This window comes from Elephantulus edwardii, unplaced genomic scaffold, assembly GCF_000299155.1.
Source record: "Elephantulus edwardii isolate Elephantulus edwardi_28Jun2011 unplaced genomic scaffold, EleEdw1.0 scaffold00228, whole genome shotgun sequence".
Classification (NCBI taxonomy): Eukaryota; Metazoa; Chordata; class Mammalia; order Macroscelidea; family Macroscelididae; genus Elephantulus; species Elephantulus edwardii.
Window position 1 is genome coordinate 1,443,704 of NW_006399978.1, and position 63,352 is coordinate 1,507,055.

Below are 63,352 nucleotides of genomic sequence, written 5' to 3' on the forward strand. Positions count from 1 at the left end.
ACTCGATGGCACATAACAACAACAACAACAGTTTTTCAGAAGTAGATCATTGAGTCTTTCTTCCAAGGTACCTCTGGTGGACTTGAACTTCCAGCTTTTTGCTTATCCTGGGTGAGTTCATGGTTTGTATTAACCTCCTGGGAATGTGTGCTGATGCTAGTTGTTGAGGAGGTCCCACCACACCTGTGCTACCAGACCTACTTCATAGGGCTTTTCACTGACTTTTTGTTTGTTTATTTGCTCTTCCATTGAACAAATCTATTGTCTATTTTTTTAACCATACATTTTTAAAAATCCTTTTTCTTTTATATTAGTTTGCATATGCACTGTGTTAATTTGTCCTCTATTCACATTGTGTTTCATGCAATCATAGTCATGCATTGTATTTTATAAAATTAATCACTATTGACCCATACCCACCATTGCCTCACCTTTCAGGTCCCCATTGGATCTTTTCTAATTCTTTCACCTCCTCCCTCTGTCTGTCAAGCTCTGTGACCCAATGATTCATCCCCTACCCACTCCAACACCCCCATTTCCCCCCACTTCCCCCTTTGGACTTTTGTACACTTTTCACTAGTTATACTTCTATTTTCACAATAATTGTCCTATGCAGTATTTGTCCTTATAAGACTGAGTGAGTTCACTCAGCATAATGCTCTGCAGCCTCTCCCATGTTATAAAGTATTTTTCAGAATCATTGCTCCTGAGTGCTGCAAGACTGTGACCTTTTAAAAGCAGGTAATCAGGATTGTCTGCAGAGGCAGCACTGAGTGAGTCTGAATTGTCAACTTTCTGGCTAGCCCCACCAAAGGCTCTTTCTATATCATATAAATCCCATAACATAGAGTTGCACCAATTCATAGTGGTGCTACATCAGGTTTCTGAGAAGGACACTGTCCCTCTTTCTATGGAGCAACTGGTAATGTGGATCAGCAAGCTTTTGATCAGCATCCCCCTATATCACACCCTATGCCACCAGGATCAATCACTTGTTATACATCTGAGAGCTGGACAATGAATATGCATAACAGAAAAAGAACTGATACCTTTGAGCTGTGGTGCTGGAGATGAGCACTGAATATCCCATTATACTACCAAGGGAGCAAACAGAAATGTCTTGGAAAAATCACAACCAGAGTGCTCCTTTGAGGCAAAGAAGACAAAGCTTCATCTCACATGCTTTGGGCACATTGCTAGGAGAAATCTTGAGGGGACATCATGCTTAGAAAGATAGAAGGTTAATGAAAGAGAGGAAGATCCCCAACCAGATGGATTGCCAGTGACTGCAGAGATGGTATTAAGCATGTCAGAGATGATGAGAATGGTACAAGATAGGACAAGGTTCAGATCTGCTGTTCATAGGGTCACTCTGAGTCATACTTGATGGCACCTAACAACATAACTTCACCCCAGGACTCTTTCTTTTTCTCTTGTTGCTGTTATTATAAACCAATGAGTTGGATCCAACTCATAGCTGACCTTCCAGCAAGTTTTCAGAGGCAATGAATTGCACAGGAGGAGATTGCCCATCTTTCTCCCGTGGAGCCCCTGGTAGATTCAAACCATGTGCCTTTGGATTGGCAGTCATAAAATGAAAGGTATGACACTGAAATAAATTTATTTTTACTTTTCAAAATGAAGGCTGCTTAGTGGAGTGGACTTGGGGGGAGGGATTGTATAAGAACGAAAGAATTTTTCTTTTACTTTTTAAAGAGAAGAGCAAACTGGAGGGGGGAGGTTGGGCGGGGAGAATGAAGTCCCTGTAAACTTTCATTAAAATTAATAATAATTTAAAAAAAAAGAGGAAAAGAGGAGGGTATGTGACAGTCAATGATGCCTTTGGCTCCTCTGAATGTGTGTCAGTAGATAATCAAGTCTTTGGATATGGAGGGTTTGCATAGGATTCTCTTCTTTGGGGACAGTGTCCTGTCTTGGCATATTCATGAGCCCAGCAGAGTGCATCCTGTTCTTTTGGCCAAGCATTTTTTCTGAAGAATTCAAGATGATGTAATCCATTCTCAGAGTCTGAGCAGCCAAAACCCAACTTCATATCTATTCATCCTTCAGGAATCAGCATAAAAAAAGCTATGAGTACATTCCCAGGTGTATTTCACAGGCTTCTGCTCGATTAGGAATGTTCACAGCGTCTATGATGGCCTCTGGCTGTCTGGCAAGTTCGTGAAAGAAAAGCTTTTTTGACTTTCTGTGGAGTGACCCCAGCTCATGGCACTCATATTCTCAGAGTAGAATTATCTACACAGTTTTCAGTGGCTGGTTCTTGGAAGTAGCTCTTTCTTCTAAAGTTGGTTGGTCACAAACCTCCAACCTTTCAGTCCTCAGTCCAGTGTGCAAGCCATTTGTACCACCTGAGACTTCAGAAGAGAAACCACAGTTTTAACTAAAAAGTGCTTCCAACTTACATGAGTTTCTGGTGGCTGCTGGGACAAAAAATTACTTAGGTGGCTTTAAAAAGAGCAAAAATCTATCAACTCTTTTCCTATTCTTCTCCCAATCTCCATGTCAGCCCTTCTTTCTAATAGAGGTGTTAAGCAGTATTTGTCTTTTTGAGACTGAGAAATTTCACTCAGCATAATGTCTGTATTGGAACAGATGAGGAAGAGAACTGTTTAAAAGGAATATATAATTAGGCATTATATGTAAGGCAGTGGTCCAAAATAAGAGGTACATTGCAAAGAGGATTGGGGGAAAGGCAGGAGAATAGGGGGGAGGAAATTGTGCAATAATGAATGAATGAAAATCCAACTTTTCTGTAAACTTTTATTAAAATCACAATTAAAATAATTTGGGTTGATTTTGGTTTTGTTTTGTTTTTTAAAAAAGAGCATACATCTATTACTGACACTTCTGAGCCAGAAATCCAAAATGGATAGGCAGGGCTGTATTCCTTCTAGAGTTTTTATGAGAGAACCAGTGTTCTTTCCTTTTCCCAGCTTCTGGAAGCTTCCTGCATGTCTTGGCTTGTGTCATCTTCTTCTACCCTCAAGGCCAACAGTGCAAGATCTTCTCTCCTCTCTGACCTTTGATGCCAGCATCACGTCTCCTTCTCTGACTCTGACCCTCCTGCCTTCCTCATTTAAGGATCCTGTAATGAAATTGGGCCCACCTAGACAATCCAGGATCACCTCTCTCTTCTCCAAGCCCTTCACATAATCCGGTCAGCACAGTCCCCTTTTTGACTCACAAAGTCACACATTCACAAGCCCCAATGATAAGGACAGGGGCAAGTCTAGGGTATGGGGTTCTGTTGAACATACCTACCCTTCTCTTTTGATCCTCTCCTCAACCTGATCTGCCTCTCACGGGTGCATGGGGCTCAATGTTTGGAGAGAAATATTGATGCTACTTGGGCTTCCACGTGCCTGGACCAGGGCCTGCCCTGACTTTCAATAAGGGGCAGCGCCTTCCTTTTCAAAGGGTCAGCTCAGCCCTGCGATAAAACTTGAAGCCATAGGGAGAGTGGTGGAGACTCTTTGGGAATGTTGGCTTTGCAAACTCAAGATTCTTCTACAGAAGGATAGTGTGTGAGACGGACTGGAGCTGGGCCTGCGATCAAGAATAGCAGCGGCATTTATGAAGTGTATCCAGTGTACTAGGCACTGGCTCAGCACTGCCCATGGATTGTTTAATTGGATTCTCAGTTCGGTGGAGGTCGGGAGGATATTATGAAATGACTGAAGCCAGTAGCTCACAGCTAACCTGTCAAGGTCATGTGCTGGAACATGTGGGAGGAGTGAATTTGTCACCTGAATGTAAGTTGTTACTCGGAATGACTCCCCTGGGATCCATCCCATCTTTGCAAAGACCTCAGTCAATAGGTGACAGGGCCCAGGGCAAGGCTGGGTGAGAATAGTGGTGTTCCAGCCTTCCAACCTGCTGAGAAGACACTCCTGCATGGGACTGTGTGCTGGATCTAGTAGTCTTGGGATATTTACTGAATTTCTGTATTGAGGCCACAGTACAAGTTCTGATCTTTGGGGTGATCAGCTGTTTAGAATCCACCCAAAGCTTGCAGATAGCTTGTCCTAATTTCTCTGTAGTCCCTTCTAGCTGGTTAGAGGGAGGCCATCACTCTTTAGCCCCCACAAGGAGGATCTCGTATCAAGATAAAATAGTGGTAAATTGTCCAATTGACTAATGAGGAAAAGGTATAATCAGCAATTCAGTGAAGAAATGCAAAGAAAGAGAAGACAAAAAAAAAAGGAGGAGAAAGAGTAGAAGAGGGAAGGCAGAGGATAGAAAGAAAAGGATGAGAGGGAAGCAGCCCTTCTCTCCGCAGCAGGGCAGCAGTGGAAGTGCGAGGAGGAAGACGTCAGCCACTCCCATGTGAGGTGGGGCCCCGCCTTTGCTGCTGAGTGAGTGGGGAGAAGGCCAACCCTCCTGGGGAGACATGGCAATGTACGTTTAAAACTGAAAAGACGTGGGCTCTTAGACATGGAAATTGCCCTTGGAATTTTATTTTAAAATTCCAGTTTGAGGCGTGGTCTGAGGTATTTGAGAGTATGATCTAGATCCAACCTAAACGTGAGAGAGCGGTGACTGGAGCTCAAGCTTAGACAGTCAGCATGGCGTCTGGGGCTGGGAGAGGAGAGGGGGTGGCTGGAATTCAGCAGGAGGGACTCCAAGTAGACAGACTCCCTCTTGAGAGCACAGGCACCGGAATGCTGGCAGCTCCCAGCTGTATCTCCAGCTGTGATCACAGAACACACTTAGAGAGGAAGGAAACTTAGAATGAACACTACAGCATAATAGCTGTTCTTGAAGAGCCTTGACTGTGAGGGAGGAAGTAGAAGATGACAAAGTCTCAGTGTAACCATCCAAAGAGGACCAACACTGGTGCAGGTAGGGGCTGCCAGACACCTCTGTGCACAGCATGGGGATTTTTCCAGCTGTGCTTGCTGCAAGGAGAAAGCAGCTGCTGCTCCAGTCTGTGGGGTTATCAGTGGGCAAGACTCATGTCCCTGCCTCTCTTTCCCCCCTAAGGAACTAAACCTATAACCCATACACAAGACCATCACCACCAAATGAATCCTGACACGTAGCAACCAGATAAGAAGAGTAAATTGCCCCACAATTTACTTGGGTTTCCAAGGCCACAAATCTTTACAGAAGTAGACTCCGTCATTTCCATGAAGAGGTTGGTGGACATGAACCACTGACCTTTAGGTTAGCCTTAACCACAGCATCACCAGCTCCTACTCAAACTATAAAGAGAAATCAACAGGTAGATGCTGAAGCTTAAGATGAGGATGGACAGGAAGGTGCCTGGGTCAAGTCACTGGGTTGGGCTTAAGTTGCTTCAGTCACTGTGTCAGTTCATCACTTTGAGGCTCTTCATCTCCTTCAGAGACCCTGCTAACTTCTCCAAGAACACATCCTTCTCCAGGGACTGACTCTTCCTGAAAACATCCTCAAAGTATGTGAGATGCAGTCTGGTCATCCTGGCCTTTACGGAACATTTGGGTGCACTTCTTTCAACACAGATTTGTTTGTTTTTTGACAGTCCCCGGTATATGCAATATTCTTTGCCAGCACCACAATTCAAAGACATCAATCTTTGATTGTCCTTATTCGTTGTCTAATCTTCACATGCATATGCAGCAATTTAAAATATCATAGCTTGGGTTCAGCACGCCCTAGTCATCAAAGTGGTGTCCTCACTCTTTTGTACTTTAGAAAGGTCAATGGGAGCAGATTTGTCCATTGCAATATCTAGTTAGTTTTCTTGATTGTTGTTTCCAGGGGTGTTGACGGCTGATCTAAGTAAAATGAAATCCTTGACAACTTCAATCTTTTCTCCATCTCTTAGATCATTTATTGGCCCAAGGATTAGGATTTTTATTTTCTTTAGGTTGAACGGTAATCAATCTATAATTATGATTAGGTATTGTTGTCATGTCAAGAGTTCAGAATGAAAGCTGCATAGTGGAGTGGACTGGGGTGGGGACTGTATAACAATCAAAGGATTTTTTTTTCTTTTCAAAGAGAAAGGCTAACTAGGAGGGAGTGGTGGGCAAGGAGGAAAGTGTGCAACAATGAATGAATTGAAATCCAAAGTCTCTGTAAACTTTCATTAAAGTAAAACTTTTTAAAAAATTTTAAAAAGATGGTAATTTTTCTCTTTATCAGTAAGTCCTCGTCTTCTTCCTTTCCTGTGAGCAAGATCATGTCATCTGCTTAGTGTAGGTTGTTGATGAGTCAGCTTCCCTTCCATCCTAGAGCTACGTTCTCCTTCATACAGTCCAGTTTCTAGTACGATTTGCTCTTTCCTCCAGCCCATAGTGGAGGACAGCAGCCAGCCAGCAGGTGCAGAGTCAGTGTTTTCTTTACTCCATTCTGCCTCAGACATGAAAACTCTTTATCACCAGAGGTAGCACCAAAATCCTTAGAGCAGACATACTACCCCACTTCCCCTGGAAGTCCTAACTTGAAAGCTTGAGCCATCAGCTGAAACCTCACCCATCTTTCTGTTCAAGGTCACCCACTCCAGGAAGCCTTCCTGGTTTTTCCAGAGACAATTGAGCAGCATGGGTAACGCGGTGTGGGCTTACATTATTAGACTGTATGGTTTCTGTTCTACTCCCAGTGTATGTTCTCAGGAGGTGTCAGTTCTTTGAAAAAGATGTCATGCTTGGAAAATGTAGAGAGTTAGCAGAAGAGAGGAAGACCCTCAATGATCTGGACGGATGTGTGACTGCAGCCACGGGCTCGAGCTTGGCGGAGACTGTGAGGATGGTGCAGGAGATCGCAAGTTTTTATCTGTTGTTTGTAAGATTGCTGTGAGTCACCATCAACTCCATGACACCTAGAAACAACCTGTACAAATGGAATCTCTCTCTTTCATTGCAGCCAAATCAGAGACGATTCATAGCTGACTCTCTGGCAGATTTTTGGAGGCTGTGAATCTCATGGGAGAAAATTACTCATAATTCTCCCAAAAAGTAGCAGGTGGATTCAAACTCCATAGAGACATAGCCTCTGAGTTTGCAGCACAATGGCTCATGCACCTGAGATGGGGAAATGAAATAACCCAGACACACGCCTTTCCTGAATGTAAATGCTATGGTGTGTATTTGCTCTGCTTGAATGACTTCTTCTTGGTCTATGCACACATTCCACATGATCACAATTAAGTGTTCTGGAAGTCCCATTTTCCTCAGTGATATACATAATTTATTATAATCTACACAGTCCAATGCTTTTGTATTTTTGTATCATCAATAACATATAATTAAACAGCTTTATAATATTATCTGCTTTCAGTCAAGACACATCTGATATGATATTCCTTGTACCAAAGTCTCTTCTGAATTCATCTTGAATTTCTGGCAGTTCCCTGTTGATGATGAACTGTTCCAATTGTTCTTTTACTAATCTTAAGCAAGGTTTTACTTGCATGCAATATGAATAATATAATCTTATAATGGCCACATTGTGATGCATTCCTTTAAAAAAAAAGAAGTTCACACAAATATAAATCTCTACCAGTTGGTTGACCAGGTAACTCTCTTTCAAATTTCTGGCCATAGGCAAGTTTACACATGCAGGGCTACATCTATTTGGTGAAACACCCTAACTTGTATTCCATAAATTCCTGGAGACTTATTTTTTGCCTTTGCCTTCAGTGCAGCTTAGACTTCTTACATCAGACATGAGTATTACTGGTTTGATCATATGATATATCCTGAAATGATTAGGTGTTGGCCAATTCCTTCTCGTACATAACTCTATGTAGACTTTCTATATTCTCTGTGCTTTTTTAAAAATTTTTTTCATTTTCTGGGACTTTTGTAAAAAACATTTTTTATACTAGTTTATTTACAAAATTCCAGTACATTGCTTTTGAGAACAGATTCTTCCAATTTCTCTCAACCCCCATCAAATTGTACAACTCTATGATTAATTCCCCCCCCCCCCCGCACATCCTCATCCCTCTGTTTCCACCCATCTCCCATCCCTCTTGCATCCTTATACTCATTCTACAGTAATGGTTTTATACAATATTTGTCCTTGTGGGACTTAGTTCATTCAGTCTAATACTCTCTAGTCATTCCTAAGTTAGATAATAATTTACAAAATCTTTGCTCCTTTGTGCTGCATAGTATTCCATTGTGTGAATATACCATAATTTCTCAATCCATTCATTTGTGGTTGAACATTTGGGCTGTTTCCATGTTCTTGCGATGGTGAATAATGATGCTATGAACAATGGTGTATAAATCCCCATTTGTGCCTCAGTTCTAATTTTCTCAGGGTATACTCCAAGTAGTGACATAGCTGGGTCATATGGAATTTCTATGTTTAGCTTTTTTGGAAGCTCCAAACTCCCCTCCAGGATGGTTGCACCATTTTACAATCCCACCAACAATGGATAAGAGTTCCTTTCTCACCACATCCTCTCTAACATTTATTACTTGCTGCCCTATTAAGCTTTGCCACTGTTACTGGAGTGAGATGGTACCTCATAGTGGTTTTGATTTGCATCTTTCTTATTGTCAGTGATTGAAAGAGAAATTATGAAATTTCTTTGGAGAGACAAGAGATCCTGAATAAGCAAAACATTTCTGAGAAACAAAAATGAGGCAGGAGACATAACACTCTCTGACCTCAAAACCTCCTACACAGCAGGAGTAACCAAAACAGCATGGTACTACTACAATGGCAGGAACATAGAACAGAATTGAGAACCCAGAAATAGACCCAGCTATCTATAGTCAACTGAATTTGACAAGGAATTCAAAGCTATAAAATGGGGAAATGACAACCTCTACAACAAATGGTGCTGGCAAAACTAGACTTCCACCTGCAGAAAGCTGAAACAGAATCTACATCTCACACCACACACAAAGATCAACTCAAGATGCATCAGAGCTGGGAGTGAAGCCCAAAACCATAAAGTTCATAAGAGACAAAATGGGGCCTAGCCTAGAAACACTAGTCCAAGGAATAAAGAAAATGCCAAATACAGCCAGAAATGCACAATCTATAGAGAATAAAATTGATGAATGAGATCTTTTAAAAATCAAATCCATGTGTGCATCAAAACCTTTTTCCAGCAGGGTGAAAAGAAAACCTTCCAACTGGGAACAAACATTTGGTAATATCTCAGACAAGAGTCTCATAACAAAAATTTACAGAATACTCCTGGACCTCCAACAGAAAAAGACTGATAACCCAATTACAAAATGGGCAAAAGACATGGATAGAATTTTCACAGAGGAAGATGTTTGAATGGTAAACAGACACATGAAGAAATGTTCCAAATCACTGAGCCATCTATTTTCTTTTGGTGCTTTCTGAGTCATTCAATATTTTGCCCATAGAATCTTTATTATTATACCTTGAACTTAAATTTTTCCTTTAGGGTTTTTTTTTTTTCTTTTTTCAGTTTAGGAAAGGATGAGTGTGTTCTTCCCTTTTGGTTTTCTAACTCCATATTTTTGCACATATTGTTCAAACACTTTAGTTTGTCTTCTTGAGCTACCCTTTAGAATATGCTGTTCAACTCTTACTTCGTCATTTCCTCCTGTTGCTTTAGTTTCTTGTTACAGCAGCATTTTGGTGCATTCTTTCATGTCTTTTTCATGACTTTTTGTTTTCTTCCTGATGTCTTTGATGTCATCTTATCTATCTGGTCTTCAGTCAGTAATGTTTGATGAATCAAACCTAATCTTGTAATGATCTAAAAATTCAGATAGGGTTTACTCAAGGTGGTATTTTCCCTGTTGCAAAGTTGTTTTAATTTTCTTTGACTTCACTTTGAGCTTTTATATAAGTATGTGATGGTCCTTGCCATAGTTAGCCCCTGGACTTATTCTGACTGCTGACATTTTAACTTCTACATTGTCTCTTTCCACAGATATAGTCAATTTGATAATGTGTATTCCATGTGTAGTTGCCATTTATGCTCTTTAGAAAATATATTTACAATGAATAAATCATGATGAATCATGATCTACAGCCTCATTTTATTACTAAGGTCATATTTTCCAACTATCAATCCTTATCCAGTTCCAACTTTTGCATTCAAATTGCCAATAGCTTCATATTTATTGCATGTTCTATCCATTTTAAGAAGCTCTGGTGACCCAGTGGGAAGAAGCTGTGCTGCAATCCCAAAGGCAAACGGTTTGAGGCCACCAACTGCTCCACAGGAGAAGCATGGACAATCTCCTCCCATGCAATTTACTGCCTCTGAAAACCTGCTGGAAGGTCAGCTATGGGTCAGTTCCGACTCTATGGTACATAACAACAATCCATTTTATTCAGAAGTTATAGACTTTCCCAGTTTTTTCATTGCTGCTTTTAATAGTTGATATGTAAATTTAAATAATAGTCATATCAACAATTCTTCCTTGTAAGTATATGCTTATTAGCTTATTGTTGACAGGCCTGTACTTCAGGTTATATCTTGAAATGTTATTTTTTACCAATGAATGAGACAACATTCTTTGTTGTCATTTCCAACACAATAGCTCATATGATTGTCAGATTCAAAATTACCGACACCACTCCATTTCCATTCACTAATGCCTAGGATACAGCTCTTTATGCCTTCTATTTCATTTTTTTACAACTTCCAGTCCCCTAGGTTCATGCTTCATACATTATACATTCTAATTACTAACATAGCTGTTTCTCCTTCTTTCAAATCAAGCCACATCAGTAGGTGAAGGTACTTAATTGGCTGAGAGCTTTACTTCATTTACATCATTAAAGTAAAACGACTAGAACAGAACATTGACAAAGAACTGCAGAAATACAAGCTAAGTTCAGAAGACCAACTCCCCCACGGCACTATTGATATCATTGCTAATGTCAGATGGATCTTGGTTGAAAGTGCGGAGTACAAGAAGAATGTCTATTTATATTTTATTGACTAAATAAAGGCACCTGAGTGTGTGGATCACAAATTGTGGCTAGCATTGAGAAGAATGGGAATCCCAGAACACTTGATTGTGCTCAAGAGAAAACTATACCTAGACCAGGAAGCTTTTGTCCAAATGGAGCAAGGGGAGACTGTATGGTACAAAATCAAATACATCAGAGATGTATCCATTCTCCGTTCCTCTTCAAATCTATGTATTGAACAGATAATTTGAAAGGCTGGACTTTGTGAAGAAAGATGTGGCATCAAGATTGGAGGAAGACTCATCAACAACCTGCATTATGCAGATGACACCATGCTAACTAAAACTGCGCAAGATTAGAGATATTTGCTGCAGAAGATCAAAGCCTGCAACCTTCAATACAGACTGCATCTCAGCATCAAGAAAATAAATACCCTCACTACCTGGCCAATAGGTAACATCATTATAGGTAGGAAAAAATTGAAATTAACAATTTCATCTTGCTCAGCTCCACAATCAACAGCCTTGGATCCAACAGTCAGGAATCAAAAGGTGGGATGCATTGTGAAAATATGCTGTCAGGGACCTCTCCATAGTGTTAAAGAGCAACTATGTCTTTCTAAAGACTAAGGTGTATCTGATCCAAACTGTGGTCTTGCAATGCTTGCTATGCATCTGAGATCTAGACAATGACTAAGAGTGACAGAAAAAGAATCAGTTCCTTTGAGTTGTGGGGCTGGAGAAGAGTATGGAACATACCATGTAATTCCAAAAGAAAAAAAAATAAATTGGTCTGTCTTGGAAAGGCTGAAAACAGGTTACTTCTTGGAGGCAAGGATTTTGAAGCTCCATCTGACATACTTCGGGCATGATGTCAGGAGGGGCCAGTCCTTGGAGAAGGACATTATACTTGGAAGGGTGGCCAGTCAGTTTAGGAGCGAAAGACCCTTGATGAGATGGACTGACACAGTGACTGTGTCAAGGAATTAGGTGTGTCAGGGATGGTGATGTTGGTTCAGGATAGGGTAAGATTCAGAGTTGTTCATAGGGTCGCTATGAGTCATAGATGGTTCAACAGTCCATAACAACATACTTTGAGAAGGGAGCTCTTCTCCAATTCGAATGCCTTCCAACCTGGGTGACTCATCTTCTGCCACTATATAAAACATATTCTGTTCCTATTCATAGGATCTTCCCAAGTCCATGATTTTGGGAACAGATAGATATTTAGTCCTGCTTCCTAGTCTGTCTTCATCTGGAGGCATCACTGAAACCTGCCCACCAAAGGTGACCCTACTTGCATTTGAAATGTCAGTGGAATAGCACCCACCATCTCTGTACAGAAAACTGATGAACAACTGGTAGAAGTCAAATTATTAGAAACCTTAACTACATCTGCAAAACTCCGTGTAACATATTAAGTTGCTTAATCAAAGTTATAAGTGGTTATAGGGAGATGGCTTCACAACCTGTCTGGGATTGACATGGACTTGCAGAATATGGCTTGTGGACTCTTAGTTTCTACCACAAAGCATGAGCTCTTGAATGGCTACTATGTGAATGGAAACCTACATGAACAGCGTCTTTACCACTACAGCTGCCTGGCTTTTGTGGCTTCTGTGTGTAACACCACCCAAGGGCAAAAAAGCTCTCTCAATGAACTGCACACTCTGGAGACTATAGAAAGCATGCTGGTGCTTGCTAATTTCATCCATTCATCTCTCAGCATTCTTTCTTCTCTCTTTCTCTCTTCCAGCCTATGTTGAAGTATCTGTCCTCCACTTGTACTAGATAGGACCTCAGGGGCACCCTCCCTGTGCAGCCATGGCCTGGTGGCTGGTCTTCTTACAGCTTTCTATATGGCAAGTGGTCACGCCAGAGGTGTCCCTTCCCATAACCTACTTGGACAGTCAGACTCACCTGCAGTCAAAAGAAAGACAGTCACACCTGAGAGATGTTTCCCAAGTACCTTCCTAGTGAGGACCCTTTGGAGGTCACACTGTCTGCTTCTCTGAATCACCGATGGTGATTGATGAGTGTTGATTCTGCGCTGCATGTCCACCCCACTGATAGCTCGCACTCAGCTCCAGTTTGATGACCAAACCCACATTGTGTTCCCTGATTCACCCTCAGTAACCTTCTAAGGTGGGGAGACATGAGCACTTACAACTCTGTGGTTCTCACGACTAGGTGTTGTGGATTGAATTGTGCTCCCTAAAATTATATGTAGGAATCCTAAATTCTATGAAACCCTAAAGTCTACACCTGTGGACATAATCCCATTTGGAATAGGATCTTAACATGCTATGTTAATAAGACCCTATCAGTGCAGGGTGTATTCTACCTCTAGTCATTTCTGAGTTATAACAGATCAAGAACAGAGATGAGAAAATATAAACTGGAAGATAGATGCCATCTGAGTATCACCAAGGAACCAAAGAACAGAGGCTGTAACAAAAGCTGCAAGAGAAACCCTTTCCCTAAAGCCTACGCCCTGAATTCAGCGATCAAACCTCCTAAGTGGGGAGCTCTGGGGACAGAGTTCACAAAGACCTAAAGACCACAGCTCTCTGGTAATTTGAATCCACCAGTGGCTCCTCGAGAGAAAGATGAGTAATCACCTTCCATGCAATTTACAGCCTTGGAAAACATTCTGGAGGGCCAATTAGAAGTTTAGAACGTGTGTGTGTGTGTGTGTGTGTGTGTGTGCGCGCGCGCGCGCGCGTGGAGTGGGGATGGAGAAAGAGACTGGCTCTTAAACTGGGAGAAAATAAATTGCAGCTCCCTAAATCCACCAATGTTTGGTATTTCTGTTATATCAGTGCTAAAAAACCAAGGCACTAAAGTAGTATTACTACTACCTTTTGAAATTAAGCCAGAATCTGCTTCTCCATAAACCTCCTTCTCACACAAACCCTCCCTTGGCCAGAAACCACACTGATGGTGAAACTTGAGCTTAGCTCATTGAGGGAGGGATACCATATTCACCCTCAAATTCCCCAGGACTTTGTCCTTCCTCCAAAGTCCTCTTGGATCCTGATCCCCATTATGGAACTTTGAGGGTAATCTTAGTACCAGAATACAGGAGTTGACACTGGTTCTTTTGAGACTTAATATCACTGTATCTGATCATTTGTCTCAATCTGTCAAGACCTAATTAACTACTTTTTCTGTAACCTGAGATATTGGAGGCCCGTCTCTCAGTCCCACCCCCGAAAGAAGCGGTCTTTGTGTCATGAGTTCCATCCTTCAAGACTCAGACAAGAAGTGTGGGTGAACAGTTGCATGGATGGCACCCAGACAATGGCATGATGGAGTAAGAGTAGGTGATGAGCATTCTACTGGGCACCCCATCACAGGCGAACTCCCCCTATATTATTGTATGCTTTCTCCATCTGGGTGGGAGAAAGACCAGATAATTTAAGTAAAGTTTATAGCAAAGAAAATCTCATGAGACAGCTCTTCTCTGTCATGAGAAGTTGCTATGAGTCACAAATTAATCAAGAGACACGACAACAGGGTGAGAAATGCAAACACAGGTGGGATTTTAACCTATTGGAAAGATGACCATGGAGAAATGATAGAACGTCTTTATTTGGAGAAATTGTTGGCATGGACATGAACGGGGATAAAAACAACACTGGAAGGAGTGAAAATAAAACTAACATATAAAAAGGATTTCCATGAAAATAAAAATAGATCATTAATTTGAGGAAAAAGAACCTTGGATTGTTTTTAATAAAACACATTGCTCATGACTCCATGGGAATGGGCCCGTCCAGGAACCATGTTTTGAGCACATGATGTGAGAGGAAGACCCCAGGTGGGGTAGCACCTTTATTCTCAGAATCTGAAAGCACATGAGGTGAATGAGTTGCTCTTCTCTGCTCTTGCCCTGAGCGTAGAGCTTCCAGGGGTTTTGGGAATCAAGGTCCAGGGTCCCTTAGCATGAGAATCTCAAGACGCTGACTCATCAAGGTCTGTGTTTAAAAAAACCCCCAAAACAAAAACCCTCTCAATCTAGTTTCCCAAAAATGAAACACAGCCCAACAGCTTACACAAATTAAGCAGTACAATTTGCTTGAAGGCTAAATGAAATGTTTAAAAGAAGGCTTTGGCAGGGCCAGTGAAGGAAAAAAAGAAATTAAGCTGCAAGTAGGGCTGGGAAGAGGAGGCCATGTGCAACCAATATCCCGAAAGAAAAGATCCCACGAAGCTTTAGGGGCATCTGACTTGTTGGTTAATGGAAAGGAGACGGACAGAGCGAGCCTGAGTTGCATGGGAGGGAAGGCGGGCCGATTCCAGCAGAGAGCAGATGCGCACACAGCAGGAAGGGGAAGGAGCCGGAAGGAGTTTTCTGCTGAGCATAGCTACTCGTAGCTACTGCTTCTGCTTTTCCTTTTTAAAACACTCTGGGCAATCAGGCCCGTGGGGGAAATTCACATCACGTTTTGACTTCTGCTGTAGTGAAGGGCGGGGAGGACCGGCGGCGGCGCCCTCGAGGGGGCGCTAGCCCAGCGCCACCTTCCTGGACACAGTCTGGTAGAAGACGCCGCGGAGCAAGGCCTGGTAGCTGGGCACCCGGAAGAGGTGGCGCTCGCCAAAGGCCACGTCGTACTCGGCGGTCTTGCCAGTGACCAGCACGCGGATGTGGGGCTCGTTCACCTGCTGGCCCACCACCACCACGAAGATCTCGATGCCCGCCCGCTGGGCCTCCTGCACGGCCTTCTCGATGGCAGCCGCGGTCACGCCCTGCGAGTTGCCATCGGAGAAGAGCAGCAGCCGCTTCTTGGCGGGGCCCGAGGAGGTCTCTTGGTAGAAGCGGGTGACAAAGCGCAGGGCGTCCGTGACGTCGGTGGCGTCATTGAGGAAGCCCATGCTGTCCACGCCGCCGGCCAGCACCGTGTAGTTCTGCAGGAACTGCAGGGCGGCGCGCTCGGGCCGCTGCTGCCCGGTGCCGCTGTACTGCATGACGGCCACGCGCACGTCGTGGGCCGGGTCCTTGTGCTTGGCCGTGAGGAAGCGCTCCGCCAGGCGCTTGGCGAAGGTCTTGGTGGTCTGGAAGTTGTGGCTGCCCACGCTGGCCGAGCCGTCCAACAGGATGGTGATGTCCGCCGGGGAGGAGAACGTGACTGTGGGGGCGGGAGGGGGACAGGCAGCCATTAGCACCGCCATGGGGCTGGGCCACGGGCTTCACAGCTGCAGTGGACCTGGCCCAGCCTCGCCGGGGGACATGGGCGTGGGGTCACCCTGCCACATGTGACCAGCCCCCAGCCCCACCCACGTTTTTCTCCATCTGGAGGCTTCTCCTGCCTCAGCAAATGCCCCCGCCAATACTATGTCCCACTCCCCAACGCCAACCACTGGCGCACGAGTACTCACCTGGGCAGGTGTAATCTGGACACTTCTTGTCTGTAAGAGGAAAAATGTCATTGATGGGAAACTGTGGTTTGCCTGTCACCCTACAATATCATGATGCTAGTGTGTTCCCAGGTGGCACACAGGGGTGGCAGTGTACGGGTAGGTGACCCTCCTACTTAGGTTAGCCTGCCTCTCCAGGAGAAGCATGGCTTGAGAAGATGAGTCGGTCTCCCTGTCAGAACTCCTCATCAAGGAGGACCCTGAAGGTTACAGAAATGGACCCCTGGCTCTACTAGGTGCTCACCCCATCCTGTGAGTTAGGGGAACTGGAGGAGAAAGTCTCAGGAAAGGGAAAGGTCTGCAGGTCACAGGGCACCTATGAGAGGCTCACTCTGGCCTCTGGACATAAAGTCTTTGGTTGTACCCAGTACCATGCTGCCCCCAGCAACACGGACCACCAGCCCATTGGTAGCATGGCCCTACTGAGACCCCAGCAGCGCTCTGGCTGCCGGCTGCCTGCCTTGCTGGAATCAGATTTGCTGTGCTGGCCCTGGACGGCCACAGAGAGTGTACCCACAAGTGTAAGTGAGCAAACAGGCTCAAGGTGGCCTTCACACGTGTGTGTAAGTGACCTGTCTCTCTGATGCAACACCCACGTGGGATCACAGGCCCTGGTCTGGAAACTGGAGACACAGAGCAGACCCAGAATTCTGGACACACTGTGTGCTTGAGAGTCTGAGGCATTTCGAGAGGAAGGAAGGCCATTCTTAGGCCAGGGTTCTGATTCCCATGGCTACAATGCTGGCTGGGAGCAGATGGACTCAGACTTCCTGTTACTTGGTGTGATTTCCCAGCAAAGCTGGGGGGCAGGGGATGGTTCCTAACCCACAGCCCTGACTGTGGCCCCAGTGCCCACCTATGCAGATCTCTGCAGTCACATTCTTCAGGAAGCTGTCTTCCAGCAATTCTGCATAATTCTCCTTGACTAGTGACAGGCTTGGCCGGCGCTGTGCTAGGCCTTGGCAGGAGATGACGTTCAGCTGGTCAGGGCTTGGGGAGGAGCCGAACAGGTCCATGACACCCACGGAGACCACCTGTGGGGAGAAGGGGTGTCCACGCCAACACCCACACACGTCATGGCCTGGCCACCTTCACAGGGCAAGGCCCACACACCCTCCCTGAACACACACAGGGCATCTCCTGCAGGCAGGTCCCCACCTGGATGCCAGCATCACAGAGCACGTTGAGGGGCGTGGGGTCCCTCTGGGTGTCTGAGCGGCCATCTGTGATGACCAGGGCAATGCGGTTGTTTGAGGAGGATGGAGGCAGCAGGTTTCTCCGGGTGTACTGCAGGGCCTCACCCGTGAACGTGCCCCCCGCCATCCACTGCAGCTTCTTGATGGCTCTGTGTGGTGGGAGACCAAAGTCAGGGCCCAGGTGGGGGGTCAGGCAGGGGTCAGGGCTGGAGCCCTCAGCTGAGATCTTGGATGATGGGCAGCTGTGCCACGTGGACTCACTCTTTGAGCTCCTGCATGTTCCTGATGTTGGGGCTCTCCATGTCCACGTGCTCCTGCATCTGGTTGTGGCTGTACTGCACCACGCCCGCACGTGACTGTCCAGGCTCAAACTGCACGATCATGCAGCGGGGGGGGGGGCATGAGCCGCATCTGGGGGAAGCAATGCAGTACCTGAAGATAGGGGTCGTGGGTCAGAGCGTGACCTTTCCCATGGGTACTCCGCCTCCCCGTGGGCACATCCCTTCCCATTCCTGCTTGGACACATGTGCATCCCTCAACTCTCAATCAAGGTCTGAGGTCAGAATTTGAAGACATGATGTCACTTCAGGAGCCATGAGGGACTGTGACCTCACCACCGGGCCAGAACTGATTTCTGCATGGCCCAGCTCCTGTTTTGGCTGGTGCAGACCCTCATCAGGGGTCTTTCAGAGACAGGGGTATAAAGATAGGGTCCCATGTTGGCCCACACTGAAGTGGAGCAGAGGGGCTGGCAGCAGCCATCCTGAGAGATCAGATGGGGAAGCATCACCCTTGTGGATTGCCCTAAACAGGCAGGTCAGGTCCCTAATTCACACATGCCCCCGACCCCTCAGTTGATGTTGACTGAGACCCCTGTTTTCCAGGCTCCTTTACATGTGTCTGTCCCTGTGGTAACCCATCATTTTTACTGTGAAGGGCAGTGCTGGGGGATAGGGAGGGGAGGTGGGCTGTCTTTGCTTGGTGGAGTCAAAGGGACCTAGTCTCTCAGAACCCCCACCAACATCAGGCTCTTCTGCCTCCTCCTGCCCTGTGGGCTCCACCAGAACAGATACCCCTACATTTATGGGTGCCCATGCCTGTGGTGCCCAGTGCTGCCCAGCTCACCTTGACCAGCTCATCCCGACTCAACCGGTCGATGACCTTGATAATGAAGTCTTTGGCGATCTCAAAGTTCTGTAGGCCGATGCTCTCGGAGCTGTCCAGCACGAAGAGGATGTCGATGGGGCCGCACTTGCACTCTGCAGGGCAGGGCAGGCGGCAGTCAGCCCCCAGACTCTGTATGCAGAGTGGGAGCAGCCTCACCCACCCCCAGCAGTGTGGCCCAGTGTGGCCCACGTGTCGCCTGTTCCAGGAGAGGTGGGACACCCATCTCTGGTTAGACCATTGCCCCTCCACTGAGTGGGCAGGGAGACCATGCAGATGGGTCAGGAGCAGGTCCAGGGGCTGGTGTTTCTGGCAAAGAGAATGTGAAGATGGCTCTGTGCCCCAGGCATGTGTGAACAGGGGTGACGTGCACTGGTGGAGTGAGGGAGAATAAGTAGATGGGTGGGTGGGCGGACATGTAGGTGGGGGTGTGGAGGAGTGTTGGGAAGGAGTGTTGTGAAGGAGCTTTGGTGGGAGGGCAGGAGCTGCAATGCTGGCTGGACACCCACTCAGGCAAGTGAACTGCCCCCTCCCCCACCACAATATTATTGTTCTTTAAAAGGTAAAGACACCTGAGGAATTTTCTGATGAATCAGAATGTTATACTCACCACAGCAAGCTAGGGAAAAGAGGGGAAAGAGGCAATTAAACCACAGTTAAGTTCCCATATTGTTTTCTAAATTAGAGACAGAAACTTTCCAGGCCAGCACCCCATGCCTCTCTGTCCCGCGCTGACAGCAGAGGATGCTCTGGGCATTCAGAGAATCTGAACAGGCTGTCTTGATAGGGCAGTTTGAGCAGGATGGTGAGAGTAGTCAGATCTACCTGTCACAGGGGCGTATTCCTGCTCTGCACCCCATTTTCTCAGCATGATCACCAGCCCCTCCCTCCTGCTCCCTTCCTGACACACTTCCTACAAACACGGGTCCCAGGTACACTGGTCAGAAAAGGAGGAGGAGGAGAGGATGTTCTAATTAAGACCATTATCCAAACGGCCAGTAATACTCACAGCACATTTTCATAATGATGTCCAAGATCTCACACTCCTGCGGAGGGAAGAGCCATAGGCATGGGACCTCCTTGGACCGACTATCATTTTCTGGGTGCACCCTTCCCTCCCCTGACCCCTGCACGCCTGCATGCAAAGCGAGGCTCAGCTAATCGTCCTGCCCTTACAGCAGAAGTCCAGGCACAGATGCTCAGAGGTGGTGATGGGAGCCCCGGGGTCCCCATTGCCTGGGGTGAGGGGTTGGCTGGAAGGGCACAGGCTGCATGAGCTGCAGAGTGAGGACTCTAGGTGACCTTGATCCACCTGCCCTTGCCTGAGCACACAGGGGTTCCGAGCAGCCTCCGGGGTGGCACCCCTCCATTCCCAGGCAGGCTACATGCGCTTTCATATGTGGGGCCTTCAGTCAGTGAGGGACCCAGGATGGCTTCTAGACAACCACTTACATCTGGTCCTGGTGGTCCTATGTCTCCTTGGGGTCCCTGTTAGGATGGAACCAGAGAGAAGATCTGAAGCGAGAACTCTTTCCCTCCTTCACCCCGCCAGGCCACCTTCCCCCCACATCTGAGCATGTCCCACTCCTGGGAGCACACCACACAGGCCTTTGGTCCATACAGTAGACAACAGTCTGTCAAGTACAAAGCTACAAATGAACACAGACCTCGATCCAGGGCCAGTGATGCTCTGGGAAGGCTGCCATCAGACCACCACCCATCGGGGATCTAAAATGTCCCCTAGGCCTCTGGATGGCCTGGACTCGGGGTCTTTAGGAAACTGAGTGTTATTCCAGGGCAGTCCCACAACTTTTCTCCCTCACTTGTCCTACCCTGGTGTCTACCTCACTCCCTTGCACTGACCCACGCTGGGCCTCTGCCCTTCTGGGTTCCCCTGTCAAGTGCACCCCTCCTCCTTCACATCTCATTGTGTTTAAGACTTCCAGACACTTCTTTGTGCAGCCCCCTCTGCTTCTGCCCCCAGATCTCCAGCCTCTCTCTAGACACCATCTCTCGCCCTCCCCAGGACAAGTCTGGCGAGGGTTCTCACCTGAGGGCCTTCGGGACCCCGGTACCCTTTGGCTCCTTTGGCACCTCGGGGTGAAATATCATTGTTCTGGAAGAAAATAGCATCATGTCATACCTGCCTGGATGCCCGAGCTTCTACACAGAAAGACCCTCAGCAGTGTTGGTCATGTGGCTGCCTCCCAGGAAGACCCCTACACTTAACACCCACCCATAGTGTTCACAGGGGCCTTGGAGTTCGTGGTTCCCATCCCCATCCCAGCCCCACCTCCCACCCCAGAACCAACACTTACGTCATCTCCTGGCTCTCCAGCATCACCCTCATCCCCCTTGAGGCCAGGGTAGCCTTTAGTGCCCTGTGAGTGACAGGAAGACATGCAGGTCAGTCCATAGTGTTGGACTAGCAGCCCACTGACCCTTGGAACTCTGATCTTTGGGGGAGGGGGGGTTGTGGCTGGAGCCCATATCCCTGAGCCCAGGCATTGGCTTGAAGGATGGACTTGGTAGGTGGGGAGTAAGCCAGGGTTTGCTGGATTTGCTGATAGAGCCAGCCCATGGCGGTGCATCAGGCCATGTGAGGCTGTCTTGGGACTCGGCTCTCGGTCCCATGTCATGTGAATGTGTATGTGTCCACAATGTGTACATGCACAAGCTTGTTTGTGTGCACAGAGAGCAGTGGGGGTGTACTCACATTGATCCCAGGAGGGCCCCTGTTGCCTGGATACCCCTGTGGATGGAAAGGCAGGACAGTCATGCCAGGCCAGCAGGAACTTTGCCCTCCGTCACATCACACACAGGTCTGAGGGACCCATCGCAGGGAGGAACCAACCCCATCAATATATTTTTTTGGGCCTGCACTGAGTCCTGGGTTTAACTCAGCTTGTCCAAGTGCCCAGATGGCCAAAGGGAGTGGCATCACATCAAAGGGAGGACACTGCAGGGTGGTGGACGGCTGAAGGAACTTACAGGAAAGCCGGGGAAGCCCTCAGTGCCATTTCCAGGGGGGCCATCTTCACCCTGAGGAAAGAGCAGGCAGGGTCAGCAGTCACTGCAGGAGCTGCCATGGCCCATGGCCGCTGCCCACCTGTGACACTCAAGGCCATCTGCCCACAGGGGGACAAAACCAGCCCAGCCAGCCCCTCAGCCCCTCCAGAACAGGAACGTGCTCCCAGGGGACGTCCACCTGCTGACAGGTAGCTGCTCAGTGCTCTGGGTGGGCGGTTACTCACCCTCTCACCCATCAGTCCAGGGTCTCCGGGGGGGCCTGCTGGTCCTGGGACACCTCTGACACCCTAAAGAGAGAGAAGGCTACTCTTAAAAACTAAGTCAAAGTCAGGGAGGGATGTGGACAGAGCCTCGTCAAATAACATCTCACACATCAATGTGGCAAAGATTAAAAGAAAGCATTTAGGGATAGTCTTGGCGTGGACTGAGTAGGGCAGGGCCCCTGGTGTGCTACGCCTTCTGCCCAGTAATTCCACGCACAGGCTTATCCATGTGGTGGCGTTCCATGGAACATGGCTGCAAAACTGTGTGCCGGCAGGGTCCGTCTACCAGCCCAACATCAGGAGTTTGAACAAACACACACTCTGACTACAGGTGTGACTGTTATAAGTGATGATCAGTAATTTGGTTTTTTAAATTATCAAGGTTTTAGGGAAATGTCTACAATATTTAAAATAAAAATCATAGGATGACAAACTTTTAAGAATGATACTCAAAGGGAAATTGGCGATAAACCAACCAAAATGTCCATATTTGTTCTCTCTGGGGGGGGGTGTGTAAAATTTTAGAAGGTATTAATTTAAATGTTTAACAATGTCTTCAAATTTTCTAAAACTCACAAACTATAAAATAAAAATGGACATTAATAAGCTAAACTGAATTGGGGTAGCCTTTTCCCAGCCCGAAGTTTCTTCCAGGGGTTCCCTCTTCCAGGGAAAGAGTGAGAGTAGAGGATGCTGGGGGCGGGGAGGCCAGAGCAAGTGAGGTGCAACATTAGAATGAAGGGTCAAGATGAGAGAGGGGCAGAGAGAGTTACTCACCTCAGTACCGGGGGGTCCCTCATCACCTCGGTATCCTTTAGGCCCAATGGGGCCAATCTCACCCTAGAAAGAGATGGACACACCCTCCATTGGACCCTCTGTGCACATGGGGCCAAGCACGGCCATGTCTCTCCACTCCCCTCCCAGGGTCATGTTCTTATTTTCCATCATGGCATTGGCACTTCTCAAGGAGATTTTTATTGGCTGACCTCCTCTCACCATTTTTTTACAATGTCCCAATGGACAGGCATGTCCAGTTACCCGTCATGTGACTTCAGCCTTGGCGAGCACATAGGGGACTTTCCGTTACTACTGTCCTGGCCCTGACTCCGCTAGTCCTCTCTGCCAAGCCTGCCCTGCACGGATGGGTTCACACTCAGTGGTGGATTTACACATGTAGCCTTATGCTCTGTGCACGTCCACGAGAGATGAGCCAACAGCACTCTCATCTCAGAGTCTACAGAGGCTCTGAGACCCTGGAACGTGAGGAGGACAGGAGGGAGCCAGAGAAGACAGGAGAATGGGATGCTTCACAGCATCAGCTATGTGCACCTCCTGCTCCCACAAACACCTCTGGAAGCACACAGGACCACAGTGGATGGGCGGGCCAGCAAAGAGGACCAACGCCTAAGTCTGGGCTGAGTGTCTGGAGGGCGGCCTGGGCAACACCTGGGTGAGGGCCTCCTGGGCCCCAAATGAGGACAAAGGGGTTATGCCTGGGGATGCAGGTGAGGTGGAAAGGGAAGACGTCAAACATACAGCAGGAGGAGAGCTGATGCTTTTCCCAATTTCTTGAATTTCTTAGAAGCTGGAAAAACATACAGCTACTAAGACATATTCCATACAGAAACTTCACTACAGATCCCAGAGCCGAACTGCATGTTGTGTGGCCATTATACACCCACATGATGGGGTCAAGGGGGAAGGAAGCTGGGCCCATGCAGGCTGCTGAGTGCTGCTCTCCAACGCTGTCAGGGAGAAGTCAGTGAAAGAGTGCCCACCTCAGCCAATGGGAGGCAGGAATGAACTCTCCCCAATGGGGCAACAGGCCTGGAGGGAAGGAGGGATTTGCAAGCAGAAGAGGCACCTCTAGGACCTGCCAGGTCTCCAAGGAGCTCCTACAGGACCACAGATGGGGAGAGGGTGTGGGGGAGGGAGGGTAGTGGGAACAGGCAAAGGAAGCAGCCCACCTAGCACCAGGAGTCTACAGCCTGAGTGGGTGGTGGGCCTCCCTCTCCTCATTCTCTGATAATTTCTTTTTTTTTAAAAAAAAAAATCCGAACAGTTTCCTGCCTTGAAGCAGGAAACATAAAACAAGCAAGCGGCCACAGAACATGCAATCGAGAGCTAGTTTAGTGTTTATTCTTCCATGTCTGAAAACAACTCTCTAAATGCTGCTGCAGGAAACAAAGTTCCAGCAGCTGGGAGCAAACCTGCTCCAAACACAGCGTGTGTCCTGAGAACACTGTCATGGGGGAGGAGCTCCATCACATGCTTTCATTTGTGTTTGGGAACCAGAATCCTGCCACTATGTTTGCTCTGCTTTATGGTCCTCTGAAGATGGGACCGTACCCTGTAAAAGGGCCTGGAGCACAAAAGGGAAGTGCAGATAGGCTTAGCTGCCTGGTAGATCTGACAGCTGGTCTGGGCAGTGTCCTCTGTACTGATAAACTAAGCTCTCGTGGGGCTGTGTGGGCTGCTTCTAAATCCTATATCCCTGTTGCTTTGGTGCCACTGCAGGATAGACTATGTAGAGGCTGTTTCTGAGGGCTGGGAGCACCAAGAATTTGAGAAGAAGCTGTAAGATCAGAAGTCAGTGACACATGCTTTCCCAAACATGCATGGAGGTCCTTCTTCCCTTGCCAGACATGGGGGTTGGCCCCAGACCAGCCAGCCCAGCACAGACTCCTCTTGCCAAGTCTAAAAACACGTACACAGTAATTTTTAATTTGACAATACAAAAACTTGCTTTCTGTCTGTACTTGGAAATAAGCGTGGCCTTGGCAGTTAAGCCCCTTCCATCTCCCAGGGGTTGAGGACCATTCCTATTAAGGTGACCAGTGAATCAAAACAGCTACCCTTCTTTAGAATCTGACCTTGTTCATAAGGAATTGTTGTTGTTGTTATGTGTCGTCGAGTTGCTTGCAACTCATAGCGACCCTATATACAACAGCTCTGAACCCTGTTCTATCCTGTACCAACTTCACCTACTCCCATTACCCCAGTGACTGAATCAATCCATCTCATCAAGGGTCTTCCTCTCTTGTTCAGTCTCTCCACCCTCCCAAACATGATGTCCCTCTCCAAGGACTGGTCATTCCTTGAAAATGTCTAAAGTATGTCAGACAGAGCTTCAGAATCCTGCCTTCCAAGAAGAAGCCTGGTTTCTAAGATGAACCAGCTTGTTATCCTAGCAGTTCATGGTATATTCAATACTCTTTTTCAGCACTACAGATCAAAAGCATCAATTCTCCTATTATCCCTAGTCATTGTTCAGCTTTCTGACACATAACAAGTAATTGCAAAGATTATTGCCTGGATCAGGTGCACTTTAGTCTCCAGACTGACATCGTTGCTCTTCAGTACTCTGGGGAGGTCTCTGACAGCAGACTTTCCCAATTCTTTTTTTTTTTTTAATTTCTGGCTGCTGGTACCAAGAGTGTTGACTGTGGAGCCAAGCAGACTAAAGCTGTTAACAATCTCAATCTCTTCAGTCTATTATGATGTTACCAATTGGCCCAGTGATGAGAATCTTTCTTTAGCAACCACAAATACTCAGTGTAAAGGTTATTATATCCTAAAAATATACCACCTCCAAGAGCAAGGCTCTACTGCGTCTCTGGCTGACTATCTGGAGATAGTCTTTAGTGCCTGAGAAAAGCAGGGCGGCCTGGAAGCATGGGGAAGCAGGACAAACTAGCCTGGAACGAAAGTATTTTACCCTCTCTCATCAACTCATCACCAACTCATGTCAGCCCCAGTGGTATCAGACAGAATTGTGCCCTATAGGGTTTCAATAACTGATGTTTAGAAGTCAATGTTACCAGACTCTTCTGTCAAAGAGCCTCCAGTAGATTTGAACCACCAACCTTCTAGATTGCAGCCAAATGTGTTCAACAGCTTGCATCATGCAGAGACTCCATTAGAGCATACTGTAAACTACAATAATTACACTAGTTGAAATCAAGAGACAAAAAGAGCAAAGGTATCCAAGAGCAGTTCCTGAACAGACACACATAGGAAAAGAAAGCTTAGAGCAAGACTAAGGTACATTTTAACCACCGGGAGAAAGAAATTGCCTGTGACAGCTGGCTTACCAGTTGCAGAAGAAGTCAAGTTAGAACTCATGTCATTTTTAACCCAACAACACAAGCTCTAAAATGTTTAAATACAACAAAAATACACAGATGTGTTTGCAATCTGTAAGTGAGCAAAACTTTTTTTTAAAAAAGCCACAGAGAAAAGGATAAATGTATTTATGGCCAGGCCTAAAAACAACTTCCTCAACTTTTAGAGTGCCCATAAAGTAAAAACACAGATGAAAATTTGAGGGAGAAATCTCAAAGTAGATAACAACCACAAGGAACATGGGAAATCCATTGAAAACATGCTGCATGAACTGGAGGAGAACAAGCAACAGCATAAGGACCTGAGAGGGTATAAATGTAGTCATTAACCAAGACAGGACATGCACCTCTACTCTAGAAGCACATGCAAATGCCTACTTTTGACGTTTGATCATATCTAGTGTTGGTGAAGATATGGAACAGAGACAGTATTTTACATTCTTTCAAGACTGTAAGTTGAGACTACATTTTCATAGATTTGTTAAATGAACACACATACAAAACTTGATCAAGACATTCTGATGTCTTACTTTTTTTACTAGATCTCTGGACATATTTCAAGATAGATATAGTTAATGATAGGTAAGTAGATTAATAAATGGTGGGTAATAGAGGGATAAATAGACAGCTGAAAAGTAGGGAAATGGATGGATGGATGGATGGATGGATGGATGGATGGATGGATGGATGGTTACCTGAATGGATGAATCGATAGATAATAGGTGGACTGACAAGTGGAAGGATGAGTAGATGAATGAAAATATACACGATAGATCAAGAGATGAGTAGATGGATAGATCAATAAATAAATGATAAACAGATAACTTGATGGAACGGCAAGTGAATAGGTGGAGAGAGAGGTGGGTGGATGGGTAGATCTGTATGTAACATATGTAACAGATGATAAATGGTTAGATAGATAAGTATATGGACAGCTGATGGGTGAATGAGAAGGGGAATGAACAGATAAAAGATGGCTAGACTACTGGGTAGATGGAGGGAGAGATAGATGATAGGTGGGCAAATGAGTGGAGGGATTAATAGACGGATGGATGAGTGGGTGGGTGGATGAATAGCTAGACAGGTAGATATACAGATGGATGAATAGATAGGCTGTCAGGCAAAGAGAAAGGTACTTACTGCAATATTTTTTTCTATAAAGCAAGATACTGGACATGTTAGCTAAGTTCATTAGTAGAGGCCTGCATAAGCAGTACTATTACGCTAACACCATGGGATCCTATGAAACTATAAAAAGAATGAGCTGGATAACATCCAAGATGAATTCTGTGAGACATGCATCACAATATGCGTATCTGTATAAATAATGGCATACTCTCACACATACTTTGTACTTTTTCTAGAAGAAATCACAAGCAACTAAAATTTACTCTCGTAAGTGAGAGAGAAGGGGTACTAGTGGTGCAGCTGATGAAACGGTAGGCTGTTAACCAAAAGGCTGACTGTTCGAACCCACCGACAGTCCAAGAAAGCAAGACAAGGCCGTGTGCGCCCATAAAGATATACAGCCCCAGAAACATTATGGGCAATTCCACTCGGTCTTGTAGGTTTGCTGTGAGTGGGAATTAACCTTATGGCAGGGAGTGGGTGAGGAAGGGAGGGAGAGAGAAAAGAAAACCAATGGCACCCCCAGGTACACTAGAGGGAATAACACCAAAATAACTGGCTATAAAATGTTTGTGTACTATTTCAGCAGAAATGTATTTAACAAAATAAAACTTTTTTTTATAAAAAAAAACCTTTAAGAAAATCTCATAGTTACTACAACAGAAACCTATTGTGTAAGCCTAGCCTACATGTATCAATACATTTACAAGACTAAAATTTTATATGAATTGACTTTTTGAGCCTTCTCCTGTGCCTGAGGGCCTAGTGGTAAGGAGCTGCGCTGCCAATCTGAGGACATGAGGTTCTAATCCACCACCTGCTCTGCAGGAGAAATATGGGCTGAATCCTGTACCATTTACCACCTCTGAAGACCGGCCGGAGGGTTAGCTGTGCATCTGCTCTGACTTGGAATTGCATGACAACATAACAACAAAGGCACATGGGTCAAGCTGTCCCTCCGTTCAATTAGACTGAAGCTTCAAATTGCCTGGCTTCATCTGTGCATGTTACAAACACACACGGCTATTTTTATTGTTGCTGGTGATATAGTCACTGACTTTGTAAAAATTTTCTGGTATTTTAGCTATAATACTGTGACAATTAATTAATATTTGTGAGCCTGTACCAAAAACTGTTTTTTTTTTATAATGAAGCAAAAATTTAAGGAAAAGAAGGAGAAAATGGGGGGGGGGTGTTTCTATTCAGTTACTAGTAAAGTATCTGAGTGCAAAAGACTTTACAATTTTGTTAGTATTTAAATAATGTGAGAAATATGGAATTTAAGCAATTTACAACTAAGTCACACACTATTCTGTGATTAAATTTGATAGTAAGCCTTACTCAGGATTCTGGATAGACTGTTTAAGGAGGAAGCCCCTGGGGAGGGGACACCATGAGTTGCCACACTGGAGACACCGGCCTAGTGACCCAGCGAGGGAGGGAAACTCGGGCTCTTCTTTCTCTTCGTCTTGTGGAAGCTAGCTGTTGTTTGCAGCCATGCAAATGTATTTCCTCTATTCGAAGCACACAAAACCTGGTGCAATGACTTTTTTTCATATAAAAGTCTCAAAGTGCTCAAAGTACTCCTAAGCCTTATTTTATTTGAGACACATTACCCCTCTTATACTGCCAAGAAGGAGGAGAACCAGAAACAGTCACGCGCTGGTCCCCTCGGCCGGCAGCCCAAGTTCCAGGCGGCCGCAGCCCCAGAGCCCGCCAGATGCCGCCTTGTGTACACGTGGTCCAGGCTGGGGAAGGCAGACCCATTCCTCAGACAGATGGCCTTGAAGGTTGAAACTTGAAATCGTGTGTGAGAAAAGTTTTCCACAGAGCCCTTCCTGCCATCTTGAGCTGTTTCCATGTTTATCTCACAAACGGGTCAGTGCCCCTCTCCACCCTCTCCCGGGAATGGGCCCAAGGTGCTACATTAATGTTTGGTCAGGAGGATTCACAAACTGCCATTGAGTAGCCACTACTACTATTTTTCCATTCCCTCTCTCTTTTTAAGGTATAATTACTAATTTCTCTCTAAAAGAAAAGAAATAAAAAACCTTGCAGACAAGATCAAGCCTCTTCAAAGCCTGTGGCCACCCTGCCCTGTGTCCACTCAGCCCCATTGCGTAGCAGCAATCCCTCCGGCTACCTTGGTCTCTCCATCTCACAGACCCAGCTCTGTGCTCTCCAACATCCACACCCTGGTGGCCGGCGTCCCTCCCTCACCTCACCCTCCGATGCCTCACAGGCACAGCTCAAAGGCGGCGTCCTCCAACACCCTCCACGCACGGGCAAAGTGGCACACCCTACCCTACAGATGGTTCCACGACAGGGTGTGGGAATAACCAGTGAAAATCCACATGGTAAAGCCCTCTCTTTGATGGGCACCTGCCTGACCCAATGTTTAGTGTTCTAGATGAAGGGACAAGAGGAAGGTGGGGCTTATGGGCAGGCAGCCAATGCAAAACCAAAGAACACATAATGGAAGTCATGACAGAGCACATAACTAGCTGAGGCACTTCAAGCAGTCAACTCAGGAAGATGGGAGATGGGTACCTAAGGAGTTGGTCTGCGATCCTCTCTAGGAAGGTGAGGAGAATCGTGGGAAGTGTTCTTGTTAGGTGCCATCAAGTCGACTACGACTTACAGTGACCCTACAAACAATGTGCCTGAACCTGGCCACCCTTCTTGTGCCATCCTCGTGACCTCTGTCGCGCTCAAGCCCACTGCAGTAGTCACTGTGTCAATCCATGTTGTTGAGGGTCTTCTCTTTTAGGATGGCTTTCTCCAAAGACTGGTTCCTTCAGAAAATATGCTTAAACTAAGTGAAATAAAGTTCCATAATTCTTGCCTGTAAGGAGCTCTCTGGTTGCACTTCCTTCAAGACAGATTTGTTGGTTCTTTGGGTCATGGGATATATTCAATACTCTTCACCAACACCACAGGTCAAACACATCAATTCTTCTGTCTTTTCATTGTCAAGCTTTTCGATGCAGAGTAAGCAACTGAAAAGACACTGGCTTGGATGAAGGATATCTTGGTCTTTAAACTGACATCCTTGCCCTTTAGCACTTTGGAGAGGTCCTTGATAGCAGATTTTCCCCCCTACAACACGCCTTTTGATTTCTTGACTGATGCTACCATGGGCGTTGATTGTGAATCCAAGTAAAATGACACAGTTGACAACTTCTATCTTCTCTCTATCCATCATGATGTTGCCTACTAAACCAGAGGTGAAGATTTTTGTTTTCTTGATGTTGAGGTGTAAGCCATATTGAAGGCTGTAGTCTTTGATCTTCTACGCTAAAGTGTTCCACGTCTCCATCACTTTCTGTGAGCAAGGCTGTGTCATCTCCATAGCACAGGTTGTTGATAGTCTTCCTCTAAGCCTGATGTCACATTTCTATTCATATAGCATGGTTTCTTAAAAGATTTTCTCAGCATACAGGTTGAATAGGAATGGAGAAAAAATACCATCCTGACACACACCTTTTTCAATTTTAAACCATACAATTTTCCCTCATTCTGTCCATACAACTACTTTTTGGTCTAGCAATGTGTGTAAGTGCCACCTAGACTCTGTCCTAGGGCTCCCAGGGAACCATCAGGTGAAATACAGAGGACTGATGGGTTCTATTCAACAGACATGGTCTTCTACCTGCTTCAGGTTTTGAGTCCTAACCCCCATGCCTGTAAAGATCCTTGTTTGGGAATAGGGTCTTTGCAGAAATTGTCACTTAGGTTAACATGAGTAGATAAGTCTGAACCCTAGCCAAGGTTGTCCACATGATGGGACACAGAGAGGTCACAGGGAAGGCACCATGTGAAGATGTTCCCATACTCACAGGAACTGCAAGCGGCGTCTGTGGCCCTCAGAGCTAAGAGAGATGAGAAGAGATCCTTCCTCAGAGTGGAAAGAGAGCACAGCTCACCCAAGTCCTGAATTTGAACTTTTAACCTCAAGAACTGTGAGAAAATAAATGTCTGATCATTCATCATCCAGTTTGCAGAATGCTGTTAATGGCAGCCAAGGGAGACCAAACTTCTCTAGAAAAGGCCAGGTTGTAGGCTTGAGGAGGTACACGGGAACCCTGGAGTGGGGATCGGGGAACGCTTACAGGACAGCTAGTCCAGAAGGGGCCAGCAGCAGCTCCAGGCTGAGGCCCAGGGACAGTAGTGGGTCTGTGGTGACCACTCTCAAGCCCACACGACCAGTCTCACTTGCTCAGTGAGTTCCATGCACATTGATGGCACGTTCCTTCCACCCCTCCTCTGCGTCCCTGCCCTCTCTCTGCTCTACCTGGCCAAGCCAGGTGTTTTGGAAGGAGGACACAAGCATGTTCTCTGAGGGAAGAGTGGTCAGGATGGGTACCCCGACCCTCCTTTCACTCAGCCTTCTCCCCATGCCAAACTCTGTTCTTCTCTGGCTCGTACCTCTTCCCTTCTCTGGCACCATCCTGGAAGGACTCTTTCACATCTGGAGATTCTAGAGCCTTCCACGTACTGATACTCTTAAATATACCTCTGACCAGAATCTCACACCTGGTTCCAAGCCCAGGCAACAAGCAGCGGCTGCGTGCTCCTCCTGCCATGGCTTCCTGCACCTTGTGTTCCAGGTACTGTGGAGGGGCCCATGGAGTCGGCTTCTGAGGTGCCATGATTGAGAACCAAGCCCCACAGGACCACCCCCCATGTTCACCTTCCCCAGCTCTGGGCTGTCATTCTTAACCTTTTCCACTGGCTCCAGATTCTGGTCATTTCACCCACCAGGAACTCCCAGCAGCCACTGCAGAAGGGACCACGAGGCCAACAGAAAGCGACACACTCACTGGAGCTCTTCTACCTCAGAGACCAGGCTAGTCAACTCGTCTCACTGGGGATGCAATGCCCCCGCCAACAACCAGCCCAGGTCCTTACCGGGTCCCCAGTGACGCCAACAGGGCCTTCTCTTCCCTGGTCACCTTGCGGTCCAGCTTCACCCTGAGGAGACAAGTCCTCTGAGTACAAGGTCTGGCTGCACAGCCAGAAGCCTCAGCCTTCAGCTGTTGGGGGGTGCACACCTCATGAGACCAGTGGTGTGGATGGGAGGAGAGGGCAGCATGGTGGGGCTCAGCAGAGCAGGGCAGGGGGGTGACCCTCAGACTCAGTGCTGGCTGCTGCCCCTCCTCTCCACGATCTAATTTTTGCCAGAGATGGTGAGCTCTTCAGAGGACACACCAAAGGCCTCATCTATCCAATCCTCTGTTACAGGGTTTCCTACATCCTCAATTTCTGAGGTTTGGGAACTGGCCCAGCATCCAAGTTCCAGTCCCTGACCCTCCCCTGGGCCCATCTTCCATCTTCTGTTCTCAGAGATGGTTGGGGAGGAGATGTCAAAGGCCACATTATCTCTGGGGTACTTCCTCCCATAAGAAGTTCTACAGTTCCTCTCCAGGGAACAAAAACCCCTACTTTACCCTGAGCCAAGCCTCTGTCCTAGGTATTGGATGGGCTCACCAGCCACCAATCAGTGACTCACTCTTCCCTCTGCCCCCACCCCATAATCTCAGGGTTCTGGGAGGTTCTATTAAGAGGGATCCATGTTTCGTTTTGGGCATTCCACAGAGCCAAAGGGTCCTGTTCTCCAGAATCCAAATGGGACCAAAATGTGTGCACAATGTGTGACAGGAGAGGCCTGGTATTGCCTCTGTAGCCTGTGACTCTACCTGCAGACAGTCACTCTTCCCCCCTCTCAGTATCCTGGGCTGAGCACTCCCTGGGTGGGCTGGGTGGGTGTGAGGGTCGGCCTGGCCTCCCACCCTCAGGGTCCAGCAAAACTTCCCCAGGAATTTCGGGCAGAGAGACCTCTGTGGAGCATCCAGGCTGGCAAGGGTGGGGGTGGGAGGTGGGGAGTGGGGTGCTGGACCACGTGGTGGGTGGGAGTGGATCCCTGTGGGGGAGGCTGAGTCCCTGTGAAGGGGTGGTTGCTACAGCCCCATTCCTGCCACCACCTCTCCAGTAGAGGTTTTCTGTGGCTGGCACCTTGCTGGCCTAGTCTCCCGTTTGGGGCTTGACTCAACACCTCCACTTCTGCAGTTTCCACAGACAGAAATGATAACAAAGAAGACTGCAGGCTCTGTCTGCACAGATGTTTTCAGAGTTGCTGGGGGGAACGCAAATGTTCAGAAAATTCTAAACAAGTGGGGGTGGGTGGGGACTAGTAAACTGTGCTCTGCCCTGCATGTAAACACGTGGCTGGTTATGTGACAGTCACAGAGCCTTTGTAGCCTGAGGAGAAAGCATGGGCTTGGGAACAGAACACATGGGTTCTTGATGGGGCCTCCATTACACACTGTCAAGGGGTCAGAAAGCAAAAATTTAACTAGGGATAATTTTTAAAAATTAAGTCTGATTAAGGATATTTATTTAGGTTCTTTTTTTGTCAGTACATGTTGGAAGAAGGTGTTTGCTGGGCATGAAGCAGACCCCCGGTGGGTGTCTGTGAGGGAGGAAGGGCCAGATGCTTACTCTGTATTAACTTGTGAGCTTCAAGCTTTGGCCAAGATCACCCCCTGCTCCTTCAAAGCTAGGCAGACCTCTGAGACGACAGGGGCTGGGGGTACTGCTCAGACTTAGGGGTCTGACCCTGAACTCCCTGCAGGTGGTCAGGGAGGGAACTGTCTTTATTTGGGGAAACAGAGATGAGCATGTGGCCAGTGGGACCTGGGTTTGGAGCATGTGCTTGAGACTCTGATGGCCCATTCCTTGCAGCTCTGATGGCCCAGTCCCTGCCCAATGACCCCAGGAAAGGAAGCCTTAGAATGTGACTCACTGGGTCTCCTCTGGGGCCCCGCACGCCAGGTGTCCCCCGTGGTCCTCTTTCTCCAGGGCCACCCTGTGCAGAGAAAAGTAAGGAGTTGCAGAATGTAATGGGGCTCCCAGGCCTGACAATCTCAGGTCTACCTCCCCCACCCCATAGACTGGTGTCACCTCTCCACTTCATATCCTTTATTTCAGAGGTTAGAGTCTCCCTGCTCATCAGGGTCCATCTACTTCCAGAGCCCTTGAGGCTGTGTGTCTACAAGAACCCAAGTAGCTCGTCCACACTGCAGGCTCACAGGATTAAAGCCATCCAGCTGCTGTCAGTTTGATCCCACAGGGCTCTCAAACCTGGCTGGTTTTGTTGCAACAGATTGCCAGGCCTTACTTCTGAGACACCTCTGGGTGGAGTCAAATCTCCATCCTTTCAGTTAGCAACAAAATGTGTCAAGTGCACTTCCAGGGACTCCTCATGGGATTAAAACCATCCAATCAGTAGCTGAAGGTTATTTCTGCCCAACTTCTATGTCTCTGTGTCACTGTAACAAGGATCTGGGGAGGGGTTTTTAGTCTGGTGAGGAAACCCTTGAGGCTCGGGATTGTGTGAAGGGCAGTCAGTGGGCTTTGGCAGCACCAGACAGATGCCAGCCTTTCATGTGGCTCCCAAACCCCACCCCTGGTACTCACCCTCTCCCCAGGAGGGCCATCAGGTCCCGAGTTCCCCTGTGAGGAAAATGAACAGACAAGTATCAGTTAGTAGTCGGAGCCTGTGAACAGTCTTGGGGGTGGGGAGCAGAAGAGGCATGCTCTGGGGTGCTGCTTACCTCATCCCCGGCTTCTCCTTTCTCTCCTGGGGGACCAGGCTGTCCCGGCTCACCCTAAGGCAGGGACAGATTGGGATGCTTACTCCTCTGACCCTGGCTTGGCACATCCCCTCAGTTCACACTGACTCCCTCTCAGGGTCCTGGGCTCCACTCCTTACCTCGTCTCCAGGGGGCCCTGTGTTCCCTTGTCTCCCAGGCTCCCCATCTGCTCCAGGCTCGCCCTGGGATAAAGCAGAGAAGTTCAGGGTTACAGACCCTCACAGGATGGTGCAGTCAGTGACCTCCATGGAGCTTTGAGGGCAAGCATGCTACCTGCAGGTGAGGCAGCTGTCTCCCCGCTGTGAGGCCACTTCAGGGTGTCTCATAGGCCCTTTATTCTCTGGTCCCCTCACCTGGGCTCCAGGCCACTCTGACCACTGCTATCTGTGCCTCTGGCTCTCAAAGATTCAACCCATCTTCTTCAAGGCAAAATCAAACTTGGATATTTTCATTTTACTGTAAGCACTGGTGGCCTAGTGGGAAAGGAGTTGCACTGGCAACCTGAAGGCAGGCGGTTTGAATCCACCAGCTGCTTCACTGGAGAAAGATGAGCAGTCTCTTCCATAAAATTCACGGCCTCTGAAAACCCACTGCAGGGTCAGTTACGAGTTGGCTCTGACTGGATGGTATGTAACAACAATAGTGAGTAAGGAGTTGTGCTGCCAACCCAAAGGTGGACAGCTCAGATCCACCAGTTGCTCCACAAGAGAAAGATGGGCAGTCTCCTCCCATGTGATTTATAGCCTCTGAAAACCAGCTGGAGGGCCTGCTATGAGTTGGGCACACAGGACTATGAATCAGTGGCCATGGAGTCAACCACAGTGTGAGATGACACCATGGGGACAGCCAGGCCTTTCTTCTGAGGCAACTCTGGATGGATTCAAATAAATGTTTGTAAGGTTTTCTTCAAGAAAGTATAGTTTGGCCAAAGTGCTGGACTGGTAAGCTCAAAGCCAGACCCACAGGGTAATCTTTGAGCACGGAAACAAGATTCTGAAGCTCTTTTGCTGAAACCCAAGAAATACATTTCAGAGCAAATTTGAGGATGAGCCAACATCTTTTTCCTTCCTCTTTCCTTGACTTCCTTTTGTAACAGGAAACCTCAGAAGGAAATGCCAGCAATGAGGACCTCAGCTTTGGATCACCTTGGGAAGTTCACCCTCCATGTGGAGCGGCGACCAGCACCTCCCTATTACACTGTCCTGGCTGAACTGCGGCCTCTGCAGGAGCGCCTCCATCAGGCAGTTGAGAAGGGGCTTCTCATGGCTTTCTTCCCTTCTGCTTCTGAGTGACAGAGCAGAGAGAACTGGGGCTCACACAAATGGGTGAGCCTGGACTGAGAATCCATTCATGACTCTGCTCCTGTTAGGGCATCTGCAGCCACTCCCCAGATGTCCCCAGAGTAAAGGTGACTCCGGCTGCTTCCTCCTGCAGGGGCCTCAGGGTACAGCCAGGCTGCAGATCAGGCACCCACCGCTTAACTGCTGCTGGAGACTCTACTCCAATGATAGTCCCTGGATGAATACCTGGTGGACAGGAGCAGCCCTGAGGGACACAGGTCACTGACCTTTTCTCCTTTCAGTCCAAATGCGCCTGGGTCTCCTTTGGGTCCAGGGGGCCCTTGAATGCCCTGTGAAAAGACAGCATTGTGGCAATGCACAGCAGAAGCTGAGGCGGCCTCACAAAGCACTCAGAGCCTCCCCATCACCAGAGACAGAATGTAAAGACAAATCCACTTAAAGGTGGAGTGTGCACACTGTGTGCTCTGTGGGGTATCCTCCCAGTGTCAGAAAAAACAGGGGAGCCAGTCATCACCCCTAAAAGTGCACAGGAGAAGAGAGACTTACGTCAAATCCAGGTGAGCCCTTGCAGCCTGGCAGCCCTGGGTACCCCATTTCCCCCTGGGAAAATGGAAGAATGACAAGATTATGAAGAGATTCTGCTTCAAACCCTGAGGATCTGCCCATCCATCCCTCTGCAATGCCCCTCTCAGGAAAACCCCTAAGCCTAGAAGACACTCCACGCTTAGGTATGCAGCTTGGGGTTCACTAGGACCGGGGGATTGGAAAACAATATCCACAAGAAAAACCTCTCAGAGTCATTTGGAGAATATCCGTTCTTGGGGCTCCATGCCTCCCCTTCCTAGGGCAGGGACCTGGCACTGTGCACGGGCCCTGCACCCACATCACCCACAGTACCCCACCACCAGGAGTCACCTTCATGCCGTCCACACCGTCGATGCCTCGCTTGCCCTTCTCGCCCTGTGAGGCACAGAGATAAAAGAAGAAGTCAGGCCAGGATGCACAGCACCCTTCCAAGGGCAGAACCATGTCCCCCTCACACACACACACACACACACACACACACACACTCTCATGTTCGTGACTCACAACTCACCTTGTAGCCCTTGGGTCCTCTTGAGCCCTGTGGACACAGGAAGGACAGTGAGGAAGGGCAGAGCCCGTGAGAAGACCCCCTGCTTTGGATTAGCCCAGTGTGGGGCCAGTGAGGAAGTCCTGCTCGAGTCAACAGCGAACAGGGCCCAGTGGCAGGACATCCACTCCAGAGGAGTCAGAGTGACGCCAAACCAGGGAAGATGAAGGGAGGGAGGGAAAGCACAATTCCAAAACGTGCCTTTCTTGAAGGCCTGACAAGAACCACTGGGTCATAGCTTGGAGATCCCAGAGTCCCCAAAGACAGTGACAATAAAACTGCAGACACAGCTCACCAGGTAACTGGCAGAGTCCCCCAGGAATGCAGAGGGCAGAAATTATGAGTGGGGTGTACCCCACACCTCCTCGTGTTGGGGACATTGGCCGACCTCTGCTCCTGTGTTAGGGCCTCACAGCAGCAAGGGCTTCATGCTGACCGATCAGTGTGGGGCGGACTGCACCAGGTCACATCCCCAGACCTGCCCGAACCAAAGGGCACCAGCCTGAGACCAGAGGGAGGCTCTGGACCCTGAGTCTTGCTCACCTTCTCCCCACGACTTCCTTTTTCTCCCTAAACACCATCAAAGAGAAGAGAAGAGGCTGTGAGGGCCGACCTGAGAGCTCAGCCCTGGGCAGCCCTGTGGGCAGGGGTGGGGGACTCACCTTCATCCCCTGGTAGCCAACAGGTCCAAGGTCACCCGGTCTTCCCTGGGACAGAGAGCAGGGGGCATGTCAGACACCTGGCAGGTTGACCTGTGCCCCCTCACTGGCTTAGGAGGTGCCCACGAGTCCACACTAGGCCCCCTGGTCAGGGAGGGGTGAGCTGGCTGAGGGGACACATGGTAGTGGGAGCAGGAGTTCTGACTCTGTGATCTGGGGCCAGCACTGTAGGTGAGCCCCCGTGTGCCCAGAGGGTGAAGATGAGTGAGGCCTTGGGGATGCTCGGGGGAGAGCCGGGAGTATGTGGGGAGGTCACGTTGGCCTACAGCATCCTTGTGGTTTCACTCGTCCATTGTGGGCCCCATCTTGCCATCTTCCCCCACCCCAAGTATAGGCAAAGTCTATGGTGTTTGGGAAGAATTCTGTGCTCATTTCCTGATCATGATCCACTTAGAAACAAGTCAACCTTCTAGAACATTCCTCTGCCTGCCCGCCTGCCCTCTTTAATGCACCCCAGGGCCCTCAGTCCCCTGCTGGTCAGCACTCACAGGGTCTCCAGCTTCACCCTTCTCTCCTGGGAGTCCCGGCTTCCCACGTTCACCCTGGAAAACAAACGTCAGGGAGTTGGTGAGGGAATTCTGACTTGTCAAGTTCCCTGGCTTTGGCACCATCCTGAACAGTCTAGGCTCATCCCAGAGTCAGAGCTCAGAGCCATGTGTTATTTTGCCCACCTCAGGTTTCCAAACCATGAACCTGACCCCTCTTCCACTGGCCAGGCCTGAGGGTGATTGTCTGTGAAGACCGAGCCCAGAAATTTGAGCTTTGATGTGTGAGCTCCCAGTGTTTCCAGCCTGTTCCAGCAGCAGGCTCAGGGGAAGGCAGGTGCTGGTGCACATTGTGGAGAACCCCCTTCAGAAGGGCCCCAGCCTCTACCATGAACGGCACATTTCTCCCACTTCCAACCACTAGGAAGGGGGCTGGGAGCTGCCACACTGCATACAGCCCCCTGGCTGTCATTCTCAGGACTCAGGGACATCTCCTTCAGTGTCAGGCTCCTTTAACCACCTGCTACATCCAGCCCAGCACAGAGTGGACACTGGGTGCTGGGGTCCTACCTTATCCTTCCGCCTGGGTGCAAGCTCAGAGCTGGCACAGCCACTCACCTCATAACCAGGGTCGCCCCTGGGTCCAGGAGGGCCTCTGGCAGGCTGCAAGACACAAGGGACAGTCAGTGTGAGATAGAGTCAGGAACAGGACAGCCCAGAGCCCTGAGGGGGTCGCTGTGCACACTCACCTGGCATTCAAAGGAGCAGCACTGCGGAAGGAAAAGGACCACAAGTTAGACACTGAGGTGCAGATGGTCCCCCAACCCCTATCCCATTGCGCTGGGTGGAGGGAGCTGTGACCTGTGACCCCAGAAACTCCTAGGCCAATTCATCACCTGGAGAGGATGGGCGTGGAGGTGGGGGTGGGGTAAGGGGTCAGGAGGGGCTGGGGCAGCTGAAAGGACACAGGGGCTTCTTACCACTTGTTCCACGTTGTTTTTCTGAAAAGTGAGACGGAGGGGTTGAGTTAACATTCATTCATGAGCCCAGAAGTTTCGGGCGTCCCCGACAAGCCCGACAAGCCCTCGGGGTGCAGCACTCACAATCATGTCGATGATGGTGTCGATGGTCTGGGTGATGACCTCCTCCGCGTCCCTCGTCTGGTCCCAGTCGGCCGCCGTGAAGTTGCGCCGATACGTGTGGTCAGAGGCGATGATGCTCAGCCTGGGTTCCTGAGTCGGGTGTGGTCCAAAAAAGGAGGAGACACTGAGGTCACAGCCTGGCACAGCTCACCTGCCTGGCCCCCAAACCTGAGCCTCCAGAAGTCCAGAGTCCTGACTCATGGAACCCAGGGACTCGGACTGCAAAAGCTTGGCCTGCTTGAGGTGTCCTTGTTCTGGGGAACACCTGGGAAGGTGGGGGGACTTTGAGGTGGATCCTAGACCTGGGCAGGGGGCATGGGGATGGCAGAGCCTGCAACCACCACAACTCATCCAGGTGTCATGCAGATTAGGGGTGCTGGTCCTCTGCAGACCCCATCTCGCTCCCGCACCCCAGCCGATGTTTGCGGGAAACATGAAGGGGTACAGCAGGGTCCTACCAGGTGGTCAGGTGTGATGGCCACTGAGAAGACTTTGACCCCCAGGTGCTTGGCCTCATTGACCGCATCCTCCAGGCCGCCGCACGGCTCCTTGTAGCCCTCCAGGGGGTGTCCGTCCGTCACCACGATCAGGTACTTGTTCTCCTTCAAGTGGGAGCCCCTGGAAGGGTGGAGCACTGTCACAACTACCCTGGACACCAGGCTCTCCTGCTCAGGTATGTCAGTGCCCTCTCACCCCCAGAGTCCTCAAAGAGGACCGCAGGGCAGAGACCCCAGGAAATGGGGTGATGGGCAGGGGCAGGGCCCACCATGCAGCTTTGTGACGTGACTTCTCATCTGTTACATTTGGTCCTTATTGTTTCTTTTTGTTGACCTTAGCTACTTGCTGTTGTTTTTGTTGTTATGTGCCATCAAGTCGCCTGCGACACAGAGCGACCCTATGTACAACAGCTCTAAACCCTGATATATCCTGTGCCAATCTCACTGTCTCCAACACACCTACTGCCACCCCAGTCAATTAATTAATCCGTCTCATCGAGGGTCTTCCTCTCCAGCACTGTCTCTCCACCCTCCCAAGCATGATGTCCCTCTCCAAGGACCTGTCTCTCCTCACAACATGTCCAAAATATGTTAGACGGAGCCTCAGAATCCTTGCCTCCAAGGAGCCACCTGGTTTAACCCTCTCCAGGACAAATCTGTTCATTTTCCTCGCAGTCAATGGTACCCTCAATACTCTTCTCCAGCACCACAGCTCAAAGGCATCAATTCCCCTTCTATCCTCCTTAGTCACTGTCCAACTGTCTGACGCATAACAAGTGATTGCAAAGACCATGGCCTGTATCAGACGCACCTTAGTCTCCAGAGAGACACCATTGCTCTTTAGTACTTTGGAGAGGTCCCTAATAGCAGACTTTCCCATCGCAATACACCTTTTAATTTCCTGGCTGCTGGTGCCAAGAGTGTTGACTGTGGAGCCAAACAAATTAAAGCTCTGAACAATCTCAATCTCTTCACCATCCATCCTGATGCTGCCAATTGGTTCAGTAATGAGAATCTTTGTCTTCTTGATATTGAGCCTCAATCCATAATGAAGGCTTCAGTCTTTGACCCTCTGCAGCAAGCACTTCAGGTCCTCCTCAGTTTCAGCAAGCAGGGTTGTGTCATCTGCATAACGCAGATTGTTGATTTATCTTCCACCAATCCTGACACCACATTTCTCCTCATAGAGCCCAGCCTCCCTGACAATATGTTCTGCATACAGGTTGAAAAGATAGGGAGATAGGACACACCCCTGACGTACACCCTTCCCAATTTTGGCTACTTACTGAAAATTATTTTTAAAGAGTTTGACACAGAAAATAGTTTGCTGGAATTACATGTCTCTACAAATGCTGTGAAACATGCATGTGCACCAGCATAGAGACACATTGGCCTCACTGCAGAAGGGACCCCAAGGTGCTGGCCTCTGAGCAAGTGCCCAGGGCTCCTCAAGTATGACCTCCCCTGAGCTGGTTCAGCTGACTCACCAGTACAGTGCTGAAACTTACCATTGTTTAGGCAACCTTTACTTTTGTGGCAAGTGGACAATAATAGGATAATCCATAAATAACCTCAAACACAAACTATTTCTAAACACAAAACGAGGCCTGTTATCAAGGAAAAAGGGAGTTAAGAAGAAGTAAAATAGAAAGCACAAATAGAGTCTATTTTCTTCTTAGACCACATGGAAATACTCGAAAGAGTAGTTTCAGGAACAATGGACACATTTACCAAACGTGTTAAAAACAAAAGACCAAGCTCGCTGCCTGAGAGTTGATTCTGGTTCACAGTGACCGTCCATCGCATTTCTGAGGCTGTAAGTCTTTATAAGGAGACAGCCCATTTTTCTCCCACGGAGCAGCTGGTGGATTAGAACTGTGGATCTTTCTGTTAATAGACTAATACTTCAAGCCCAAGCCCTATGCCTCCAGGCTCTTTAAATAAACAACTTTAGGGAGAACAGTATTCCTCTTGATGGGGCTGAATGATCAGGTTCTCCCACCACGTCCCTGAACACAGCCTAGGCCTTAGAGCCCCTCTACAAAGATAAAATGAGAGCCCTGTGGATTCAGACTCCTACTCCCTCAAGTCTTCTCCTGAGTGATTTATTGCTTCTGACAACCTGCTGGAGGGTCAGTTATGAGTCACTTCTGACTCAAAAGTACATAACAACAACTCCCTCAAACCCAGCACTGTTGAATCAGTTCTGAATCAGGTTACTGAATGTCAAATCTTTATGGGAGGAGTTAGTAAATTCAAACTACTGACATTTCGGTTAGTAGCCTGGTAGTTCATACACGGTGCCGCCAAGGAGCCTTCCTTCCCCAGCGGACTCCCTGCTAAGTTTTAAATCAGAAGGATTTACCAAGCCTCAAAGGAAGCCTGTCCTCTCCAGCCCACACTTGACACACTGGGGCTTCTTCCAGACCAAACGGGAAGGAAAGATGGTGTAGTAACTAGTGCTTCCTCCCTGGCCACCACCTCTGTCCCAGCACCTCCCACTCTCAGTGTCCCCCTCCTCCTCCCACACCCCCTCCTTCCAGTGCCTCCTTGGCCAGCTCACTCTGCAGCCAAAATCAACTGTGGAGCCAATGAGTGCGACAGAGCAATCCTGGTGTCCACCTTGCCTTCTGAGTTCCCTTGGGTTATTTTCTACTGTGGAGAAGGCACTGGCTTGGGGAGGCCACGCTCTCCTCCCAGTGACTCAACCACAGAGGTACAGCTTTGCCCATCAACACTCTCCTCCTTTCAGTGGGGCATTCTGAGAAGAAACCCCTCGGCCTAAGTGCTAAGTTACATGAATCAAATCTATCTATTCTGACGTGGATGCAATTGTGCATGAAAGTATGCTTTCACAGGGGCAGCTGAGGGGCCATGCGGAGCCAGCCAGGGGTGCCCATCTTCCCTCTTCATGGGCACAAACCCAGGTGGCCTTCCTCAAACGTCACCTTGATCCCACAGAGTCCACACAGCACCTGCGTATCACCTCAGTCATAGTGGCAGTGGGAGTGGGCTGTGTCCTTCCACACTTGGATGGACACAGAAGGGTGAGTACATTCAAGGAGAATGCTCCCTTTTATGGACTGAATTGTACCTCTCCCCAAAATACGTGCTGTAAATTCCAGCTCCTTTACCTGTGGTTGTAATCGTATTTGAAAATAAGATTTCTTTGTTGTGTTAATGAGATTTTATATATATATATATATATATCTCTTAAGCCAATTTCTAGTGAGATATGAAAGGAACTAAGGAGGTACCAAGAGAAGAAAGCACAGCTGGGGGACATCAGATGTCATGAAACATGAAGATGGTCAAGAAGCAGACGGACAGAAACTTGATAGGGAGAAACACACCCCAGAGACAACAGAGCGATGAAGCCTTCCCCTAGGGTCAGTGCCCTAAATTCTGGCCCCCATGAGGAAATATGTTTCAATTGGTTTAAGTCACCCACTCATGGTATTTCTGTCATAGCAGCACCAAGAAGCTTAAAACCCACAGAGCATCGGAATATTTTCCCAATAGAAAATATGGCCTGAAGGTCAGCCAGCTGGTTCTGGTGACTCAACCCCAGAGTGGGCCCAGCGGCCCAGCCTCTGAGTAATGAGAAGCAGCCATGCTGGCGGGTCAGGTTAACTGCAAACAAAGTGACCGAGGGCCAGTGGCCAGGCTGTAGAGCCCGAGAAGCCATCTCCTCCTCCTCTGGATCCTGTCCCCACCAACTCCACAATCTCATCCACGGCCCCACCACAGGGCTACTAGAGAGGACTTCTGGGAATCTGTCCACCTTGGGCAGCTGTGTACAGGTGTGGGCCAACCCTTTTGTGGGATTAACTGTGTGCACCCTGTTACTGACCAATCACTACATGGGAGATAACCAATCTTCCTCCTGAAGAGCATCTGGTGGATTCGAACTGTTTACCTTTGCATTGTCAGCAAACTTTTTTACCATTTAGCCACTGGAGTTCCCAGTCACTACTATCTACTAAATGTGCATATCACTTCCCCTGAGAACCGACCACTCCCTCTGTCAATACTGTCTGTTTTCTATAGGAAACCAGCTCCTCCCTCCATACCTTCTTCCCCCGACTCTATCTCCCTGTTTGTGTCTCTGTCTTGATCTTCTTCTGCATTACATGGTGTACCAAAGGACAGCCATTTAACCCTACTCTGGTCACAGCTCACCCAGTGACAAAAACGAGTTAACTGAAGCGGAGGGTGTGCAGCCCACACACCCGCACCTCACACCTAACCGAGGACAGTGTGTGAGGCGGGGCAAGGCGGCCACCAGGACTACAGTGAAGTCGCACGTGGCAGAGGCCATCCCCCCACTCACCCGACGAGCAGCTCCTCCAGCCCCTTCTTGATGGCGCAGTCGGTGAAGGTGCCTTTGCCAAAGTATCTGACTTTGTCCACGCTGCTCTTGAGCTCATCGCGGCCGCTCGGCATGCGCGTCAGCCCGCTGATGATCTCCACCTCGTCGCTGTAGTGCAGCGCGCCCGCGTTCCACACCAGGTTGCGGTCACATCGGTAGTACCTGCGAGCCCCAGAGGGGGTGGGGAGGGTGAGTGCCTGAGTGGGACCGTCCGCGGCCCCCAGTGCAGGCATCACCCCACGGCGCACGCTACCATGGTCACCATAGACTCATTCGAGCAAAAAAGTCACACACAAGACAGTTCAGAGAAAGAGTGGACAGCATGAGCTTCGCCATAGGAGATGGCATGAGTAGTGGGGGTACAGGGTAAGGAGGAGCAGTGGACACCAGCCAGGACAGGGGAAAAGGGCGGGTCATAGTAGAAAGGAAAGGAAGGAGATATCCAGATGTGAGAAGAAGGAGGCAGGTGACATCTTAGTCAGAGCTGTATGGGTAGGTAATATTGGGGGTCAGCCCTTCACTCTCGGAGAGAAGTCCAGGGCTCACGGCCTGCTCTGGTCAAGGCTTATAAGTGATCCTGCCCCACTTGCAGACTAACACCAATAACAGAGTTGTACCCAGTTTTATAGATGGGAGAACTGAGAGCCACAGAAGCCAATGATGGTTCAAGAGGGTTGCCGTAGCAGAGCCGCATAGTTGGCAAAGCTCCTCCTGGCCTCGCCCACATCTAAGTCCCCACCCCACCCATCATCATCACTGAGCCAAATCTGTCCTCTGCAGGGTCCATGGCCATGGGCATTTCACGTCAACTGGTAGCTCGGGTCCCCAAGGTGTGCTGAGTGTCTCGTCCCTCAGGGGTGGAAAAACATGGCTTCTATTGCCCTTCCTGAGAAGCTCAAGGCCCCCTTCTGAATCCAGTCAGTGATATTTGACAGGGAGAAGGCTTGGGGGGCTGCTTTTGAGGAGACCTTGTGCTTGTCCCTCACCAATTGTGGTGTGGTGGGGCTCCCTTGGTACAAGCGAGGAGATCTACTGCACCCTTCTCCATGACCCTGGTCTTTAGGACTGCGACCACATTCTGTACACGAGACTCAGCACTCCCTAATGCATGCCTTCCTGCACCCATCAGCTTGGCCTAGCAAGTCCATCAGTCAAAACTTGCATGGATTCACTGGTTGAATAGGTAAGTGAGTGTGTGAATGGATGATGGATACGCCACATCTCAAGCCACAGAACCAAGTCTGTCTGGTTATGGCTCCAGAGATCTAGGGTCTTTGCTTCTCACAGAAATGACTGAGGCAGGTCAGCTTCGCTAGTGGCATCTGATAGAGAAGTCTTGCACTTGGGCGTCTGTTCTTGGTGTTAAAGAGGGGCGCCCTCTGCAGCCAGCAAGCTGAAATGCATGCTTTACTGATTTCTTGACAGTTTACCTAAACCTGCTCCTCCTGTTCGCGGAAAGATACCTTTTCTGGTTTTATTTTGGGGATGCAGTCAGCCCACTCTCAACATAGCCCTCGCTAGTCCCAACTGACTGAGTGATGGCCACAGCCTGCTCTGCCCCCAGGAGGCTGTGATGCTCCGTGTTACCCTCACTCCTCTTAGGACCTAGGGAGGGAATTTTGAGCCATATGACCCACAGTCTCTCTCCTTAGATGGGGAACTGATGTCTGGCCTTTCACTGCTGGGAACTAGTGGAGTGATACCAGGCTCCAGGCCTCCCATGCCCTGGTTTTTCTCTCTGAGGGACTCAGTACAGATGCAGGAGGAGGGAATGTCAGGGTGTGCTACGTTCTTACCTGTCTCTCAGGTTGTCAATAAAACGTTTGGTGAAGGTCTTCACCTTGTCTACCAGGGCCCCATAGGGCTTTAGCCTCAAGGCCACGCTTTCAGAGGTGTCCAGGACAAAGAACAAGTCCACTGGGCAATCTGGGTGCAAATGGGAAAAAGAGGGGCTTCAGCCTTACACCCTGGGGAATCTTACCATCTGCCCCTTCTATTCTCATCAATCACAGCACCACAGCCACCTTCCCATCTGCACAATCACATCATCCTCTGAGGTAAAAGTCCCACCTCCAGCAGAGACCCCTGCTTATGCCTGAAACTGCACCTTACTTGGAGTCACAACATCTCTCTTACAATCAACCCCCCAGAAGGGTGAGAATGTCCCATCCTGTGGACTTGACAACTAAGACCTCCTTCCCCAAGGAGTTTTCAAATCAGTTTCAGAACTATCAAAGACATGATCTTTGGGCAGCAGGGGAGAAAGTATGATTTGAACAGGTGACCACATTTCACAATGGACTGTCAGGCAAGAAATCAAAGGAGATTAACTATAAAAGACCAGGTCTTGGCCATCGCAGTGATCTTTAAGGCAAAAGATTAGCCCACATCCATGCAAAATCAAACTAAACAAACCAATGGGACCAGAACTATGCTATCAGCTGTGTCTCCCCAGTGGGTGCCCTGGAACCTACCCAGGCTAATGTCCTTTCAGAGGTGGAGACACTTGACACAGACCAGAGTCCTTCCTGGGGTTGGGTGAAACCTTTAACATCCCCTAGCAGGCCTCCTCAACTTCAGCTTTCAGGAAAGGTGAGGAGATGGGGTCTCCTCCGGTGGCAGAAAGCACAAGACCAAGAATGGGGGGGGGGTCCACTCACCTTGGAACGCAATGGCCTTGTTGTTGGAGGGATCGTCCTGGGCGGCGGCCCAGCAGGCCTGCAGGAGCAGGGGCAGCAGGGCGCGGACCAGCTTCATGTCGTTGGCCGGCCGCGGGTTCCCACTGCTCCGGAGAAGGTCGGCCGGCCTGGAGAGAGAAGGAGGGGAGAGAGAGGAGGGAGGCAGCGTTAGGCTCTTTGCTGAAGTTACAGCCCAGGCAGGGAGGGAAGCAGGGAGGGGCGAGGGAGGAGGAGGAGGCTGGGGCCTGAGGGGCGGCCCAGGCTGAGGCAAACTGAGCAGAGGGGGGTGTGGTTCCAAAAGCTGAGTGACTCACCAAAGCCCTCTTTGGGGTCCTTTCCATCTAGAATCTTCCTGAGAGAGAAAACCACTACTCCCTACATCTGCTTTGACAGGGCATACATGCTGTTAAGCTAGGGGAGGAGTCTGTCTGTCTTTCGACTTCTTCACAAAGTCATGGATATTTTCACTTGCTTAGAGTGGGTCATAGTTCTGACCACAGAACAAAATTGCAGCATAGTTGGAAACGTCGGAAAAGGAAGAAGGTTGCGTTCAAAACAGATTTCCCTAAAGTATTATTTGTTGGTTGCCAGTCCCAGCGCCTTCACGTGGAATCGTCCCTCCTGTTCACCTTGTCTGGCATACTGTCTTCCTCATAATGTTCATTTTTTGGTATATTTTATTGGTTTTTAACTCAATCATTGATATACATTTTGTTTGACATTACTAATTAAAATTGACCAAAGCCTTTTATTATAACATCTCATCTAGTCCTTGATGTACCCTCTCTTTCCTCTCACCCTACCCAAATAGAAGAATATTTTTAAAGAAAATTTCTTTTTTACTATTTGAAACAGTGTGAACAAAAATTATTCACAGAACAGTCTTTTATCCAAACTGGGGGAAAGGGTGCTGCAGATGTGGCCAGAATGGGTTCCTGTCACAGAGAAGGTTCCAGAATACCTTTCCCAGAACTGGGCTGCTTGTTATTAGTCTAACGTCAGTGTAAATGTTTTATCATTTTAAACTGTGCAAAAGCTGTACAACTATATTAAAGGAGATTTTAAGAAGGAATGTAAAAATCATACTTCCTTCCACCAACTCAAAATTGTTGTTCTAGAATTTCAGTTACTATTTTCCCCATATCTGCTTTAAGAAATTAAAATCTTATTGTGTATACAATTTTGTTAAAGATTTCAAAGGTGGCTCAAGAAGACAAAATGAAGTATTCTAAAGAACTGTGCAATGACCTGGAGTTAGAAAATCAAATAAGAATACACTCAGTGGAGAGCTCTGGTGGCCTAGTGGCAAGGAGCTGCAACTACAATCCCAGAGCTCACGGTTCGAATCCACCAGATGCTCTGCCGGGGAAGAGTGTACCAGTCAGATCTGATTTGACGGTACACTCACACAAAAATAATAAAATAATTATTTTAAATAAAAGAATACACTCAGCGTTTCTCAAGCTGAAAGACTTGCAGGAAAAATCCAAGCCTCAAGTTGTAATAGCGATACAATATTGAATAGCATAAGAAGCATCAAAAGCAAATGGAGAGAATAGAACAGTCACAATTCTGAAGAACTGATCCATAGTCAACCATTTTGGGATATTATAAAGTATGAATGGTCTTTAAAGAAGCCATAGCTGCACTAAAGGCATTGTTGAAAATCAAGAATCCATGAAGTACCAACTGAGATGTTTAAAAAATAAATAAAACAATGGAAGCACTTACACATTTATGCAAATAAATTTGGAAGGCTGTAACATAGCCAACTGACTAGATAAGATCCATATTTGTGTCCATTCCAAAGAAGAGTTAACCACAGAATATGGACATTGAACAAGGTCATTAATGTCACATACAAGTAAAATTCTGCTGAAGATAATTGGAAAAAAAATGCTTGTGGCTCTACATTGACAAGAAACTGCCAGAAATATAGTCAAGATTCAGAAGAAGATGGGGCACAAAGGCTATGATTGCTGATGTTAGAGGGATCTTAGCTGAAAACAGAGAATACCAGAAAAATGTTTGCCTGTGTTTTAATGACAATGTGAAAGTATACAGCTGTGTGGATCATAATAAATTATGGATAACATTTTTAAAAATGGAGATTTAAGAACATATAACCTGTCATAAATAAAGAAGCTGTTGTTCTTAATAGAACAAAGGGATACTGTATGACTGATCAGGAAAGTTGTACGTCAGAATTGTATCCTTTCAGATCAGGAAAGTTATATGTCAGAATTGTATCCTTTCACCATACTTATTCAATCAAGCTGTATGCTAAATAAATAATCTGGGAAGCTGAAATTTCATAGAAGAATATGACATCGAGATTGGTGGAAGACTAAATGACTACTTGCTATATGCTGATGGGAGCTCTGGAGGTCTGGTGAGTATTGAATTGTGCTGTCAACCCAAAAGCAAACATTTGAAATCCACAAGCTGCTTCATGTCAAAAATATGGACAGTCTCCTATGAAATTTACAATCTCTGAAAATCCTCTGGAGGGTCAGCTATGAGTTGCTTCTGATTCAAGGGCATATAACAGCACCTCCAACACATGCAGATGAAACTTTCTTGCTTGCTGAAAGTCAATAGCACTTGAAACACTTCCTGTTGTTGTTAGGTGAAGTCAAGTCGAGTTTGACTCATAGTGACTTTATGAACAAAAGAACCAAACTCTGTTCTATCCTGTGCCATCCTCACACTGTGGCTCTCAGGCCTGGTGTTAATTGTGTCTGTGGAGAACATTGTTCTAAGAGATACAACACTTGTCTGTCAGTTTGCTGTACTGAGACAACTTGGGGTTAATGTGTCAAATGCCATAAGGGTTACCCATGGTGGACAGGTTTTATTGGAGCTCCCTGATTGAGACAGACTAGGAAGCAGAATTGGCCATCTATTTCCTAAATAACAAGCCTTTGAAAACCCTATGAAAACTAAAGAATGTATTCCACCTCACTATGAAAAGAAAGGAAAAGAGAAAAAAGAAAAGAAAAGAAACATGGACTGATAAGAGATAGCATGATAAACAGAAACTGTAATAAAGTTGGTTTGATTTTAGTTGTATCCACAATCAACATAAATGGAAGTAGCAGTCAGTAAATCCAATGATGAGTTACATTGGGGAAATCTGTTGCAATTTACCTTTTTAAAAAATAAAAAGCAAATATCTCAATTTGAGGACTAATATATACTTGACCTAAGCCATGGTCTTTTCAGTTACCTAGGATAGTAGCCTTCAATATGGATTATAACTCAATATCAGTAGAACAAAGACCTCCATCATAGGGCTAATAGACAATATCATGATAGATGGAGAAAAGAGCTAGAGGTTGTCAACTATTTCATTTTACTGGGATCCATAATCAATCCTCTTGGCACCAGCAGTCAGGAAATCAAAAGATCTATAGCATTGGGAAAGTCTACTGTTAGCTCCTCCAAAGCTCTAAAGAGTAATGAATTCACTTTGAAAACTAAGATATGCGTGAGTAAAGCCATGGTCTTTCCAATCTCCTGCTATGTGTCTGAGAGCTGAACAATGAAAAAGGATGAGAGAATAATCAGTGCCCTTGAGTTGTGGTGTTGGAGAAGAGTACTGAATATCCCATGAACGGCCAAAAGCACAAACAAATATATTTTGGAGATTGTGCAGCCAGAGCACTCCTTGGTGGCAAAGATGGCAAAGCTTCACCTCAGATACTTTGGGCATGTGGTTATGAAGGCCTGTTGCTTGGAAAGGGACATCATGCTTAGAAAAGTGGAGGGTCAGTGTAAGAAAGACCCTCAGTGAGATGGATTGGCACATGAGTGCAGTAATTGGCTCAAGTGTGTCAAAGATTAAGATAGGACAGGGATCAGATAAGTTAGTCACAAGGGCACATAACAGAAAAAAAAAGCAAGACAATAAGTAAGACTTTGATATCTTTGGATTATGGTGTTGATTACTGCCAGAAGAAGGAACAAATCCACCTTGGGAAGCACCACTAGAATACTTCTTAGAGGTGAGATTGGTGAAAATTTCTTTTCCATGCTTTGAACATACAATAACAAGAGGATAGTCCCTGAACAAGGATGTCGTGTTTGGTAAAATAGAGGATCATTGATAAACCAGAAGATCATCAAGAGGCTGTGTTGGCACCGTGCTTGCAACAGTGTCAGGCACAGCAATGACCGTCCGTGAGGATGGCATGGGACCAGGCTGTGCTCCATTCTGTTGTCTAGAGGACTGCTGAGTCAGAACTGACCTGAGGGAACCTGACAGCAACAACAAAAGTTGTTAAGTTTGCTGCTGTTGTTAGTTGTCATTGAGTCCGCTGCAGAGCATAATTACCTACTGTGCAACAGAAGAAAGTACAGGCCAATCTTCGCCATCTTCTTGATTCCCATTATGTCTGAGTCCATTGTTGCATTGAGGATTTCCCTTGTATTGGATGACTCTCTTCTTTACCAAAACATGCTGTCATTTCTGTTGACTGGTCTTTCCTGCTGACGTGTTCAGACTAAGTGAGCCAGAGTGTCCCCATCCTTGCTTCTAAGGGGCATCTGGCTGTACTTCTTCTGACAGTTATGCCTGTTCTATTGTCAGTTCAATCCACTAGTCTTTGCCGGTGCTACAGTTTCAATGTCTCAATTCTTGTATCTTCCTTTCCTATCAACCAGCTGCCACATTTTCTGCCCTATTTCACCCACAGTGTGCAACAGGAATGTCTCTTTGCTGTTCCAAGGGTCTCAATGCACCTGACTTGGTGCTGAGAGACACTGGCTTATGGGCTTTGACTCAGTCACCCCGCTCACTTGACCTCTCTCTCCATGTCAACAAAGAATGGTGACACCAATGAGCTTGCAGATTTTCAAGTAGAAAGAGAAATGCTGTTGGGGGTTCAGCTAGAGGCCTCAGCTCAACAGCACCCAAACTCTAGGCCACAGGAACTGTGAGATCACATGAGAGTCCTCTCGTCCTCTCTCTCTCTCTCTCTCTCTCTCTCTCTCTCTCCGTGTGTGTGTGTGTGTGTGTGTGTGTGTGTGTATGTATGTGTGTTGAGCTACTAAGTTTGGGATAATTTGTTGTATGTCAAAGTGAAAATAACACATCAACTGTGCAGGTGTAAAGGAGCCTGTCCTGTACGTGAGGCTCCAGGACTTGAGCATCCTACCCAGAGGGCTTTTTTAATTCACAGTGCATCATTATCTCTGCATCAGTGAGTCTGTGGGAGGTGGTGAGTGAATACCAGCAACAAGGTGTGGCAGGAAGGACGACAGGCCTATCAATGTCACCACTGTTCCATCTGGAAAGCACCTTCACCTCACCGCACTCCTGGCAATGCTGCGGCTGTGTGAAGGAGCACAGTTTAATATGGCTTTGCAAATAGTACTCAAGCCCAGCTGCTAAATAAAGACTGGCAAGTTCAAGTCCATCCAAAACTGTCTCAGAAGAACTAAACAAACCAACCAACCAACCTTGCTGCCTTTTAGTAGGCTTGGTCTCATAACTGACCCTCCATTGAGTTTCTAAGATGGTAGATTACACTGGAGGAGATAGTCCATCTTTCTCCCAGGGAACTGCTGGTGGATTCGAACCTCAGAAAGGCATAGCATTTCAGTCAACCGCACAACTCATTACAGACTCTACACCTGAGCATCCTTCAGGTGAAAGACCTAGTGATACACTTCCAAGAATTCTGCCATCAGACATCAAAAGTACTATGGCTCCTAGTACTAGTGATTACAGCAACCGGCTTCCTTTTGGGGTGGAGCTGGTGCAGGAGGGTCTTTCCCTGACTGGCCAGGCCCACTGCAGACTGGCCCCGCCTACTGCAGACTGGCCTTGCCCAAAAGAGTTCTGCAAAGATGGATTAAACTACACCTTTGAAAAACAAGGAACTCATGCAATATTATTCAAAATGGGTGACCCTGGAGGACATTATGCTGAGTTCGCAAAAGGTCAAATACTATATGGTGCCACTGCTGCAGAATGAGGCTGACATCAGAGTGGGTGAAAGACTGAGAAAAACTGGATAAATCATGTTTATTACATTGAAGCCGATGAGGGAGAGAATAGTTTAAAAGTAATGTATTTTAGGGCATTATGATTATCATAAGAGTCCAGAATGAGGGTTGCACAGTGGAGTATACTCGGGGTGGGTGTGGAAGGGGCAGGGTGTGGGGGTATTGTATACCAATGAAGGAGGATTTTTTTTGTTTGTTTGTTTGTTTTTCTTTTCAAGGAGAAGAGGGAAATTGAGAGGAGGGAGTGGGCAAGGAAAGAAGTGCAACAATGAGTGACTGGAAACCCTAAGTCTGTAAACGTTCATTAAAATCAATTTTTAAAAAAAAGATCTCAAGCCTTCTGAGTACAAAAAAGAAAACATGTTTTTAAAAGAATTATTTTGTAAAAAAAAAAATTTCTCCTGTGGAAAGTTTGAAAATTCTCTAGAAAAAGACTACCTAGAAGTCATCAGTCAATATTTTTCCTTATTTATAATTTCTCTGCAGTAAGTATTTTTACATACTTTGGACATGTTGTGAGAAGAGACTGGTCCTTGGAGAAGGACATCATGCTTGGGAGGGTGGAGGGACAGCGCAGGAGGGGAAGACCCTCTATGAGGTGGATTGATTCGGTGACTGGGGTAATCGGGATGGGATTGTTGGAGACAGTGCGATTGGCACAGGACAGAGCAGAGTTTAGGGCTGTTGTACATAGAGTCGCTATGAGTTGCAAGCGACTCGACGGCACATAACAACAACAACAAGTATTTTTACAGAAGTATGATTGATTTCACATGCAAGCAAGATTCTACGGAAGATTATCCAAAAATGACTGGAACAACACATCAGCAGAGAACTGCCAGAAGTCCAGGCTGGGTTTAGAAGGGGTCGTGGTACTAGGGATATTGTAGTTAATGTTAGATGGATCTTGGCTGAAAGCAGGGAGTACCAGAGGAATGTATATCTGTGTTTCATTGACTATGCAAAGGCGTTTGACTGTGTGGATCATAACAAACTGTGGCTGACTCTGAGAAGAATGTCAATCCCAGAACATTTGATCGTGCTAATGAGAAACCTATACTTGGACCAAGAGGCAGTCATCAGAACAGAGCAAGGAAACACTGCATGGTTCAAAATTGGGAAGGGTGTACACCAGGGATGTGTCCTATCTCCATACCTTTTCAACCTATATGCAGAACAGATTATCCAGGAGGCTAGGCTCTATGAGGAGAAGTGTGGCGTCAGGATTAGAGAAAGACTTATCAACAATCTGCATTATGCAGATGACACAACCCTGCTTGCTGAAACTGAGGAGGACCTGGAGCGCTTGCTGCAGAGGGTTGCTATGAGTGGCAAGCAACTCGATGGCACATAACAACAACAACAACAACATGATTGCTTTTTGACAGAGGCCTAGGGATATACAGTGGGTTAAATGTTGACTTCCTAATCCAAAGTTTGTCGTTTGAACCCACCAACTGGTCTAAAGAAAAAAGATAGGAGAGTTGGCTCCTATAAAGATTACAGCTTTGGAAACCCTAAAAGGCATTTCTGTTCTGTCCCATTGACTTGATATGAATTGGAATCGACTAGATGCAGTGATTTTGGGTTTGATTTAGTTAATCACTTTGCACACATCTATTTGCAAACTTCCCTGGTTGATCTTTTCCAACTGTAAATGTGCTGCTCTTTCCTGGGGAAAAGATAAAAAATAAATAAATAAAACACAAAGGAAAAAACAACGTTACCTGACTGGACATATAAAAGTAGTTGAGACAGTATAGGCTTTGATATATATTTTTTCAGTCAGTGCAACAAAATTAAAACTATAATAAAAATAATGACCCTGCACCTCATCCAAGCATGCCCCTCTATTTCTGTACAGCCCCACACCCATGCACTTTTCGTGCTTAGCTGGTGTGGGTTGTCTCTGCTTCCTCATCCTTCTGACTCCCTATGCTCTCCAGGGACATTCCATGTGCCTGTGAAAGGTGACATCAAGAGGCAGGGAACCATCATCTCTAGAAGAGTGCTGACAATATTACAGTAAACACACACAGATGCAGGCCATTCGGTACCCAATAACAGTGTAGAAAAACCCACTCTTCTGACCCGTGGGTGCACAGCAACTTCCAGAGCCCCTGCGTGGTCTGATACACAGGGGGAAGCTCCAGAGAGATTAGCCCCTGGGACCAGGCATCAGAGATTCATGACTAAGGAGTCTGTAGTGAGGAAGCCACCTCGTGACACTCCACCTATGTTGGTGTGGATGGTGTGCGTGTGTTGTAGAGGAACCACCATTGCATTCAGTGCTCTTTTTATCCACAACTTTAAGAAGAGATGCAATCTTTGTGGGATTTCGAGACAAAGGGTCATCCCATAAACCAATACTCAGCTGCTTCAGAGGTTTTGCAAAAACTCTGCTTCTTGTCCCATAATTAGTTTCCCATTGTTGTTTGATTTTGCCTCTCCAAGATAGGCTATCTATAGAAGTGAAGTGTTTCAGAGAGAGCCGTGGCTGACACATTTACTGTTGTTGTTGTTGTTAATGACCATCCAGCCGACCTTAACAGTAACCTCATGCACAGCACAACCTGACGCTGCCTGGTCCTGCATCAACTCCGTAGTGATGTGGACCATTGTGATCTAAAGGGTGCATGATCTTTAAGAGTCGATTGCCGGGCCTTTCTTCCAAGTCCATTTAGTCTAAAGTAAGATCATGTTAAGCAAACCTGCTCAGCATCAACATGCAAGTCTCCACTTACAGATGGATGACGGTTGCACCAGAAATGCACTGGCCAGGAATTAAACCTGGATGTCCTGCATGGAAGGCCAGATGTCTGTGACTGAGCCATCATCACCTCATGCTATATTTATTTACACACTTGTCCATTGCCTTGAGTTGGAACTGACTTATAACTGACTCTCCTTTAGGTTTCTGAGGCTGGAAATCACATGAGAGGAAAATGTCCATCTTTCTCCCTCAAAGCCACTGGAGGATATGAAACTTGAGAGAGGCATGGCCTTTGAGTTAGCATGCAATTCCCTAGAGATGAGGCTACCAGAGTTCCCTACAGTCGTGGCACATTGGCAAACAGAGAAAAAGCCTTTCCACTACTACCACCAATTTACACGATAGTGAAAATGGACTCACATTCCACCCTCCACTAAATTCCACTCTCCTCTAAAGTTGATGTTGCATGTAAGAAACCTATGGCCAGTGTGGAGTTGCTTCTTTGAAGGTAATTTGTTGTGCAAAATAAAGGACAGGAAGCAGAATGTCCAACAAATAGGCAGCTGTAGCTTAACACAGCCACATCCAATGTGACCAGGAGAGAGGCCTTGGGATTGCAGATATTATGGAGACATGATCCTGAAGTCCAGCTGTTCTACGATCACATGACCAGTCAACACCTGGGCTGTGACAGGAGCTGAAGGTGCCTGCACAGGAAGAGGTAGTGGCATGACAAGGACATGTGGGTGCAGTGGCAGTGACATCTCACAGAGACAGCAGCACTGGCACTTCTGGCTTCAGTACACCCTGTAGGACAGCTTCTTCTTCCTACTTCAGTTGACCTCATCAATGCTCAAAAGAGGCCTGCTGGGCTGTGTGGGCCTGTCCTGTTCTGAGACTTCCTCTGAGCCAGCTGAAAGTTGTTTGATGAGCACAGGGAGGGCATGTGGGAAGGAGGGTGGGCATCCATCCTGAGTGCTGGAATAGGGGTGGGGGGTGCCACTTTGCTGTGAGAGTTCTTTCTATGTACAAGACCTTTGGACTAGACCTCCTCTTCCACCTCCTTGAAGGAAAGGGAAGCCAGGCCCTGGAATGTTCCATGTCTGAGACACAGACAGCTGCTCATGACCCCCAGCAATATGAGGATGTTGCAGGGAGTCCTGTCTGGACTGAGAGCAACCCAGAAACTCTGGGGTCAGGGTCTGTCTCAAGAGAGGTACATGCCAGGGTGAGAGGCAAGTGAAGATTGCATGGAGCAAGAAGGAGAGAGAAAATGAGGCATGCACAGTGCAGTCAGGTCAGCAGGTGAGGATAGGCCCTCGCAAAGTGGGCTGCGCCCCTTTTAGAGGACAGGGATCAAGGGGTGACTTGGAGGACAGAGAAGGAGATGGGCCCCTCAAGCCCATCAGAAGGTTTGAGGGACAGGATTGTCTGCAGGTGTGGGGACAAAGGGGCCAATTCCCCAGGAGAAGACTCTTTGGGCACTTGAGTTGGGCTCAAGTTTCCCTACTGGTTCTCAGCTGTTACAGGGGAGTGATTTACCCCTGACTTGGGTGTTCCCCACAGGTATGACGTGGTGTTAAGAGGGGCCCAGAGCAAGGAGCCCACAGCAGGACCTCTCCATCTGTGCTTTGGAGTTGGATGCTGTCTCTTCAGGCCTGGATGCAGATGAACCTTTAAAGACAGTGGGGGGAAGGGGGAGTGGAAAAAGGAGAGAGGTTCCCTTGACAGAGGTCTCTTGCAGGGCTATCCAACCTGTGAGTCCTCTAGGTTTTTTTCCCTCTCTTTATTACCCTTTTTAGTTTTCTGTTGCCTCGAAAAATAAGAACCGGAACAAATCTTACTTAGGACTTTTATTATATTAAAAACACACACAGGATAGAGCAGGGTTTAGGGCTGTTGTACATAGGGTCACTATGAACTGCAGGTGACTCTACGGTATATAACAACAACAACAACATGATTAGGTATTATTTGCATGAATCCAGATTGTTATGATTATTTGCATAGTCCAGCCATTGTTACTGATTGTTGGAAATAGGTACAGCCTTTCTGAAGTTCTTTTTAAAAAAGTAATTTTTTTCTTTTACATTGGTTTACTTAAAACACACTCACTGAAAGAAGAATAACACACACACACACACACACACACACACACACACACACGAGGATCAGGTCTTCACCATCACAAGAACATGACAACAGCCCCAATGTCTAACCACAATCGAATGGATTGAGAAATTATGGTACGTTCACACGGTGGAATACTTGGCAGCACGCAGGGGCAATGATTTTTGTAACTCACTTCCTAACTTGGGAGGGACTGGAGAGTATTATGCGACGTGAACTAACTCCGTTCCATAAGGACAAATTGTACGAGACCATTATTGTAGTAACAGATAACTAGTAAAACGTGTATGAAGATCTAAGGAGGGAGAGGGGAGCAGAGGGGGCGTAATCACGGGGTCTTACGGTTTGACGGTTTGATGAGTGGAGGGGAATGGATTTGGGAGGTGGGGGGATCCGCTGTCAGGGGCAATGTATACAAACTTTGTAGGCAAACCAGTGTATAAAATTGAAAAAAAAAAACCCAAAATCAAAAACCAACCCACCAATGAATTGCAAGAAATTAAAGAAAAAAAAAAAAGAGAGGGTCCTAATTTAAACAGCCTTTGTCTTCATGGAAGCTTCTAACAGAGCCTCTGGGATTGTCCCCGCCCCGCGCCTGAGCACGCGGATGGAGCGGGGGTCCTAGGCGCACAGGCCTCCAGGGGTTCAGGAGGCCCCTCTTTTCCAGCTCTGGCCTCGCCTCGCTCTCGCCCTCCCTCGGTGGAGTAACAGCGCCCCCTGGGTCACAGGGCAGGGCCAGTCGTCTTCTCCTCTAAATTCTTCTGTTCTTCCTGCCCTCCCTTCTCCTCCTTTGGAAAATCCTGTGGCAGCTGCTTCCAAGGCTTAGGTACAGTACAGCAGGTTCAAGAGCCGAGTGAGGGACTGAATCCGCCCTGCTCCCTCCCTTCAGAAGACTTCATCTCTCCTCACTCCCTGTACCCGCTGCCACCCTATAACACTCTCAGCACCCTTCCTGACATCAAACACACGTCTAGGTGCCAAGTATGCTGCAGAAAAAGGTGATCCCGTCAGAGTCTGGGAGAATGATGGTTGAAGGGTCTGGATGAAGGGGCCAAGTGGGAAGCCAGCAGAGGGAGGAAATAAAGACCCCAGTATAAGAGCAGGATCCCAGCATGATTTCTCTCCCTCCAAACCCAGATGAGCCCCAGTGCACAGTAGGCCAGCACGCAGGCTGGTCTGTCCTCGGCCCTAGGGGCCCTTAGAACATATCTAAACTCACATTAAGGAGTGAGGGCTCCCAGGCTCTCTCCTGAGGTCAGGAGGAACCTCTACCTAATAATGTCTTCAGCTGGTGTTCAGATCATTTGTTTCCCTTAAAGGCTTTGGGTGGCATATGCTACCTGATGGGCCTCCACCAGGAACGCTAGGCTCCTCAGGGTAGAAACGTAGGGTCTCAAGAAAGTGTGGAAAGACGTCTGTACTGACTCTATGGTCTTTGGGGACCTGAAGAATCAGGGGAAGACCATCAATCCCTGCCCCATGCCCACCATGGGCTGGTAGTGGGGGCAGCACACACCACCCCTGGAAAATTATGCCCCACCCTCATTGTAGGAGCGCTCCTTGGCCTGCGGTCCAGACAACTGGACAATTTCCAATGCCTGTTCCTGGCTATTGTTACTGCTGTTTTGACTAGGCAACATAGTGACGCCACTAGGGTTGGTGACAGCCAGTATGACCACTCCGCCCCCCCCACGCATGCGCGCGCGCACACACACACACACACACACACACACACACACACACTCACACACACTCACACTCTTCTCACGTAGCAGGTCATACATAATATACATCTGGGCACTGGGGACATGTGCCCAACAGGAAAAGGCAACCCCACCGTAGAGGCTGGCCTGAAGAGACCACGCAAAGCAATGTTTATAATCAATTGCAATCATAGAATAATGCTGATTAAATATAGCTGTAAATGGCTTAAATGTAATATTACAAGATTGTATCAATACAAACAGTAAAACTGCTTTATAATTTTTCCACATTGAATAATAATATTACTAGTAACTGTGCTGAAACCTTTTTTATTTTCCTTTTCCTTGAATTACTACTTTATTTTCAAGTTATTAAGTTCAAAATACCAATTATCAAAATATTGTTGCTAAAACATCAGAAATTTGACACATAAACACTGGCAGCAATGAAAACAAGTACTCATGAATCCTGTAGCACATGCAGAGAAAACCATGTCATTGGAACTGAGTAATACTGCTCTGTAATTGAATTATTGTGCACTTTAGAAGGCTAAAAAATAAATAAGCATTGAGTTTTTAGTTTATTTTTAAGCTATCTGAGAGTTAAGATCGTTTGGGGGCTGCGTGGAGACAGGAGATTTTCACCTTGGGAGGTGCCCCCATTCATGCTGGTAATCCCACAGTTCCAGAAGTCTGGCAGTAGGGTCTGAGAATTAAAATCGTTTTGGGCCCTTGGGCCAGAGAAGCTGCAAATGGAAGAGAAGAGGCACAGGAAGTCAGTCCTGGAGCAGAAGTTCAAGGCAAAGGACTTTTCCTCAGAACCATCTGACACAGGAAACCTTCCCTAATACCAGTACCTGTTATTTGGACTTAGTGACTCTTAAACTCATAAGATACTGGCCACAGCATAAGAAACTGGCAGCAGTGTGAGGTATTCAGAAAGGAGCCCAGAAGGCTTGAGACCTAAGCCATCACATCAAGGGTTGGATAAGGGGAGAGAGGTGTTGAATGGCATAGGTGGAAATGGAAGAGGATGCTGGTAGAGTAGGGAAAGAGGTGGATCGAGACACACGTGCCAAGGGCTGGAAGCAACACTGAATCTACTGGTCATTTCTATATTGGGCAAATGTCTTTCACCTGCTTCTTTCTGTAAAAATACTTGTTTGTGAGATACTGTTCTAAATCTAAGCATTCTAATTAAGACAGATTAGGAAGAAGGATCGGTCATAAACTTTCAAAATAACAGGCCTTCAAAAACCCTATGTACAATAGAGCACACTTAGGCTAGCAGCTAGGGAAACTGAGGCTGAGCTCTCAAATATAAAACACAAAGAAGGAGGAACAGCTGTAAGCAGACACTAGTGATAAAAACATGGAATGTGAGAAGCATGAATGTAGGAAAACTGGACATTGTTAAGAAAGAAGTGGAACACATAAATATTGACATAATAGGTTTGGCAAGATGAGATGGACTGGCATGGGACATTTTTAATCAGATATGATATACTATGCTGGAAATGAAAAGGTGAGGGGAAATGGCGCTGTTTTAATAGTTAAAAAAGTCATTTCTAGATCCATCTTGAGATACAATGTTGTGAGTGACAGGATAATATCCATACTTACACAAGGAAGTCCAGTGAATACCACTATCATTCAAACATATGCACCAAAACCCAGAGCCCAAAAGGAGGATAGAAGATTTCTACCAACTTTTATTTTTTTTAGTTTTTATCTGTTGTTCATAGTTTGGGGTGTTGTTTTTTTTTTAATTTATTTTACTAGCTTTAATGAACATTTACAGAGATTTCGGATTTCCTTTCATTCATTGTTGCCTACCAACTTTTTGCAGTCAGAAATCAATTAAACATGCAATCAATATGCGTTAATAATAATGGGTGACAGGAATGCAAAAGTTGGGAACAGAAAAGAAAGATCAGTAGTTGGAAAATACAGACTTGATCACAGAAATGAAGGTGGAGATAGAATGATAGAATTCTGTACAACCAACAATTTATTCATTGCAAATACTTTTTATAAGAGACACAAACTCAAGTTATACATGAGGATTTCACCTGATGGTTTTCATAGGCATCAGATCAATCACATCTGTTGAAAAATCACTAGAGAAGCTCAGTATCAACTGTTAAAACTAGGTCAGGTGCTGATTGTGGAACAGACCACCAAATACTCATATGCAAGTTCAAGCTTAAGTCAAAGAAAATTAAATCCACAGGAACCAAATTTTGACTTTGAGTCTATCCCACCTGAATTTCAAAACCATCTCAGGAACAAGTTTGAGGCCTAGAACACCAATAAGGCCTAGAACACCAGATGAACTGTCAGAGGATATCAAGAATATCATTCAGCTTTTTAAGGAAGCACCAAAGTGCCTTCCAGAGAGGTTGTACCATTGTACAATCCAACCAACAATGTATAAGAGTTCCTATCTCAAGATCCACATCTTCTCCAATATTTATTACTTGTTGTCCTGTTAAATCTTTGCCACTGCTACTGGAGTGAGAGGGTACCTCACTGTGGTTTTGATTTGCATCTGTCTTATTGCAAGTAATTTTGAACATTTTTTCATATGTCTGTTTACCATTCAAATGCCTTGCTGTGTGAAGATTCTTTTCACGTCTTTTGTCCATTTTGTAATTGGGTTATGAGTCTTTTTCTTGTGGAGGCCCAGGAGTATTCTTTAAACTCTTGTTATGAGACTCTTGTCTGAGCTGGTATTGCCAAATGTTTGCTCCCAGTTGGAAAGTTTTTGATATGCTCAGGGATTTAATCTTTGGAAGGTCTCATTTATCAATTTTATCCTTTTTATTGTGCATTTCTGCCTATATTTGACAGTCTCTTTATATCATAGACTAGGTTTTCTAAGCTTGATCCCAGTTTGTCTCTTATTAACTTTATGATTTTGGGATTTACTGATCCACCTTGAGTTGATTTTTGTGTATGGTGTGATATGGGTTCTGTTTTAGCTTTCTGTAGGTGACAATCCAGTTTTGCCAGCACCTCTTGTTGGAGAGGTGAAAAGCTCTACATAGACATTCCAAATGACCCAGCTATTCCATTGTTTGGAATATACCCCAAGAAAATGAGAACTGAGGCACAAATAGAGACTTGTACACCAATGTTCATAGCAGTATTATTTACCATCTCAAGAACAGAGACATAGCCCAGATATCAACCACTAATGAATGAATTGAGAAACTATGGTATATTCATACAATGGACTACTATGCAGCACACAGGAGCAATGATTTTGTAAATTACTACCTAACTTGGAAGGGACTGGAGACCATTATGCTGAGTAAACTAACTCAGTCCCATAAGGACAAATACTGTACAAAAATAATTCCTGTAGAATGAATATGTGGATTTAAGAGGATAGAGGATGGAAGCAGAGGGGTGAGGATGTGTGATGGGGAGGATTAATCATGGGGTCACACAAATTGATGGGTGGTGGAGAGGGAAATGGGAAGACTGTGGTATGAAAAACAATGTATTCTGGGGGTTGGGGGAGACTGAGAAAGATGGGATAAATTATGTATACTGCATTGAAACAGATGAGGGAGATAACAGGTTTTTTGGTTTTTTTTGTTTTTTTTTT

At 47.1% G+C, this 63,352-nt stretch overlaps 1 protein-coding gene across 1 annotated transcript; it reads right to left on the reverse strand.

Annotated features, from left to right (window-relative positions):
* Positions 1 to 15,302: 15,302 nt before the first annotated feature.
* On the reverse strand, positions 15,303 to 47,257 carry COL6A1 (collagen, type VI, alpha 1). Its single transcript, XM_006898391.1, has 35 exons — positions 47,161 to 47,257; positions 46,297 to 46,426; positions 44,462 to 44,662; positions 40,090 to 40,249; positions 39,593 to 39,721; positions 39,470 to 39,490; positions 39,239 to 39,259; positions 39,108 to 39,152; positions 38,493 to 38,546; positions 37,948 to 37,992; positions 37,829 to 37,855; positions 37,250 to 37,276; positions 37,069 to 37,113; positions 36,700 to 36,753; positions 36,420 to 36,482; positions 34,972 to 35,034; positions 34,814 to 34,867; positions 34,677 to 34,712; positions 34,003 to 34,065; positions 32,109 to 32,171; positions 22,723 to 22,785; positions 21,907 to 21,969; positions 21,644 to 21,694; positions 21,369 to 21,404; positions 20,971 to 21,033; positions 20,703 to 20,768; positions 20,105 to 20,140; positions 19,662 to 19,698; positions 19,263 to 19,271; positions 18,614 to 18,747; positions 17,750 to 17,859; positions 17,451 to 17,637; positions 17,149 to 17,326; positions 16,254 to 16,283; positions 15,303 to 16,003 (listed from the first exon to the last, which is right to left on the reverse strand). Exons 1-35 carry the CDS (start codon positions 47,255 to 47,257, stop codon positions 15,381 to 15,383), a joined length of 3,084 nt encoding a protein of 1,027 aa, XP_006898453.1. The 3' UTR covers positions 15,303 to 15,380.
* Between the last annotated feature and the right edge of the window lie 16,095 nt (positions 47,258 to 63,352).

Bases quoted from the DNA above. Each gene is read 5' to 3' on its own strand.
- COL6A1 (XM_006898391.1), bottom strand. From the start codon at position 47,257: ATGAAGCTGGTCCGCGCCCTGCTGCCCCTGCTCCTGCAGGCCTGCTGG. The intron at 37,856-37,947 runs GTGAGTCCCCCA...GATGGTGTTTAG, and splicing joins TTGGCTACCAGGGGATGAAG to GGAGAAAAAGGAAGTCGTGG. The intron at 34,066-34,676 runs GTGAGTACCAGG...TTCTCTGCACAG, and splicing joins ATGGCCCTCCTGGGGAGAGG to GGTGGCCCTGGAGAAAGAGG.